Here is a 72,089-nt window from a genome sequence, read left to right as displayed (position 1 = left end):
ACCCTACTTAAACCCACGTAACCCGTAACCCAACAATCCCCCCATTAACCTTACACTACGGGCAATTTAGCATGGCCAATCCACCTAACACGCACATCTTTGGACTGTGGGAGGAAACCGGAGCACCCGGAGGAAACCCACGCACACAAGGGGAGGACGTGCAGACTCCACACAGACAGTGACCCAGCCGGGAATCGAACCTGGGACCCTGGAGCTGTGAAGCATTGATGCTAACCACCATGCTACCGTGAGGCAGGATTCTCTCCTCCCGTGGCTTGTCAATGGGATTTCCCATCAAAGCCACACCATGCTGCTGGGAAACCCACGGGCGGGGGGGGGGGGGGGGAGCTCTGCCGGTGGCAACAGTCGGAGAATTCCCTCCCTCATCACAGATTCAGGACTTTCAGAACTCCCTTGCTCTGTTAATAAGAGTACATATTCAAGGCTATGAATTTGGTCTGCAAACGTTTGATTCAAAGGCAAGAGTTCTCTACTCTTCAATTTAGGTATTCTAGCCTGCAGCTTTGAAGCTTTGGAGGTAGGGTCTGCAAAGAATCAGCCGTTTAGGTGCAGTTCTCTTGATATCGGTGCCCCTGGTGCAAAAGAACGCAGGATTTTAAGCGCAAATTACTTTCAGCGTAAATTTAATTTCTGCGGTCTTTTGCTCCAGTTTTTAAAAACGTCACACCGGAAGCAGTCCCCCAATAAAACTGTTATTTGCTTGTGCTGCAACATTGGCAACGTAAATAAATCAATCCCGTCGAAGGAAAGTTGTCAACTTTTGGAAGGTGGGGTGAAAGAGTGGCCTCATGGTGTTCGGCAAAAAGGCAAAGAACCAACCGCAGTTGAATAGCTATGGCAGGGGGATGGGAATTTAAGCAGGGTGACCTATTTACATTTTTTGCCTGCCTTCTGCATTGATTTCAATGCTATTTTGTCAGCCCTTATCAAGACGTGCTAACAACTAACAAGGACCCGGTTTTATCCAAGGTAAAAAGGCTGGCATTATGGTAAGTCAGAGCAAATCAGGTCCTACTTGCACGGTACGGACCCCGGATGTGTAGAACATTTTAGTTTTGACGGGCAGCATGGTCGGCGCAGGCGTGGAGGGCCGAAGGGCCTATTCCTGTGCTGTACTTTTCTTTGTTCTTTGTTCTTTGCAGCAAAGCGATGAAATTAGCTGTGAAGACGAGGTTCCTCTATGGGGATACAGAATGATAGTGTCAATACTGGGGAGACAACCATTTCTCCAGGAATTGAATAATAGCCATCCTGGCCAGGCCAAGACTAAAATTCCGGACAGGAGCCGCATCTGGTGGGCAGGGATCGACAAAGAGATAGAGAGTGTGGTAAACCGTGGCAGCGTTGCCACACGCAGCTAGATTGCACCCTTGGGGGTGGCTGGGTCAACCGCGGAGGAGGCTCCACATAACAATTTGCGGGCCCTTTTATAGGAACAATGCTTTTAATTGCTGCAGACCCCCACTCAAAGTGGTTGGATGTTTAACTTATTCACTCAGTGATGGTGTCAGCCACAGTCGAGAAGCTACCACAGATATTTGCCTGACAGGGCACAGCAGAGGTCATCGTTTCAGATAATGACACCGCTTTCACATCCAAGGAGTTTCAACTCCACAGGGATCCACCACGTACACCCAGCCACCTGCCATCCTGCTTCAAATGGGTTGGCAGAATGAGCAGTCCAAACTTTTAAAGTCTCAATGAGAAAACAGTCCAAGTGGCGGCTGTTGCTCCGTTTGGCAGATTTCATACTCTCGTCCAACAAGGACCCACATGCCACCTCTGGGGGTACTCCGGCCAAGTGTTGAAGGGTGGACACCTGAGGAACCGTCTTGACCTCGCTTTTCCAAATTTGTCGGGGAGGATGGAGGCTGAGCAAGCCCCACAGAAGGGGTACCAAAACTCAGCCAAGGGAGACGGGTCATTTGAAGCAGAGGATTCTGTTCATGTAAGAAACGTCAGAAGGGTACTGGGGTGGTTTATTGCAAGGACTGGTCTAGTGTCTTATGTCATTGACCTACAGGGCCACAGGGCCAGGAAACACGCAGATTATTTGAGAAGGCGGGAGACTGCCACCTTCACAACTGGGTATGCAGATCCAGTAATAGCTACCAGTGCACCAGACACAGAGTCGGTGGTGATAAAACCGAGGTCTTCCTGAGGGGAGTCATGTGTGTTTGCAGGAGGAGCTGAGGGTGTTGTCGGTACTGCCTCTTCTTCGGGATCTGTAAATCTGCCTGCCTTTGATGTGGTCTCAGATGTCTCAAGTATGGAGAAGCTGGTTGCAGATTTGAAGCGCTCAGCCAGAGTCTGAAAGTTCTTGATAGACTGACCCTTTATGAATTTTGCGGTGGGTTCCCCTATTGTTAATTCTGTTTGATTGTACATAGATGTATATAAGAGCTTTCCTGGTTTTTCTTCGGAATTGTAGGGAACAATGGGGGTAGAATATGGTAGCGTGATCCCTTTAAGAGACAATCTTTCATGGGCCATCTGACCACCCGGAGCCTATGGGGTGCTAGGGTGTGGACCCAAGTATTAGGGTATCATTAGAGTAACCCTAGAACTCGAGGGAACTAGCCCTCGGTTGAAGTTGTGTTGATCTGTACGATAAAGTTATTCTTTTGTTAATAAATCACCGTTGTGATTTAATACTGCCTCGTCGTATTACATCGCGCTATAACACTATCCAAAAACATATTTGTGATCTTTCGTAAGGCACATGTTACATTGTTAGCTTTGACATTATGCAGGCCACCTGCTCAAATGTTTTTTTATTGATCCATACCTAATATATTTGGATTGAAAAGTGTGTTGTTTTAAGGTGCAAAGTAGGTATAAGTAATGATAGTCTAACATTCTCTATTCTAATAGCTATCGTAATGCATTGCTTTCTGGTAAATACTTGTTCTGAAATTACACTTTTATGTTCTAGCAGGCAGATGTTTAATGTGTTTGCTTGAAATTCCTCTCTCCACTTTTTCTAAATGGAGTCATTAATCCATTTCAGACAAATATGTTAAGTATTTGGATGCCAGCACAATTCCAGGTTAACAGCAGAAAAGGCTGAGAAACATGGCAGCAAATAGAAAAAGCATCCAATTTCACAGAATAAACTAGCAGCGTGCAATATCTGTCGTGGCTCAGAGCTAGTGTGCTAACCTCTGAGCTAGAAGGTTTGAACACATATTCCAGGTTTACGCTCCAATGCATTATGGAGGGTGTGCTGCATTGTCGAAGGATTCTCCGTTTCGGCGGTTACATGCCGGCTGAAACGGCAAATTCCCGGGTGTTTTACGATGCCAAAACTGCTGCTGAGCCCTCACTGATTCCGGGACCGGTGAGGGGCTAGCAGGGGCATCGGGTAAAACTCCCGGCTCCCGCACCAAAAATGGCTGGAGAATGGCCGATTCTGTGGCCACACATGCACACAGCAACAACCTGCAGCTGCCGAGCCGTACAACATGGCGCTGGCCGTGCGCGGATCCGACCTGCCAAAGACAGCCCCACAGGCCACCAACGGCCACCCCCTACCAGTCTCCCCAGCCCTCGCGGAAGACTCCCCGGCCCGCGGCATGGCACCTGGCGGACTGTGGCGGTGCTGGACACAGTCTGCGGCCGCCATGCCGGGTTCCTGACTGCTCAGACCACACGTCAACCGCGTAGTCGGGAACTCGGCCTATCAGTGGCGTAGTATAGCTTCCGATGAAGCGCTAATGCCATTCCAACAGAGACTCGAAAACCGGCGTGCCTGATTTGGGCGTCAGAAGGGATTCTGTCCCTGATCGCCGATTACAATATTGCCATCGAGCAATAGAGAATCGCGCCTGTTGCCTTTTAGACGTGATGTTAAACTAAAGTCCTGACTTTCCTTTCAATTGAATGTAAAACATTCCAGGGCAGAAAGGAAGTGGAGTTCATCTTCGTGTCTTGACTAATATTTACCTTTTTAATCAACACCTAAAAACAGAGTAGCCAGTCATTATCTCATTGCTGTTTAGATAACAATGCTGTGCCAAGATTGGCTGCAACATTTCCAACATTACTTCAAAAATACTTCATTGGCTATAAGACGCATCAGGGCTGAGGTTGTGAAAGTCTCTATATAAATGTAATTCCTTTCCCTCTACCTTTCAAAATGACCCACCAGCATTAGGGGAGGGGGGAATTAGAGGCCACATTTTGGAAAATTAGGGCAGTATTCCTGATTTGGGGACAAATAGGATTGGAACAAAAGCAAAAAATAAGGAGGTGCAGCTTATGCATGGGCATCAGAAGATACACGATCCAGCAGCTCGGCCTGTGCAAGAGGTGTAACCTCTGTAGACCCGGTGCTAGGAGGTCCTGCTGGAGGTTGGGCAATGTCAGAACCAAAATTGCAGGGTGTAGCCACCTGGGGTGGCCACTGCCCAACACAAAATGGAAGATTGCAAGGAATGCAGGGAAAATGGACATGTTGGAAAGCAAGCAGCTTGCAAGGCGATTGTGTATTGGGATGACTGCAGAAACTGGTTTTGACTGCTGCAGAGACCAGACAGCACTGTGAAAGAAAACACGTTAACCTACTAATGAGGCAATACCGGGCGAGTCCCAGATACAATGGACACAAGTTAAGCACAGATCGATACATTCTATGGAAGGCCAGACCCAGTGGCGCCAGAGAAGCCCAAAACAAAAGGTCCCAAGAACCGCCCCAGCAACCAAGGAACTGCCCTAGGATTGGGGGGTTCAAACATATCGATTGGGAAGAGACCCAATCGATTGCAAGCAGGTATGGGAGTCCGCCCAAAGGGGCGCGGACCCCCTGGGACCTATAAAAGAAAGGTCCCACACATGGTTCAGTCTCCTGTCTCCGGGCTCCTGTCTTCTACAACAGCCGTCGAGCAGCAGCCACCAACAAGTAAGTGCCTAACCACGACGGCCGCTACCAGACATAGGCACTCCTGACACCCTTGGCAATTGATAGCAATCTGAAGTCTGCCGACCAGAGCAGAGCAAGAGGCCTTGTTCCCTGACCTCGCAGTTCCTTCGAGATAAGTATTAGTTGTTTAGCGGTAGGAGTAAGTTTAATCCTTTAGCGTGTGCATGGGTAGTTATTATAATTGTATTATAATAAACTCTAGTTGTTTGGACTTACTAATTGGTGTACGGTTTTATTGCTTTGAACTTCACCTTGAAGCTAGTGGCGGTGTCTTAACGGCACCTGGCGACTCCAGAGCTTAGAACAGGAAACAGAGCCAAAGTGAGTGTTAAGCATACTCACCCAGAATGACCAACAAGGGAAAACCCCATGGCACAGCAAAGGCATTTGCAGCACAGCTATTGGTCAGCGCCAAGAAAATCTACTATCTGTATGGGTGCCACAGAGAACAAGCAGCCCCTGCATCAACATTGCTGATGCCACATCAGGAAATATTCCCATTGTCTGCAGAATCGGCAGGACCTTGCATTCCACATTACAAAGCCTGACAGTGCAAAACATCAGGAAGAGAGAGCAGGTGGCAAACTCTGAAATCCTCACTTACTGTGATCTCCGCTTGCTGAACAGCCTCACAAATTCAGCAAGACAAAAATATGGATGATGCCTTTAGTTCTGAATACTTAGCACCGTCGTGATTTGGCTTCATAATCCTTTACATATTTCTTTCCTGTCACCAGCTGACTGGGATGACATTTTTCATGCTTTTAGTGGACTCGTGTCTGCGAGACTGACACCGATTTGGCACGCAAAGAAGTGGGAGCATTAATATTTTGCCTACCTGCTGTGCAGAGCCTTTCTCACAGCAGAGAATAATGAGATACAGAAAGCTCAAAGAAGCTGAACTGTGGTCGTAATACATACTCCTTGAATGGTGCTTGAATCCACTGAAATGCTACATCTTGGCTACCCCTGTAATGAGCATCATTTATATAATACAACATGCTATAATTTGTTTACAGCTTTTTTTTTTAAGTGGCTTGCGTGTGCTCTGAGGAATTCAATAACAAGAGAATTCACTTTGCCCAGTTTCTGTAAACATGATGGATGATTTTTACATTGAGCCATCTGTAAAGATTTTAAGATGCCGGGCGCATATGTTTTTTATCGTAGAGGTAGAAGAAAAATCAATTTTCATGATTAAAATAGATCATAAATTCAAGTCCACTGCACCTCCAAGATGCACAAGAAAACCAAACGACAGATACACATACATTATCATTGCACGCTAAAGAATAAAGAAGTAATGGTCACAGAAGTTTAAACAAATGGAGCTGCGCCTTTTCTGTTAAGACATGCGAGGCCTCCCCATTATAGGATGGGTAATTTAAACATATTTTTGATGCTTTGACATAAAATACATGAGCTGAAAGGAAACATTCATTAAAGCGGGTCTAAGCAGTAGATCTATCGGCTACTCTGCTCAGTGTGTTTACTGGTTATTTATAGTGTGGCAGGGGATTTAAAGACAAAATCAAATGGAAGTGTACAAAAAAGACAAAGATTAAACTGTTAAGGTTCAGATCAATCCGAACAATGCAAGCAGCATTTGATGGATCCACAGGCATTAAACATATGAAGATCAGCTCGAAATTAAAGATATTTTGAAAATGTCAAGATTTCAAGTTAAAACGGCAGTGCCTGTGTTATTTTTATTCTTTCAGGGGGTGTGGGTAACACTGGCAAAGTCAGCATTTGTTGCCCATCCCTAATTGCCCTTGAACTGAGTGCTTGCTAGAACATTTTATGGGGCATTTAAGGGTCAACCAAATTACTGTGGGTCTGGAGTCACGTGTAGGCCAGACCAGGTAAGAACGGCAGGTTTCCTTCCCTAAAGGACATTGGTGGATCAGGTGGGTTTTTCCAACAGTCGATGATTATTTAATGGTTACATTTCCTCAGACTAGCTTTTAAATTCCAGATTTTATTAATTGAATTTAAATTTGACCAGCTGCCAAGGTGGGATTTAAGCCCATGGGTGCGATTCAACCACCGCGATGTGCCCAGCGCAGACCTGGGCGTGCCGGGTAAATAGTGGGAAAGGCCAAAATTGAGATTTGTGCTGGGCACATGTTACATTCGCGCAACAGAAGTGCCAGGCAATGGCCACCTCCAACAAGAAAAGATATAACCATTGCCCCAACACATTCAATGGCATTATCATCACTGAATCACCCTCATTCAACATCCTGTGGGATACTATTGATCAGAAACTGAACTGGACAAGCCATATTAATACTGTGGCTACCAGGGCAGGACAAAGGCAAGGGGCGGAATTCTCCGCTCCCGGGAAAAATCGGGAGGGCCGTCGTGAACTCGGCCAAGATTCACGACGGCCTCGGAGGCCGCTCCTCGCCCCTATTCTCCCCTCCCGGCGGGGCTAGGAGCGGCGCTTCGTAACTCTCGGCCGCCGGGCGGCGCGCCGAGAGTGATGCGACGGCGGCGCCTATGTGACGTCAGCCGCGCATGCGCGGGTTGGCCGACTCCAACCCACGCATGTGCGGCTGATGTCACGACAGCTGACAGCTCGAACCCGCGCATGCGCGGTGGCCGTCTTTCCCCTCAGCCGCCCCGCAAGACGTGGCGGCTTGATATTGCGGGGCAGCGGAGGGAAATAGTGCGTCCGATTGAGACGCCGGCCCAACGATCGGTGGGCACCGATCGTGGGCCTATCCCCTCCCGAGCACAGTCGTGGTGCTCATTCCCCACCAGGCCCCCTACAAGCCCCAAAACGGGCATCGCACGGCGATTTCACGATGGCAGCGACCAGGTGTGGTTGCCGCCGTCGTGAAACGGTCGCGAACGGCAGGCTGCTCGGCCCATCCGGGTCGGAGAATCGCCAGTCGCCATGAAAAATGGCGTGCCGCGATTCTTCCGAGCGGGGGGTGGGGGAATCACGGGGGGCGCCAGGGGGTCGTGAAATTGGTCGGGGGGCCCTCCCGCGATTTTCCCACCCGGCGTGGGGAGCGGAGAATCAAGCCCAAGGATCCTACAGCGAGTAACTTACTTCTTGACCCCCATAGCATGTTCACCATCTACAAGGCACACGTCAGGAGTGTAATGGAATATTCTCCACTTGCCTGGATGAGTGTTGCTCCAACAACACTGAAAAAGCTCAACGCCATCCAGGACAAAGCAGTCCGCTTGATTGCTCTACCTTCCACAAACATTCAAACCCTCCACCACCGATAAACAGTGGCAGCCATGTGTACCATTTACAAGATGCACTGCAGTAACTCACTGAGGTTCCTCAGACACCACCTTCCAATCCCGTGACCACTACCATCTAGAAGGACAAGAGCAGCAGATACCTGGGACCCCCCACCACCTGGAGGCTCCCCTCCAAGTCACTCACCACCCTGACTTGGAAATAATGTCGCTGGGTCAAAAATCTGGAACTCCCTCCCTAACAGCACTGTGGGTGTACCTACACCTCAGGGACTACAGCGGTCCAAGAAAGCTACTCACTACCACCTTCTGAAGGGCAACTAGGAATGGGAAATAAATGCTGGCCTAGCAAGCGACGCCCACATCTCGCAAATGAATTTTAAAAAATGTTTTGAAAACATGCTGAAGGAGGAGGGGGTGGGACATGCAGCTTTGTATGAGGAGTGGAGGCCGGCCAGGAGAGACCAGAGGATGAGCCCAGGGAGGAGCTGGAGGAAGAGCAGGCGAATGGAGGACAGGCGGCGGCAAGGTTCCGACATGCCCGCAGGATTCTCAACCTCACCAAATTCTCATAGGTTGAGGCCATATCCGTCAGCTTAATGCCCCCTGCATTTCCCTCCTCCCCTCCCAATGCTCTCCCCCCATTTCCCTCATTCTCTTCAAACCCTCCCCCATTTCCCTCCTCCCCTCCAAATCCCCCCTCTCCCCCAGTGCTCCCGCATATTACCATCCGCTCCCATCCACCCTTTTCCACCTTCTAAGGGTCTGCATCACATCACTCAAGAGTGATGGGAAAATGTCTGACTCCTGTCTTTCTGCTAACAGCCTGCTCACACCCATCCTCTGATCGGGGTCTGCATCTGCGTTTGATTTTGGGCCACTGTGCCCGGAGGGCCTGTGGACAGTGGAGGGATACAGGTGGTAGAGGTTTATATTACAAAAACACTTGTAGCTGAAGCTATAAATGATATATTAACAGTAACTGTGGGTCAAATATATATAAAACAACAGATGAATAACAGTATGAACATGCACAAGCAACCTCTCTCCTCCAGCTCTCCAGTCAGTCTGAAGTCACCTGACTGTAACATTCACTTATGTAATTAATGAAACTCCTAGTGGTCAGTCAGTGAATTACAGCGTAGCCATGTTATCACCACACATACAAATATGGCCTATCTGGTGTTGTCAAACACTAATGCAAACAGCAAGCACATCAAAAAACTGCCCTTATATGTTTTGCCTTCATTGGCAAGCAATTTGTTGACTTTTTGGAGGTAATTTGTATTACTGCTAATAAATGCAACAATTAGAACATAGAACTGTACAGCACAGAACAGGCCCTTCGGCCCTCGATGTTGTGCCGAGCAATGATCACCCTACTCAAACCCACGTATCCACCCTTTACCCGCAACCCAACAACTCCCCCCCTTAACCTTACTATTAGGACACTACGGGCAATTTAGCATGGCCAATCCACCTAACCTGCACATCTTTGTGACTGTGGGAGGAAACCGGAGCACCCGGAGGAAACCCACGCACACACGGGGAGGACGTGCAGACTCCGCACAGACAGTGACCCAGCCGGGAATCGAACCTGGGACCCTGGAGCTGTGAAGCATTTATGCTAACCACCATGCTACCGTGCTGCCCACCAAATTGTTGATTTTAATGGCCAAAAGTGCCATCCTGTACAGTTATAGAATATCTGGACTCGTACATCAATATTTAGGAGAATCATTTACTCTGTAGGTATTGAAGTTTGACTGTGTTGTTCCCACTCATGTTTAACACTCAAATTATACAGACCATTAGCTCCAATCAGTTTAAATATAAATACTTATACTTGCATAAAAAAATACATTTGGGAAAAATAAGGTTGTATCTGTACATTTGAGAGGGGAAGGTTAGGAGGTGAGGACTGGTCGGTGCTAATAATCCTCAGCTGTACAGCTGAGTACTCATAAATTTGTTATGACCGGCTATGCCATATCTGCTTACATTGCTTGGAAGACTCAGCAATTCCACACGCAATGTTCTGTTGCATTCTTGGCTGCTCCTACATACTAATTTCTGTCACTACTCTGCATCTCGCACAGCAGAACGATGATATGCATCCAGAAGTATTTACAAACTGTTTACTGTGCAACATTGCTTCTATATTTTGCACAACACGATGCTAAGTTGCTATTTCAGATGAGAACTGATATCATCATGAAGTCCTGTTGTAACGTGAATTAACTTTCATCTTGCAAAACACTTAAAATAAGCATGTATTTTGTGTTAACTTGCAACTTGATTGCAAGAGCTGAAACAAGAGCCTCCTTAAAACAACTGAATGACATAATGCCGCTGTCCCAATATGACCTGAGAGAGAGCCACTGACTGTCTCTCTATATGTATCTTCATCAACCACACTGCCAAAATATTTGATCGATAGGCTCGTGGTAATGGCTTGACACTGACATCATCGCCGATCTTTAGCAATGTAATTATCTTTTTCAAAAGTGTTTGACAAACATTTTAGGTGCAAAGCTTTTTGGGACCATGAGTCATTTTCATCATGATAATGTCAGATGGCGATGATGCAATGATGTGTTCCAACTTGTGTAATTTACAACTTACCATTCTGCCAATAAGTTAAAAATGACATATGTGTTTACTATGAAACAAGGACAGCTTATTGAACTTGTCAGCTCTTCTTCACAAAAATGATGATGACCTTTTAAATCGTATGGATATGGATTGGCTTCCGTTCATACCAGTAACAGAGACTGTGATGTACTTACATTTTATATGAGTATCTTCTTTATTTGTTTTGTTTCAGAAGTGCAGATGGCATATGGCTGCAGAAGTGCTGAATGGAAGATCCATCTTGGCTTCCTCCAGAGGCCCCAACATCAGAGATACCAGTCTTCAGCCAATCCAATTCACTCTGCGTGATATCAAGATATGGTTGAAGACACTGGATACAGCAAAGACCCTGGCAGTCTTTGGCAGTTTAGGGGCAGCACAGTGACTAGCACTGTGGCTTCACAGTGCCAGGGTCCCAGGTTAGGAGGGTTTATTGGGTTACTGGGATAGGGTGGCAGTGAGGGCTTAAGGGGGTCGGTGCAGACTCAATGGGCCGAATGGCCTCCTTCTGCACTGTATGTTCTATGTTCAATTCCCTACTGGGTCACTGTCTGTGTGGAGTCTGCATGTTCTCCCCGTATCTGCGTGGGTTTCCTCCGGATGCACCGGTTTCCTCCCACAGTCCAAAGACATGCAGGTGAGGTGGATTAGACATGCTAAATTGCTCTTACTGTCCAAAAAAGGTTAGGACGGTTTATTGGGTTACGGAGATAGGGTGGAAGTGAGGGCTTAAGTGGGTCGGTGCAGAATCGATGGGCCGGATGGCCTTCTTCTGCACTCTATGTTAAATATATGCTAATATTCCGGCAATAGTACTGAAGAGCTGTGTTCCAGGACAATCCATGCCCTAGCCAAACTGGCTACAATAGCTACAATACTTGCATCAACTGGCACTGTAAAAAATTGCTCAGGTGTATCCTGTCTGAAATCAGCAGAACAAATCCAACCCAGCCAATGACTGCCCCATTGGCCTCCTTGCAGTCATGAGCAATGACACAATAACTGGACAGTACTATCAAGCAGCACCAGTTCAGCAATAACTTGTTCACTTGTGTTCAATTTGGGCTCCTCCAGAGCAACTCATCTCCTGACCTCCAAACATGGACAAAAGAGCTGAACTTGAGAGGTGAGGTGAGAGTGACTGCCATTGACATCAAGGCTGCATTTGACTGAGTACGGTATCAAGAAGACCGAGAAAAACCAAACTGAATTGGAATCATGGGGAAACCTCTCCACTACCTGGGACCATAGATAGCACAAAGGAGGATGGTTGTGGTTATTGAAAGTCAATCATATCAGGTGCAGAACATTATTTCAGCCACTCCTCAGGGTCCTCCTTGAACCGTTCAGTCACTGAGATTTAGGTACACCCACAATGCTGTTAGGGAGGGAGTTTCAGGATTTTGACCCAGCGACAGTGAAGGAACGGAGATATGTTTCCAAGTCAGGATTGAGAGTGACTTGGAGGGGAATCTTGAGGTGGTGGCGTTGTGTTCCCAAGTATCTGCTGCTCTTGTCCTTCTCGATGGTCACGGTAAGGTGCTGTCTAAGGAACATTGGTGAATTTATGCAATGCCTCTTTTAGATGGTACACATGGCTGCCACTGTGCGGTGGTGGAGGGAATGAGTTTTTGTGGAAGGGGTACAAATCAAGGGGACTGCTTTGTCCTGGATAGTGAAATGAAATGAAATGAAAATCGCTTATTGTCACGTGTAGGCTTCAATGAAGTTACTGTGAAAAGCCCCTAGTCGCCACATTCCGGCACCTGTCCGGGGAGGCTGGTACGGGAATCGAACCGTGCTGCTGGCCTGCTTTAAAAGCCAGCGATTTAGCCTGGTGAGCTAGGATAGTGTCGGGTTTCTTGAGTGTTGTTGGAGCGGCACTCATCCAGGCAAGTGGGGAGTATTCCATTACACTCCTAGGTGGTAGGCAAGCTTTGGGGAGTCAGGAGGTGAGTTGCTCACCGCAGGATTGCTAGCCCCTGATCTGCTCTTGTAGCCGCAGTATTTATATGGCTGGTCCAGTTGGATAATCCCAAGGCTGTTGATAATGGGGGATTCAGCGATGGTGATGCCATTGAATATCAAGGGGCAATGGCTAGATCCTCCCTTGTTGGAGATGGTCTTTGCCTAGCACTTGTGTGGGGCGAATGATACTTGTCACTTGTCAGCCCAAGCCTGGATATTGTCCAGTTCTTAATACATATGGCCATGGACTGCTTCACTATCTGAGGAGTCATGAATGGTGCTGAACATTGTGCAGTCACCAGCGAACATCCTCACTTATATAATGATGGAAGGAAGGTGATTGAAGAAGCAATTGAAGGTAGTTGGTCGAGGACACTACCCTGAGGAGCTCCTTCAGTGATACCCTGGGACTGAAATGATTGACTTCCAACCACCACGACCATCTTCCAGGTATGACTCCAACCAGTAGAGATTTTTCTCCTTGATTCCCATTGATTAAGGTTTTGCTAGGGCTCCTTGATGCCATACCCGGTCAAATGCTGCCTTGATGTCAAGGGCAGTCACTCTCACCTCACCTCTGGAATTCAGCTCTTTTGTCCATGTTTGATCTAAAACTGTCATGAAGTCAGAAACAGAGTGATCCTGGCAGAACCCAAACTGAGCGTCCATGAGCAGGTTATTGCTGAGTAAGTGCCGCATGATAGCACCGTTGATGACTCCTTCCATCACTTTACTGATAATTAAGAGTGGAATACACTACATTTGCCTGTATGAGTGCAGCTCCAACCAGATTCAAGAAGGTTAACACCATCCAGGACAAAGTAGCCTGCCTGATTGGTACAAAATCCATCACCTTAAACCTCATTCCCTCGCTTGCTGACATGCAGTGACAGCAGTGTGTACCATCTACAAGATGCACTACAGCAACTCACCAATGTTCCTTCAATACCACTTTCCAAACCCACAACCTTTCCAGGTTAAAAGGACAAGAGTAGCAGATGCATAGAAACACCAGCTCCTGCAAGTTACCTTCCAAGTCCCACACATGCCAACCTGACTCGGAACTTTATTACCATTCCTGCACTCTCACTGGATCAAATGCAATAAATGCTGAGCTTGCCAGCAAAGTCCACAAAATAATCTGGAATTACTCAGCAGCTGAGGAAGAAAGAAAAAAATTAACATTTAATGTTGATAACTACAGTATTTAATTTCTCAGTGTTTGATTGTTCGCTTTATGCTATTAGTCAAGCCTGGGTTTGGTTACTGTGAAGCAGGAGGAAACTAAATGCAATTAGCTTTCATCATGAGGGGCAGATGTTTTAAAAGCATTTTGATTAAAGTTCCTGTTTAGATATATAAACTGGTGTCATCTCTGCACATCTCCAAAACATAAATTACATCCAATGGTGAAATAGGGATGGAGAATAGTTTAAATTTACCAGTTCCAACACTGTTCCTTTTTGCTGGGTAGCTACACGTACTGTGGGATTGATGGATTTTGGGGTTCAAGACATACTTGCTTCCATAGAATCCCTACTGTATGGAAGGAGGCCATTAGGCCCATCACCCCTCAAAAAGATGTCCAATCCACCCAACATGCACATCTTTGGACTGTGGGAGGACACCGGAGCACCCAGAGAAAACCCACACAGACGTGGGGAGAATGTGCAAATTCCACACAGACAATCATCCAAGGGCGGAATTGAACCCGGGACCCTGGCGCTATGAAGCAGTAGTGCTAACCACTGTGCCACATGCCCCTTGTGACATGTCTGAAAAGTGTGTAGGTACCTGTATCTCACACAAAGGATACTATTCCTTTGTCTTGGAGCAGAAGGTCAGTGAGTATTTCAGCTGCTCGTAGAAGATACATCTACATTTGATACGGCTGTAGGTGCTTTCAAACATATATTGGGCCAAAGAGAAATGTGATGATTGAATGATATACGTTCCCCCAGAGATGCCAGAGAGCCCATCACAGTCAGACACCCTCAAATTGTAGAGGTAATCATTGATTCACAACACCATGTACAGCTTGAGGAAAACATTGCAACTTACGCTTGAAGTGGAATCACTTTGCAAAGGTAAACTTGTCTGCCAAGAAGGTGACTTCATCGGTTTGACACATGGGGGATTTGCTTCCTAAGTGTGAAATATGACCAGCGGATTTTTCCGTCCGTTGGCAGCAGAGCCAAGCCCAATTTCCCAATGATTTCCCAATGGCGTGGGGTGGCTATAATGGAAATCCCCATTGGCCGGTGGCGGAAACGGAGAGTCCCGCTGCTGGCGGGTGCGCGCTGCACCAGAAAATGTGGATGGTAGACCGGAGAATCCCGCCTGACATGTGTACACCATCTCAGATAGTAAAGTACCAAGTCATTTGTAGGAATGTTCGGTTGAGATTGCAGGTATCTCAGTGTCACCCCTCATCGATGTGGGCGCCAAAGTATCTGCATTGAGTGACAAATTCTGAAATCAGTATTTTTCACAACTTTGTCTCACACCTGCGACAGACACTTTTCAAACTTACAACTACTCTATTATTCATGTTTTGAGAATGATCAGTATTCCAGCGCGCTACCAAATGATATCCTAGACAGACTTATGTTCTGCATAACCGTAGGCAGAAGGCTTCTGGGGGCATATCAGTTCGCTAAACTTAGTTTCACAATTGAAGGCCCAGCTGGTGACCCATTAACATGTCAGGGCGGCATGGTGGCACAGTGGTTAACACCGCTGCCTCACAGCGCCAGGGACTCAAGTTCACTTCCGATGTATTTTGGGTGACTGTCGGTGTGGAGTTTGCACATTCTCCCCGTGTCTGCGTGGGTTTACTCCGGTTTCTTACCACAGTCCAAAGATGTGCAGGTTAGGTGGACTGGCCATGCTGTATTTCTCCTTAGTGTCCAAAGATGTACAGCTTAGGTTGGTTACTGGAATGGGGCGGTGGAGTGGGCCTCGATAGGGTGCCTTGTCGTAGGGTTGGTGCAGACTCGCTGGGCCACTTACCTCCTTCTGCACTGTGGGAATTCTATGGATGTCCAGTGACACAGACTTCACACGGCAACATAACCTCCTTATTTAGTAAAGTTGGACAGATTAAAGGGGCCTAACATGTTATTTGTGTCAACTCTTCAATTATACAAGTTTCACAAAATTTGAGATGATTGGTGTAGAAAGTGCCACAGGAGCAGAAATAGTGAGAAGCATATGTCATCATTGAATGAATCAACTAATTATTGTCAATAGCAAACTTAGAGAATGTTAGACCACGTTAAGGTGGTCAACAAAGCAATCATCACAGACAAATATCCACTTCCTCTAATGCAAGGGCTATTATCCTCATTTCATGACTCCACAACCTTCACAAAGTTTGACATGCTACGGAGCTGTCTCCAGAAACCTCTAGTGGAGCAAAGCTGATATCTTACAGCTTTCTTTTACTCATGCATGTGTGTTTCACCTGCTTGGACTAAGTTCAGCACCCAATGCATTCCAGAAGATAGTTTCTTCAGTGTTGTTAGACATTGAAGGCAGCTCCACAGACCTCAACAATGTTGTTTTCCATGGAGGAGCCAAAGGAGAACATATCGGTGGTAATTAGTAATGTTCACTCAACTTGCACAACTCAATTTGACATTGAAATGCACATTCGCAGCATCCAAGATTGAATTTCTAGGCAACGGGAGTAAAGCCTACTCACAATCACATCAAAGCCAAAGGGGGGGGGGGGGGGGGGGGGGGGGGGGGGAGAAAACAGAACTACAGACCAATTAGCATAACATCAATCATAGGGAAATGCTAGAGTCTATTATAAAGGATGCTATAAAAAGACACTTAGAAAAAATCAACAGGGTTGGACAAAATCAACATGGATTTATGAAAGGGAAATCGTGTTTGGCAAATCTATTGGAGTTTTTGAGGATGTAACTAGTAGAATAGATAAGGGTGAAGCGGTGGATGTGGTGTATTTGGATTTTCAGAAAACTTTTGATAAAGCCCCACATGGGAAGTTAGTAGTAAACGTAAAACACATGGGATTGGTGGTGTTAATTGACATGGATATGCCACTGACCAATGTTTCTTTCTCCACAGAAGCTGCCAAGGCTACTAAATATTTCCAACAAATTCTGTTTTTATTTCCGATTTCCTGCATTTGTGCATTTCGTAGCACAAAATCATTGCCTGGAAGCAAGTTCACATGGAGATGTTTATCAGTTGAATCAAAAGATAGAAAATTATGTACTTGAGTAGGGCATGGAGAGGAGAAAAGAAAATGATTAGATTTTGTGTTTCCTGTAAACAACTGTGTTGTGTTATGCTTCTTCATGTAGCCAGCGCCGGCCCTAGGGTTGCTGGCGCCCCGGGCAAGCTGAACTTCGGCGCCCTGGGGGGGCGGGGCTGGCGAAGGGGGACTGGGGGGGCGGGGCCGGGGGGGCCGAGGGGGGGGCCGAGGGGGGGGGGCTGAGGGAGGGGGGGGGCTGAGGGGGGGGGGGGGGCGGGGGGGGGGCGGGGCCGGGGGGGCGGACCGAGGGGGGGCGGGGGGGCGGACCGAGCGGGGGAGTGGACCGAGCGGGGGGGGCGGACCGAGGGGGCGGAGGACCAAGGGGGGGGGCCGCCCTGGGGGAGGGCGGCCACCGCGCATGCGCTGGTTGGCACCGGCCCAACTGCGCATGCGCGGGACCCGAGTCTCTGGCGCCCCCTAGCACATGGTGCCCCGGGCGACTGCCCGAGTTGCCGGTGCCTTGAGCCGGCCCTGCATGTAGTATAAGCTGCTTCCTTGATGTATGCTCTGACAAAGGAAGGTTCAGACATGGAGATAGGTTTAACACATTTATTGAACAGTTAACAATTCTCCTACTTGAGTTCGACTCTCGTGCTAATCTTGCTACAGCAACTATATCTAACTAACCAGTCTGCTCTAAGCCATGCGGTGGGTGTGATGCTTCCGATCTGCCCCATCCTTCTCTCTAAGTGTCGCCTGTGGAAAAGAGAAAGAGCATGTGTGCCCTGTCCTTTTATACGGGTTGCCTCCTTGTGGTAGTGTCACCTCTGGGTGTCTTGGCTGCCTATTGGTTGTGTCCTATTCTATGTGTTCATTAGCTGTATGTCTGCATGTCATGATGTCTCTGGTGCTCCCTCTAGTGTTCACTCAGTTGTAGTGTATTTGCATTAACCCCTTGTGTACTTACAGTGATGCATATCACCACAAACTGTTGCTATTAATAATTCAGCAACTGAAGGAGATATTCCACTTGGGCTTATTGAAACAATCTCTCGTGCAGCTTACCTCAAACCTCCCATTAATATTGATAAATGATTAAAGGTGGAAGGAGGGTTTAGCATAATAAGTTAGAATATGAATGTTACGGACTGCAGCATAATGGTTATTTAAGACACAATAGTCCTTTTGTAAAGCCTTTTATGTGTCTTGTTGAATGTTTCATTCCTCTTGAAGTACTATAATAAGTTCCTATTGTATAAGTTTGCAAATTCTTAGAAGCAATGGAATGAATGCTGAATTTTATTGCAACACGCTAGCAGTGACCGGTAGTAAACTGTGTTGTTCTGATCAGTATTCATTTAACAAGAACTAACAGTTCTAATTCATTCACATTTTGTTTTACATTTTCAGTTTTAATAATGACCTTCACCATTTTGCATATTTTCTAATAAAAGGAACTGCGTAAGGCCAATCAAAAAATTCATAGTTTCTAAATGATTATTTTGATCTTAATCACCCTTCCTGTTTTTCTGCAGTGTTTGATTGACTCTTCCCATCTCATGAGGAAGTGCCTGGGATCACCCAACAGCAAGTCAGCTGAAATTGGGAACCTGCATCCCATCAACCCCATTCCTATTTGTGGAATAATTACATTCCAGATCTTGTTTGGAATATCATTATTGGGAATTTTATGTTGAACTCCATGTTTTCTAATCTTAATAGATTCCTTCCACGTAAAACGGAACAGCCCCATTCACTAATATAGTAATGTTAACAACCACTAGTTTAAGTGAACTACTCTGCTGGCTTCTACATTAACTTTAAAATTCTCATTGTTATCCCCTCCCCATCTCAGGAACCTCCTCTAGTCCAGCAACCCACCTGGATAATTGCAATCCTCCAATTATGACCTCCCTGATTTTAGTCACTTCATCCTTTCAGCTGCCTTGGCTTTAATCGCTGCAATTTCTCCTCTAAACCTCTCTGCATCTCCATCCCTCCATCTCCTCCTTGAAGATGCTCCTTAAAACCTATTTTGTTGACCAAGCTTTTGGTCACCTGTCCGAATAAATGGATTGGCATCAAACTTTGATAATGCTCTTGTGAAGCTCCTGAGAATTTCCTGCATTAAAGGTGCTGTATAGATGAAACTTCTTGGGCTGGATTTTCTGCACACCTCTGCATTGAAATCGTGTTTGGCCTGGGGGCGGAGAATCGATGTTCTCGACCGAATCGGGCCCGGCGCTGCTCCGGCAATTCTTCAGCCCCCGTAAAATCGCTCATCCGTGAAATATGCCACGCGGCTGGGAGCCCATTGCCAGAGGCCCGCCCAGCGATACTCCGCTCCTGACCAGCCGAGTTCCCGATGGTGTGGAACTAATGTGTTATGGCCGGCCGTGACTCTCGTGCGGTGGCTGCGGACTCAGTCCGAGGCCACCCTGGTGGGGGGCGGGGGGATCAAGCACCGGGGGGGGGGGGGGCCTTACGGGAACCGGGGCAGCGATCAGGCCTGTCCGATGCAGCGGCGCGCGACCGATCGGAGGGGCCTAGATTGTGCGTTTTGGTCCGCGATCCGAGTCTGTCATTGCTCTTGGCGCGGCCGCTGGAGGCTGCCGCCGTGCGCATGCGGGGACTCGGAACCAGAAGTGCAGGGGCCCACATCCGCAACCAAAGCTGCGAGCTTCACAATGGGTCCCTGCTAGCCCCCTGCAGGTAAGTGAATCAATCTTTATTTTTTGTAGGAAACTGGGGTGTGAAATGCTAGCGTTTTTAACGTTGGCGTGGGGACATAGCCCCATTTTTGGAGAATCCAGACCCTTGTTTTTGTGTATGTTCAGTCATTATAAACCTGATATTATAATATACCTTAACTCAGCAATAATCCTGAATACATTAAAGCTCACATCCAGTTCATCAATTTGACTATGTGCTACTTACAAATAGGTCCATTTAAAATTTCAATTAGAGATATATCGCTGAGATAATCCTTCCCTGGTGCGACTTGTCACTTACCACATCTAGTGTTAAAAAACAAAAATGTGCAAACTGCATTACAGAAGTACAAGTTGCAGACTTAACATCTGCTGCTATGTTGACTCTAATTCTACCACTTGATCTGAGTCTTGAAGACGCAAAATTCTCTGCTGAGGTGACAATATCTTTTTCAATTTAACTAGGGCATGAACAGAACCCAACTCTGTGCAGGCACAGTGCATTTTCTAATGAGACTCAGTCCTTTTTGTTTCAATGATGTTCCTTTGCACCAGTCTATGCAAGTGTTGCTTGAATTTATGTATATGTATGTATGCGATGTTGATGAACAGCATATTTCCAGCCCAGACTAATATCTATATACTGTGAAGTTAATTTTTGAAGATTGTAAAAATAAACATTAAAAAAAGGACAATCTGTAAATACATATTATGCAGGCAGCCTCTTCAATGAGACAAGATAAGTTAGTAATGGTATTGTCACTGGACTACTAATTCAGGGACCCAAGGTAATGCTCTCGGTACCCGGGTTCGAATCCCACTATGGCAGTTAGTGAAATTTGAATTCAATAAAAATTAGGATTTAAAAATCAAATGATGACCATTGTCAAATGTTGTAAAAACCATCTGGTTCACCAATTTCCTTTGGGCAAGGAAATCTGCCACCCTAACCTGGTCTGGCCTACATGTGACTCCAGACCCACTGTAATGTGGTTGACTCTTACATTCTCTCTGAAATGGCCGAGCAAACAACTCGATTCAAGGCAATTAGGGATGGGCAGTAGATGCAGCCCCAGACAATGACACCCACATCGTCAGAATGAATATATTTTTTCGAACCTCTCTTCATTCTGTACCAAAATGAATCACTTCACACGTGTTGACCTGGTTGTGGTCTCAGCTCCATTTTCCTGTCTGCCCCCCACTAACCCTTGATTCCCTTATAGAATCCTTAGAATCCCTACAGTGCAGAAGGAGGCCATTTGGCCCACTAAGTCTGAACTGACTCTGAAAGAGCACTCTACGTAGGCCCGCTCCCCCATTCTATCCCCATAACCCTGCTTATTGATCATGGCCAATCCACCTAGCCGGCACATCTTTGGGCTGTTGGAGAAAATCGGAGCACCCGGGGAGATTATGAATACTCCACACAGTCACCCAATCACCTTTCCTCAGAACTGGGAAAAGTGAAAGTCAGAATAGGTTTCGAGCAAAGAGTGTTTGGGACAAAGACAAAAGGAAGGTCTTTGATAGAGTCGAAGTCGGAGAGATGGAATGACAGAAGAGTTAGATTTACAGCGGCAAAGGAAATGGTTATGTGACAAGTCAGGATTGTGTGTGGTTTGGTGGAGAACTCTCAGATGGTGATGTTCCAATACATCTGCTTCTCTTACCCTTCTCTGTGGGAGAGGTGGTGGGTTTGGAAGGTGCCATCGAAGGAGCCTTGGTGAGTTGCTGCAGTGCATTTGAGGATGGTACACACTGCTGCCAATGTGTGTCAGTTCAAACCGTTCTTAACTTCAAAGACCTGTCTCAGTCTTGTCCGAGTCTTCCACTTTATAAAGGAAAAAGCTGAACTTGTTTAATCGTTCCTAATTGCTATAATCTCCCACTTGCAAGAACCAAATCACTTATCCTGCGCTTCATGCTGTCTGTCAAGCGCATGACCTGTTGAATAACGATAATATATGATAATTTATCCTTTCTTTAATTATTTCATAATCTCAGTAATTAAGTTGCAGAACTTAATTTGGAATTGAAAAAAGATCTTGACTGAGTGCACTTTGATCCTTTGTTGCATATATGCTGCTTTTGATCAAAAAGTAGAACATCTGTGATGCACTATCAATTATGACGAGACGAGAGTAGAGTGTAATTGAAGCTTTATTACACAGAGATGTGTGGCCTTCTACAGCAGCTGACGAAATGGCTGCTGTACGGACAGCACACATATTTATACTCCGCCTACTGGGTGGAGCCAGGAGGCAGGGATCTACCACCGTACCTGGATGCCAGGGCCTTACCGTAATACACCTCATATGTGGTACATACAATACAACAGTGGTGACTACCACACTCTGAAAGAATCATTTGGTGTGATCAGAGAGTCCAACATTTCTTAACAAAATACATGGGAAGTGTTCCAGTTGCTGCATGCTGCCAACCCACTCAATCGTTCCATTTCACCCTGCTCAAACCTCGAGCCCTGCCCTGAGACCCTCAAGACTTTTCTACTCTTTTCCATGCTCTTTTTCTACGATATGAGACAGCCCTCTTAATTGTCTCCCAGTGCTCACAGTCCTCCACTATTTTCTGCTCGGCCTCTTCCGATGCTTATGTGGAAGAAGAATTTAAAGGAAAACATGGTTAAGAATAGAAAAGATTGGTGCATTAACGAGAAAATAAATGCTCAGCTGAGATTTTTGCCAAGGCTCGGGTCTGGCCACGATATTCAAATTTAAATCCAACCTAAGAGGAGATGTGAGGAAATTAGTCCGCTAAAAAGGTTCTTAAACTTTGGAATTCTCTGCTCCAGATGGGAGGCACGATAGCACAGTGGTTAGCCCTGTTGCTTCACAGCACCAGAGTCTCAGGTTCGATTCCTGGCTTGGGTCATTGTCTGCGCGGAGTCTGCACATTCTCCCCATATCTGTGTGGGTTTCCTCCAGGTCCCCCAGATTCCTCCCATGCTTGTCAGGTGAATTGGACATTCTGAATTCTCCCTCTGTGTACCGAAGAGGCGCCGGAGTGTGGCGACTAGGGGATTTTCAAAGTAACTTCATTGCAGTGTCAATGTAAGCCTAGTTGTGACACTGATGGAACCATCAATTCACCAGACACGTGTTTCCGATATGAATCTAGGCTTTAATCGACTTACTTCAGAGCCAGCCTGTTACCCGTTGATGAACTCGTAGTGAACTCAGGCTGACTCTGGACAAGGGTATTTATACAGCTGCACTAGGGGGAGGAGTTGTGGGCGGAGCCAAGGGTGGAGCACAGTACAAGTTCCTGAGTGCTCCCAGCGCTACTCCCCCTAGTGGTAGGGTGGCGCTACTGTGCTTACAACGACAGTGTGAATTAACATATATACATCTATATATTTCATTCACCACAGACACTAATAAAGATTATTATTATTGTAGATGCTCCGTCTTTGAATGCATTTAAGGCTGACGTGGAGAGATTTTTTGGTCTCTAGACTATCAAAAGTCTTGGGGAAGAGGCAGGGAAATGTAGTTGAAGGCCAGGGTCATCCATGATGGCACTGAATAGTGGAGCAGGCTTGAAGAGCAGTGTGGTCCACTCCTGCTCCTGTTTTTCGTGTTCTTGTGTTCAAAGATCCAGTTTGTTATTTTGGCATTTTTGAAATCAATGCTTGTGCACCATAATGGCATTAAGGAGCTCTGCAACAAATTATTAATATTGAATAATATCACTAAGTTGATTTTGAAACACCTCTGCTATCATAGCATATTTCACAGCACTGTCAGATTATTTCTTCACAGACAGCGTAATGGCAATCTGAAATTCTCTCGCCCCAAAAAGCTGTTAAGACGAGGCCAATTGTAAAATTCAAAGCTGAGATTGATAGACTTTGTCAGGCATTGGGAGTTAAGGAACCAAGATGAGATAAGGTACAGAGCATCCATGATGATTTAATTGAATGGCACAACTGGTGTGAGGGGCTGAATGGGCTATTCCTGTTACGACATCCTGAGCTAATGCGTGGTCAATTCCAGCCCCACTTGACCCGGAGTTGCAACACAATTGAAATCAACTTTTAATTTTAGAAATAGCCAAAGTCTTTGGCCTTTGGCTGCCCAATAATTACAGTCACCAGGTTTGTAAATTTAAACACAATTAACTTAAATTATCAACAGTAACTATAATTACATCTGATGGGGAGATGCCGGCATTGGACTGGGGTGGGAACAGTAAGAAGTCTTACAACACCAGGTTAAAGCCCACCAGGTTTGTTTCGAATCACTAGCTTTCAGCGTGCAGTTCCTTCCTCAGATGAATGAAGAGGTGGGTTTCAGGAACATATACACAGACAAAATTAATGCAAGACGATACTTTCAATGCGAGTCTTTGCAGGTAATTAAGTCTACAGGTCCAGACTATGTGAGTGAAGAGAGGGATAATCACAGGTTAAAGAGGTATGAATTGTCTCAAGCCAGGACAGTTGGTAGGATTTTGCAAGCCCAGGCCAGATGTTAAGGAGTGTATGTAATGCAACATGAATCCAAGGTATCAGTTGAGGTTGTACTCATGTGTGTGGAACTTGGCTACCAGTCTCTGCTCGGCGATTCTGCATTACCGTGCATCCTGAAGGTATTGGAGAATGCTTACCCTAAGATCAGAGGCTGAATGCCCTTTACTGCTGAAGTGTTCCCCGACTGGAAGGGAACATTCCTGCCTGCCAATTGTCGCGTGATGTCCATTCATCCGTTGTCGCGTCTCCATGGTCTTGCCTATGTACCATGCCTTGGGATATCCTTTCTGAAGTATGTGGTAGACAACATTGGCCGAGTCACACGTGTATGTACTGGGTACCTTGTGGGCGGTGTTCTCACATGTAATGGTGGAACCCATGTCAATGATCTGGCATGTCTTGGTTGCCATGGCATGGTTGTGTGGTGTCATTGTTGCTGTTCTCCTGAAGGCTGGGTGGCTTGCTATTCACAACTCCAGGATCCCAGGTTCGATTCCCAGTTTGGGCCACTGTCTGTGTGGAGTCTGCGTGTGGTGTCTGTGTGAGTTTCCTCCAGGTGCTCCGGTTTCCTCCCACAAGTCCCAAAAAAGACGTGCTGTTAGGTAATTTGGACATTCTGAATTCTCCCTCTGTACCCGAACAGGTGCCAGAATGTGGTGACCAGGGCTTTTCGCAGTAACTTCATTGCAGTATTAATGTAAGCCTACTGTGACAATAAAGATTATTATTATAAAGTGTTTGATTAAGTAATAGTGCTGAGGACAATAAAAGTAAAGAGGGAGGGGTATTATGTATCAGAGTAACACCATTGGCTGGTGTGATGTCACGTGTTACACAACGACATTATCGGAGTGCTTCGCAGACTTTTGTGGAGTTCACCATTGTACCCTGTTTGAGCAGCATCTTGTAAATAAACCCCTTGCTCTGTGTTGTACAAACTCGACGTGTGCCACCTCTGATTCTTTCTGTTTGTGGCTACAACAAAGAACATAACAGGTACTCAATCTGGTCCGCATCAGGAATTCCGGATGAAAACGAAATCCTCCACTTCAAAGGACCTGTCTCTCTCAGGTGAGTCATGATACTCCTTCTGAGAGACTTAGTTAGCCTTCTCATCAAATTCAGGAAAACGAGGTCAAGGCGAGGACTATGGAGTTGCCACATTGAATAAGCATCAGCTCAGCACCCATATACAACTCGGCTGGTGTAACCCTGGAGGTAGCATGTGGGGTTCTGTTGTACGATAATAAACAATTGGCTAAGTGAGCGGCAGTGGTTGTTGGACTGCTTCCTCATTGAGGCTTTAAAGGTTTGGACTGCTCTTTCCGCCAGCCCATTGGCAGAGGGGTAGTGGGCAGCCATTTGTATGTGGTTGATGCCGTTAGGTTTGACAGTGTTGAAACTCTTTGGCTGTGAAAGCAGTGCCATTATCAGCTCTGGCATCCAATAAGGTGACAGGTCGCTCCACGCGATCTTCCATCTTACAGGAATGTACAGTCCCATGCCATAAGGTGATGCATCACATGTCACTATTATGGGTTTGCCTGGGTAAAACTGGACAAGTAAGGTTGACGATTGTAGGGCCTGTTTCACTTGGTCAAGAAGATTTTCTCTGGTAATTTTCCTAATTCCATCGTTGATGCTTCTTCAACAGTTGGCGCAAGTGTGCCAAAATTGGAGATATGTTGAGTAAAAAATGGCCATAGTAGCTGACCATCCCTAAGAAGAACTTCAACTTGATCACGCCCCTTGGTGCAGGCACCTTTTATATCACTTTCACCTTGTCATCGAGTAGATGTAAGCCTTTTGCATTGACTCTGAATCCGAAATATGTGACTTCATGGTCCTGAAATGTGCACATTTCATGTTTCAGGTGAATACCAGCTTCTATGAATCGCTTAAGGACTTTTTCCAAATTGGCTTTGGATGATAGCCTGTTACCAAGAATTGGCCAAATACATGACAACTTTTGGGATGCCTCGTAAAAGGCTCTACATTGTGTGTTGATATATAGCGCGGGCAGGTGAAATACGCAAGTGTAACCTCGTGGACTGGAATAAGCCCTGGTGTGTGTTTATGGTAAAGAATTTCCTTGATTTTTCCTCCAAATACAACTGTTGGTACACATGACCTAAATCCAATTTTGTGTACTTGAGGTCTCCTGCCAATTTCACGTAGAGGTCCTCTATTGTATGAATAGGATATTTATCTATTTTAGCAGCCCTGTTCATGGTCATCTTGTAATTACTGCAAATCCTCACTGTGTGGTCTGGCTTTAATACTGGGGACTATTGGTGCTGCCCACACAGAAAGCGGTATCGTTCTAATTATTTCCAGATCTTCCACAAGCTTATTCACTGGCATCATCAACAGTTTTCTGGGAACTGCCTGACTCTGTATCTGGCTTGTATATGGCCTTTTCAATTGTATCTGAGACAAACTCTTTACAGTTGAATCTGTCTTGGGGATGGTCTTTCCCAAAATTATAACAGGCCTCTAGATCATGTGACTGATGATCACTCTTCCTTTTCTCAGACTCCGCTGCACCCTTACTACGGGTATTTCGAGCGGCCACCATTTCCCGCCATAACTGGTTTACTTCGCTTGGCGTGCCCTGCAGTTCAAAAGCGCTTTGTTCAACACTTTCAATTGCTTGAGCCATTTCAACTGCTTTGTCTAAGGATATTCCAGTTTCTGTCGGCAATTTCTTTTGAATGTTCAAACGATTGACACCACAAACCAAACGGTCGCATAACGTATCACTCAGAGATGGACCAAATTCGCAGTGTTCAGTCATTTGGTGAAGCCTGGCTACAGGCCCTCTAAAGGCTGAACGGAATCTATAACGCTGCATAATAATAATGGAGTGCCGAAGATTGGCGCGGTCTTTCGCTAGTTGCAATAGTTGATCAAAGGATTTAGTATCCGGAACCTCCGAAGATGTCAGGCTTCTTATGAGGTTATATGTTTGGGGGTTGGAACTTGTGAGAAAAATAACTTTTTGTTGACAGCAAAGATATATCGAGGTCTTTCAATGTATTGGCCTCAACTTTCAACCTCCAGATCAAACGGATGAGATTTCCCGAATAGCGGCATAGATATTCGACTGTGGTTAGCTCCTTCCTTTTTTATGCCAGGTCTCCAAGAGGCCACTCTCTCCCCCTCTCTAAATGTTGAAAAGCTTTTCCTTTTTTGACTGGTCTGATTTATTTTCGTTGCCAATGTTGTGATGCGAAGTAATACGATGAGGAAGAGTCAAATCACAACAGTGAGTTATTAACAAACTATATATAAACATATAAACACAACACTAACTGCGGACTAGTCCCACCGACTCCTGGGCTTAGTCTGATGGTTTACCTGCCTGTGACGCAAGTCCATGCCCTATTCCCCGATAGGCTCAGGTTCATGCGTTCTGTCCCCATAGGTCCCGGGTGGGTCATGTGGCCTGGAAAGGATGCCCCTGAAAGGGGCCACGCTATCATATATCTGAATTGGTAGATGGTGACTTGAGTACTGTTTCAGTGCATTCTCAGCACTGAGATACCTGCTTTGAGGAGTTTTTGTCTTCCTTCCTCAACTCCTTCTGATGGCCTTTTGAAGGAGCTGTAGGAGATTGAAGACATGACTTGGAACTGACAAGGCAATGGTAAATCTTCATTGTGCACATTACCATTTTCATTATCTGTTGATATGAAGTCAGCATGCGGGTATGTTGGATGCCCGATGGATATGCAATATTTCCTTTTGCGGCTGAGAGACCCTCATACGTCCATTTCCAATGGTCATGCAAGCCGAGATCCAGCTTCTCTGCAGCACTTCCTCCTCCGCAGTTGTCAAAATGGAGATGATGGAAAGGTCACCTCCAGTTCCCTACATCTCCTTGGTGTCCTGTGTCCTCTTCTCCTGCAAGAAGAGAAAGAGCTATGCGTCTGAACTGTAGAGTGTTTTGCGAGTATAGAAGGACAACCTATGGATGATTGGTGTGGCATTACATTAAGTTGCGGGTGAGTGTTAGCATTGATTGGTCAGATTGGGATGAGAGGCAGTGCCTAGATAGAGAGTGCAAGATGCATTGTTTTGAGAAGTGAGATGCAGACTTCACAGGAAGGCAGAGTGAGAGGGCTTGAGATTGTAAGATCCGTACCATGCTTCATATCTGATCCCTGCATGATCCCTTCAAATACTTCATCATGCCTGCTGTCTCTAATCGGTGGTCATATTGGAAAGCCCAAACTAATGGTTGCATTAAAAAACCATTGACAACCATGCTGCTGAAACCTCTGGGTTCCACCACACTGAATGGGTCAGATAGTTAAAATTCAGCCTCTCAGTTGCTCACACCCTTCTCCTAAGACTCTGTTCCACTGACTTATAAAGCTGCATCCCTACATCTAGATACTGTCACAAATTTAGCTCAATAGCTGCTCTGAGTAGAACCTTACAACTTACGGGCTTTCCTTTTCCCAGCTGCCAGCTTCACAGAGCAGCCAGTAGCACTTCAGCTTCAGTGAGCTGACTCTGCTTCCCAAGGGCTTCTTCAGGCCCCAATGCCCAGCCTCATGAAGCCAATGACTGTTCACGTCAGCTTCATGGGTTGGTAACTGCCCTGGGCTTCCCTCAACCCCACACTCCCCAGCAGCACGAAACTAGTAATCTTCTCGTTTATAAAAACACATGGACAAAAATTCAAAATCTAGATTGCCCCTCAGCTATATGAAGTAGGGAGGGAGAGATGCATATTAAAGCAAGACAGGATGGTCTAAGTATGTTCTAAGTCTGGGTGGCACGGTAGCACAGTGGTTAATACTGTTGCTTCACAGCGCCAGGGTCCCGAGTTCAATTCCCGACTTGGGTCACTGTCTGTGTGGAGTCTGCACGTTCTCCCCGTGTCTGCGTGGATTTCCTCCGGGTGCTCCGGTTTCCTCCCACAAGTCTCAGAAGACGTGCTTGTTAGGTGAATTGGACTTTGTGAATTCTCCCTCAGTGTACCCGAACAGGTACCGGAATGTAGCGACTTGGGGATTTTCACAATGACTTCATTGCAGTGTTAATGTAAGCCTACTTGTGACAATCATAAAATATTATTCAGATCAGGTGATGGAAGTCCCTCCAGATCTGATGGGGCAGAATCTCAATTTGGCTAGTTTTTCAGGCCTGAAATCAATGGTATAACGAGATGGTGTGCCAGAATCGAAAAGGCCGAGGCTGACCTCAAACTGTGGCCTTATTGCCGGGCAGACACCAGCAGGTAACAGTAAGTTTGACAAGGATGAACAGCCCTCAGGTTAGTCCTGGGGGCTGACTGGGAAGAGACAAGGGACTGCTGCAGATCACCTTTTGGTAGTGATTAGGCTCCATGTTATGCATGTTTGCCCTGAACTCAGTCGAATTTTGGGAATTGGGCCAAAGCCAGGCTTCATAGTTGCCTGCGCAGAGTGCCTGGATAACTGTACAGAAGCATTTACAGATATAAACACTTCTTATTAATCAGTTTATCTTTTGGATGTTTAAAAATGTGCTTGAGAGGACACTGTCATAATATACATCTATGTATATAATGGAGTGCAGATTGGCAGTGATTGACACACAAGATGACCAGTAGGCACACAGAACAGAGCAGCCAATCACCAGACAGAATACCACCACTATAAAGCCAGAGGGCACCAGTTTTCCCGCTCTCTCTGGACCCAGCCTCTGAGACAGTCAGAGCTCGTGAGCTGGCCAGTGCAAACACCATGCGGTAGCTAGTAAGTCTGGTCAGGCTAGTACTAGGTCTCCAGTCAAGTCAGTATAGTGTCAACCCACAGTTAAACATGTATAGTAGTTAAGACGTTAAATAAAATCGTGTTGCATCTTATCAAGTGTTGGAGGTCTGTCTCTCGTTACACTGCATCAAGTGCAGTCCACGTCGACCCAGCCTGCCTAACACATCAGACACAAGCAGAGGGGGCAATTGTACATACGACAGGGTGGTGGGATGTTTGTGATGTCTCATTGTTTTACACTTGAGCACAATCCCAAAGGTCTAGAATTGAGGTAAAATAAACTCCTGATTGTCAGTGTAAAAAGTCCCAGGCGGCTGAGTAGTCGAGTGACCGGCAGTTTAGTCACGGTCAAAGGAAATGGCTGCTATGGTAGCAAATACACACAGTATCAGTCCTAATTGGGACTACCAATGTGCCGGTACCTATCCGAGCTGGCCTTTATACAAGTTAATTGAACCCCAGCTGGGCGGGCCTCCGGCCTCTACTGGGGAAGCTCATATTCCACGGCCAGGATTCTCCGTTGAAAGCGCCCCCCCACCCCCGGCAATTCTCCGCGCTCGACGGGCCGAGTGCCCGCCGAGTTCCGCCAAGTCCCGCCGGCGTGGGTTACGTATGGTCCCACCCAGCGGGACCTCCGAGTTCTGGCTGCGGGGGTCGACCTGGGTGAGCGGGCGGGGGGGGGGATCCGACTATGGGGAGGGCCTCCATGGTGGTAGCCCGGGGGGGGGGGGGGGGCTACGATCCTCCATGCCGGGCCCCTGTAGGGCTCCGCCATATTGCCCGGCGCCAGCGCGGAGATGGCAACACACACGCATGCACGGACCCGTGCTGGCTGTTTCGTGCTGGCCTTCGAGCGCAGAGCACTCAGGCACCATACTAGCCCACGAGGACGGGGTGAATGCCTGGGCCTGGAGGCCCGTTGACGCCGGCATCGCACGCGCCGGTTTTGATGCCGGCCTCAACACTTGGCCAGGATTTTGGGGAATCAGGGCCCACGAGTCCCATGGGGAGATTGATTAGGGTATCCTCATGGACCCCATGACGGTTATTGCAAAGGGCTTTATACCTTACAGTAGACGCCTTTAACATTTAAATAGAAGAGAATATCTTGGGCAAGTTCAAGCAGTAGCCTTTTCCATTAATAGCTTTGCACAGAGGTAGTGGCACATCTGGCCACATGAGTGCAGTAAATGATGCATCCAATCATACCAAAAACAGAAGTGATGTCATCTTTCCTGCTGCTCGTGGCTTTCCAAATATTAATTAATGAATCTCCTGTCAAACAAGAAATTAATGACCAATTAATGCAATTATTACCCTGTGCTACTGTTTAGCACAGGGCTAAATCGCTGGCTTTAAAAGCAGACCAAGGCAGGCCAGCAGCACGGTTCAATTCCCGTACCAGCCTCCACGAATAGGCGCCGCAATGTGGCGACTAGGGGCTTTTCACAGTAACTTCATTTGAAGCCTACTTGTGACAATAAGCGATTTTCATTTCATTTTTTTTTCAAATGTGCACTGACGGTAATATGGAACAAGTCTCCTTCACCTAAGGAGCCTGCCACACAGAAGCACAGCAGAGCTGTAACTTTCACTGACTGCCACTAGAACTGGTTTTCAAATCTGACTGCAAGTCTCTGAATAATATTTAAGATTCTTTGCATGGGACTTCCGGTGACGGGGATGTGCTTAGGGGAAGCATGAAAGGTGGCTCTCCTCCTAAGTTCCCAAAATTAGGTTCTTTTACACATAATAGCCCACAAAATCAGGGAAACAAGCATCCCCTCACCCTATCCAACAGCCAGCGCCGGCACTAGGGTTGCTGGCGCCCCGGCAAGCTGAACTTCGGCGCCCTTCGGGGGGGGGGGGTAGGGGGGGCGGGGCCGGGGGGGTGGGGGGGGGGGCCGGGGGGCCGGGGGGCCCGAGGGGGGGGGCGGGGCGGGGCCGGGGGCGGGGGGGGCGGGGGGGGGGGGGGGGGCGGGGCGCGGGGGGCGGGGCCGGGGGGGCCGGGGGCCAAGGGGGGCGGGGCTGAGCCCGAGGGGGGGGGGCGAGCCCGAGGGGGTGGCCCGAGGCGGGGCCCGAGGCGGGGGGGGGCGAGCGGGGGGGGGGCGAGCCCGAGGAGGCGGGGGGCCCGAGCCCGAGGGGGGGAGGGGGGGAGGGGGAGGGGGGGGGCCGAGCCCGAGGGGGGGCGAGCCCGAGGAGGCGGGGGGGGGCGGCGGGCCCGAGGCTGGGGGCGGCGGGCCCGAGGCGGGGGGGGGCGAGGCGGAGGCGGGGGGGCCGAGGCGGAGGCTGGGCGGCGGGCCCGAGGCGGGGTGGCGGGCCCGAGGCGGGTGGGGGGCCCGAGGCGAGGGGGGCGGGCCAGGCGCGGGGGCGGGGCTGAGGCGGGGGGGCCGCCCTGGGGGAGGGCGGCCACCGCGCATGCGCATTGGCACCGGCCCAACTGTGCATGCGCATTTGGCACCGGCCCAACTGCGTATGCGCGGGACCCGAGTCTGGCGCCCCCTAGCACATGGCGCCCCGGGCGACTGGCCCGAGTTGCCGGTGCCTTGGGCCGGCCCTGCCAACAGCATCAAAAAATACAATGTGGAACCACGGGAGTTCCAGAGGCTGCAAAGAGGCAAAAAGAATCAGAAGCCAAGAGAAGTGAGTGATCGAGACGGTGGACGCATGAGTTGAAGAAACGTTGGCCACACCAGAGCGAGAGGGACCAACAAACCGCACAGAGCTCCCCCTCACCAGAAGGTCGATGGAGGAAGTTCCTCATCACGGAGTTAAGGGAGCTCAAGGAAGGGATAAAGACCAATTTGAAAGATGTGGTCAGTGTGGTGGTTACGGAGGCCCTGACCACCATGCAGGTGGCTCTGGATAAGGCAGAGAAACAACTGGAGGTCCAGGGGCACATCATCAAAGAATTGGAAAGAGCCTTTAATGGACCAGAGTGACCAGATCTGCCCCCTAGATGTGTTGATGGCGAGGTTCGTGGTGAAGTAGGGGCGTCTAAAACAGAGGAGCAGGAGAACCGGCCAAGGCGCCAGAACTTAAGGATAGTGGGCCTGCCGGAGGGAACGAAAGGCAGGAACCCTATGGACTATATGCCCCGACTTTGGGAAACCTGGTGGGAAAGGACAGCTTCTCCACGCACCAGAAGGAGACAGTGCCAACAGGTTGCTGTGAATGAAACCCAAGGCTGGAGAGCAGCCAAAGGCGATAATTGCAAACAGGCACCAGAACCAGGAATGGGAAAGAATCCTGCGCTGGGCCAGGCAAACAAAGGCCTGCAACTGGGAAAGATGCCAGATCAGGATTTACCAGGACTCAATGAGGTAGTGGAGCGGTTGGACTCAAAGCAGGGTTTACCGCTTTGGTGAAACCTCTGTACAGAGCTTCCAAAGCGAGAGTGCGGACCAACAGCACCAGGTCTAAATACCTCCAGCTGCACAGGGACACAAGACAGGGATGTCCTGCTCCTTTTCATCCTCGTGATCGATTGCCCTCAGAACGGCGAAAACTTCAAAGAGGGTTCAGAGAGGGGACAGAGAATACTCTCACTCTATGCGGATGACCTGCTCTTCTACATCGCAGAGCCACGAATCAGCATGGAGGGGATCATGAAGCCTCTGAGAGAGTTTGTATTCTTCTCAGGTTACAAACTCAACCTGGGCAAAAGTGAAATCTCCCCGTGAATCCGCAAAGGAGAGGGGCTGAGTGGAGGGACTGCTGTTTAAACAAGCCCAAACCAATTCCCGCCCAGTCAAGCACGCTACAAGCCCAGTAGTAATAGCCACGCTACAGACATGAAACCAGCTAAGGCAACAATTTGGCCTGATGAAATGTCCACCATGACCCCAGCTGCAACAACTACAGGTTCGCACCAGCCACAATGGACACCATCTTTCAGAGATGGAGACAGGATAGGGGGGGACACTGACTGTTAGGGACCTCTATGGCGGACGACTAACTAGCAACGTTAGAGGAGCTAATGGAGAGGTTGCAACTTCCCAAAGGGAACGCACTATGCCATTTACAAATCAAAAACATCCTCTGCAAGGCCACATCATACCCACGGACATCGAGGACACTCAATAATAGAGGAACTGTTTGCACGTGGGTGACCGAGGAAGGGGGCACTGCGGGGACCTACATGGGCAACTGTTAGAAGAAGCATGTTCCCCGCTGGTCAAGACACGGGAAAATGGGAGGAGGAACCAGGAATAGAAAAAGGGTGGGAACTCTGGAGTGAAGCACTGAACAGGACAAACTCCATCTCCACATCTGCCCGCTGCCCAATGGATGCGCCAAGGACAGGAGAGGGGGAGTCTGAGGCACTGTGGTGTTCCAGCACCACCCCTGCGGGGGTCACCGGCACGTGCCCGATTACCTCCTCCTCCCCTCGTGGTGCCCTATGGCCCTCAGGCTATTCCTGGGATTGGGGTGCAGCCAGAGCAAGTGCAGGGGCTCCCCTGCCCACCTGGTTCTGTTAGTCCTGGAGGTCCGCTCTCATCTCAATCTGTGTCTCAATGTTCCGCGGCCATGGAGCACAGGGATTGAGCCACCTCCCTCTGGGGCTGTTGCCACATTACTCTGTGACTGGCGCAGTTTCTAGTGCCTGGAAAATGCCCGTCGCACCCACAGCCAGGGACCCGTTGTGACTAGGCCAAGCTCTGGAGCGCCGCTGCAATGTCCAGGTGGCCCTGGTACCTAGCTGCCTGTGACAGGGCAGCCCTGTACTGTGCCTCAGCCACCGTCTGCACAGAGTGCCCCAGGCCTTGGACATCCTGACCCATGGCTGAAACCATCGCCCCCCCAAGCCTCCACCATGGATGCCAACCCGTGCAGTGTTGTCTTGGGTGGCACACATGGTCTGCACTGTACCCTGCCCTGCAGGCAGTTGGACTCTTCCAACGATCCGCCCCCTTGGGGGTTCTTAACTCAGGTGGGCAGCTGGTGGCTTTGGTGAATAGGACACCCAGCCATGGCAGGTGGTATGGCTGCCAGCATGTGCTGCAGGGTGGGGAGCATGTGCACTGCTGACGGGTGGGGTTCGGTCGCTCTCCGTGTTGGGGGGGGGGTTTGCGGGGATGGTCTATGGGTGTGTGGGACTGGGGTTGGTGCCAGGGGCACATTACTGCCTACTCATCCTGGCCATCCTGAGGAGGTGGTGCAACTTCTTCCTGCACTGCTGCCCGGTCCTGGTGGTGGGGTCCACTGCGCTCATGGCCTCTATCACCTGTACCCAGGTGGCAGCCTCCGCCCACCCCAAGGAACAGGGTGTTCTGCCTCTCCTCCATGGTGTCTAGCAGGGTCTCCAGCTCTGCGTCTGTCAACCGGGGTCCTATTCTTCATGTTGCCATCTTGTCGGCTGGGATGAGTATGCGTGGGGAGTGGAGTACTGATGTGAGGCTGCAGCTTTGATGAGCCATCAATTGCACGAGAGACGAGTTGCTATACAAAAGTTATGCTTTAATAAGCTAGAACTTAGCCCTGCGGTTGTCTACAATTAAAATGGACGACCACCGGGCGCTCTGACTATTTATACTCGGTAAGGAGGCGTGGTAACACAGCCTCTCGACCAATTGGTGAGCTGTCACATGACTGGTCTCAACCAATCGGTCGAGAGGCACATGACCGACCAGGGCTAATGGTAAGCCGGTGTTCTGCACCAATGGCAGACAGCTATGCAAATCATATCGGCACAAGCTTGTCAGTCTCCTTGAATGGCAATCCCGTCCCCAGAAAATTGGACACCGTTTTTCATTCAAATTGCCAGTGCTAGCCCATTAACGCATTATGAACTGCTCTGGAGCGGCTCCAATTTAGTCGTCGTTAAAATCCTCCAGTTCAGTCCCGGCGTCAACATTTGTTTCTGAAATGGAGAATCCTGCTCATAGTTCTCCACTTAATGGTCATTTGTTGGAGGAAAGGAAGCAGGGTTACCAGAGTGCAATAGTCTAATGGTTATGACACTGGACTCAGAATGGAATTGAATTAATTAAATCTGGTGATTAGACCCATTCACAAGGTGTATGGGCTGGAAGACAATTGCTTAATACAGCTTTGCATCTACTTGCCAGGAAATATCATTTTGCAGTTGGAATTCTTCACAAATTCATGAGCAGCAAGTTATTATGCAGAATTTCTTTCTATTGTCCTGCAACATGTGGCATTGAATTCCACTGCCATATTTCACTCATTTTTGATTTCTAGCAGGACTAGCTCAATGCCTCAACTGCACTTCTGGGCTCTGAATATTTGGATTTATTGTCACATGTACCGAGGGTACTGTGAAAAGTATCGTTCCTGCGTACAGAACAGGCACATCGTTCTATACATGAAAGAAAACAATAGGACATACGATAAATATACTTTTGACTTCAATTTCCAGTTGCACAGGTGTATTACGATTGAGTAGGCTCAGGGCATGGTCTAGCAAATCCCATAATGGCAGCTAAATCTCACAAGCGTCCAAAACCAGGATTTGCTCGGCGAGATCTAAGTTGAGATCTTCCCTGCTGCTTGCTGGTGATGTAACCAGGTTCACGCCCAGCAAGGATGTGAGCCTGATTCCATAGAATTTGTTCCATTTCAATATAATTAATGGCACCATAGAGCATCCTCAGACTGTAAAAACCTTTGCCATGGCGACATGAGTAATGCCAGTGCATAAACAAACAGGTTTTTGAAAGCGAAACCCCAGTTGTGGTGATGACACGGTCGGCGCTGGGTGCTGGAAATCCCTGAGGTTAAAGGACAAGGCTGGTCGGTGCTCCCTGACATCCTGGACGAGCCACCTGGTATTTCCAGGAAGATACCAAGGGAGCAGTGGCCAAGGGGTCAGTGCCAAGGAGAATGGAAAGTCCTGATGGCCTATGAGGTGGGGCGGGAGAGGGAAAAACCCGATGCCTGTGGGGGGGGGGGGGGGGGGGGGGGCACGGTGAAGGGGGGGGGGAGGGGGAGAGGGATTGCCCTGTGTTGGCGTTGTGAGGGGGGGGGGGGGGGGGGGGGGCTCCCCCATTCTCCGTGGCAGGGAGGTGGTGTGCCTTATATGTAACTTTGAGATTGTGCAGCTGTTTTACGGTGGCATCCCGATCTCTGTGGAGCCGGCCTTGCTGGCTCTATCAGGCCCCACTCCAACAGAGCGATGGTACAAACACTGCCCCCAGAATTTCTGTGCCACTGGGTTGCCAGAAAATCTGAAATGACAGCTTGACCGGTGCATCTGGGACAGTTACACTCCGCTTTTCAGTCTGCAACCTGACACTCGCCTTTTTTGGGGGGAAAATTCCACCCTGAATCGTAACTGTAGGGTGACTTTATAATTTCTGTATCTGCCATGGTGGAATCCTTTTAGTTCGAAGTTCAGAACGGAGGGTAAATACAGATAACTGCCCTTGCCTCCACTCTCAAATACTACTGTGCTAAAAGGTTTCCATAATCTGGTCTCTTGCAAAGAGAATCATCAATCACTGCACATAAAATTGGCTGCAGCCATTAACTTCAGAACTGCTTCATTCACTTGTGGGTCTGCTGTACCTCATTGTAATGCACTCAGAAGAATTAAATTAGAATTTTGATGAGAAACCTGGTTTGAAAAATATAAAGACCACAGGTCAAAAAGAGGTATGGCTCCTTGATTAATTTATACACCCACACAAATATATAGATGCTGCAACATACATTTGCTTAAAAGAAAATAGGGTAATTGCACGGGCTAGAATCTTGTGCATGAATCCAGAAATAAAAGCAATGGAGATTACGTTTATCCTGCTTGGCGGTGGGCAGGGTGGCAACCCTGAAATGGGTGGATTACCGATTCCTGCTCTTGCATTTGAAAGAAGATCAATAATGTATCTTTCATCCATTTAATGATCGCTCGGGGGAAGACAGGCAACTACCTCAAGGAACAGTCGGATAGGCACCTATCAGCAATGAAAAGATTGGGCCGTCTACACAAACTGGAGGAACAGCATCTCATCTTCCGGTCTCAGAATCGAATTCAACCACTTCACATGATCAGCTCCACCCCACCCCTTTGTTTTCACAGAACATAATAGAACATACAGAAGGAGGCCATTCACCCTATCGAGTCTGTACCGACCACTTAAGCCCTCACTTCCACCCTACCCCCGTAACCCATTAACCTGTCCTAACCTTTTTGGTCACTCACTGAGGGCAATTTGGCATAGCCAATCCACCTAACCTGCATGTTTTTGGACTGTGGAGGAAACTGGGGCACCCGGAGGAAACCCATGCACCACACGGGAGAATGTACAGAATCCGCACAGTGACCCAGCAGGGAATTGAACCTGGGACCCTGGTGTTGTGAAGTCACAGTGCTATCCACTTGTGCTACCGTGTTGCCCATTTCATTTTAACTGTTTCATTCCATTTCATTGTAACTGTCCTTTACCTTTTATTTATTTCTTGTCTTTCTTTATGCATAATCTTCCCCCCACTCTTTCCCCCTATCTTATCCCCCCCTTTCCTTACCCTTTCTCCCCTTTGCTTTCCCCTTCCCCCCACCCCACCCTGTTTTCTCATTTTACCTCTCCCACCCATGCTCCCCCTCCCCCCAAATCTACATCTGTCCCAACTTACCCTCTGATTTTAGTTTCTTTGCCGTTTGGCCTTCCACTCCTTTTATTCTCTCTGGGGACTGCCATTAGCACTCTGAAACCAAAGATAAAATGCTGGAAAATCTCAGCAGGTCGGACAGCATCTGTAGGGAGAGAAAAGAGCTAACATTTCGAGTCCAGATGACCCTTTGTCAAAGCCATTAGCACTCTTCATTTCATTTCATTTCATTTTTCTTCCCTTGGTTTATGTGGCTATGACTCATCTTCGTTCCTTCATCCTACTGTATAAATATCTCCCATTTTCTATTCCTTTTAGCTTTGGCAAAATGTATTCTGGACTCGAAACATTCACTCTTTTCTCTCTGTACAGATGCTGCCAGACCTGCTGCGATTTTCCAGCATTTTCCCGATTGTAAATGACTCGGCCCAGTTCAATCGCATTTTCTTCAGCCTATTTTCTTGACTTCCACCGATTTTGGGACCTTCGTTTGTAATTGTAAAAATCTTTCAAATTGCTTGAACCTCTTCAAAATCAACTTTAGGGGTTGTAAAAATGTAGCAGATTGTTCTTCAGCCCTTAATAATAATAATATTTATTAGTGCCACAAGTAGGCTTACATTAACACTTGCAATGAAGTTACTGTGAAAATCCCCGAGCAGCCATATTCTGGTGTCTGTTCGGGTACACTGAGGGAGAATTCAGAATGTCCAATTCACCTAACAGCACGTCTTTCGGGACTTGTGGGAGAAAACGAAGCACTTGGAGGAAACCCATGCAGACATGGGGAAAACTGTTTCTATCGTGCCCACCAATTTCTCAAATGAAATATATCCGAGCTTCTTTGTCAGCTTTCTGTTCTGTGCTGCACTGAGTAAAACTAAAGTCTAGGACTGAATTTTGTACCCCACTACCTGCCTACCCGCAAACATATTTAAAGGTGTTGGGTCTTAAAATAACGTGGCTGGCCTTCCCACCAACTACCACCCAACCCTGGCATGTCTTCCATATTATGATGGGCAGGGAATCATAGAATGTATGCGCAGAAGGAAGCCCTTCAGCACATCGAGTCTGCACCAGCCCTTGGAAAGTGCACCATACCTAAGCCCACCTCCACCCTATCCCCGTAACCCCAACTAACCTTTATTGGACACTGAGGGCAATTTAACATAGCTAATCCACCTAACATGCACATCTTGGGACTGTTGGAGGAAACTGGAGCACGTGGAAGAAAACCCAAGCAGATAGGGGTGAGAACGTACATACTCCGCACAGACAGTGACCCAAGCCCGGAAGCGAACCTGGGACCCTGGAGCCGTGAAGCAACTGTGCTACCGTGCCCCCCCCCCCCCCCCCCCAGACATCAGGTAGACCATTTGGTGCCTGTGCTGACATTTCTGCCCGTTTTAATCCCACTCCACCTGCTCCCTCACCCTTGCACTCCTCCAGGTTGAAATTCCCCTCACTACCACTGCAAGACAGAGGATATTCGAAGGCTGCATAAACGCATTAAGCATTTGTTTCTGCTTATTGGCTTCCTGGGCTTTAATGCACCAGGATGTTAGGAGCACTTCCCTTCCTGCACTGAATTTCCTGTGATGCTTGCAATATCTGTCCATTGTGCCATATATCTTTAAAAATGATTTTAAAAATGCTGAGTGTCATAAACTCGACAGCAAAGTACAGAACCAGCAAAACGTTGAGTTATTAATTCTTCATGAACATTTCCATCCGCAATTGATTACATTTAAATCGATATCTGATGTGTAAATATTTAATTTATGAATGGGTATAAGTTAAAGAATCTGGCTTCATGGTGTTTACCGCAAATTAAATGCTGTGAAATCGCATTTTCTTGCAGGTTTCTTCTAATTCTCTCAGTACGACATTTGATTGTAGGAACTGTGTAAACAGCCACTTTGCTGAACACCAGGGGAGGCGTGGCCACTGAAGTATATTTTACTGCCAATAGACACACAACGGCGGGGAAGATTGAAACATTAAGAAATGGGGCTGGGTTACACTGTAACGACATAAGCAAGCCAATTGAAAGCCGTCAGTCCAAATAACAGCGCTGGCTGCCGTTTGCATTCCACAGTTGCCTGAGGCAGAAGTGTCCAAGTTATGGCCTGTGTGTAACAAAAGGCTATCAAATCCTGGAAAATTACGCCTCAAAGTTGCCGCTTATTCCCTATTTTGTCCTCTGAATTTTGTCAAACTGAGGGTTTCTTTTTAGTGCCGTTCCCTTATTAGTCAATAAAGGCCGGAATTCTCCAGTTGTTGCGATCCACTTTTCCCGCCGGCAGTGCAACCCCGCCCCCGGGTCTCCCAGTGGCGAGGGGCAGATACAGTGGGAAAACCCATCAACAAGCGGTGTGAATATTGAATCCAAACACACAGCTGGGGGACTGGAGAATCCTTCCCAAAGTCTAAACCAAACAACAAAATTGGTTCGTATGATCAAATTAAGAAATAAACAAATTTGTATGAATATGGATTAAAATTTTATATATGGCTTCAAAGACTCCATTAGGAACAGAGGAAAGGGAGTAGGCCATTCAGCCCATCGAACGTGCTCTACCATTCAATACGATAATGGCTGACTGGACACTTCCATGCTTTTTATGCCCACTATCTCCATAATCCTATACGTTATTATTAATCAGAAATCTATCAATCTGTACCTTAAACACTCTCAATAACTGAGCTTCCATAGCCCTCTGGAGTAGAGAATTCCAAAGATGCACCACCTTCTGTGCAAAGATATTCCTCCTCATCCCGCCTTATTTTGAAATTGTGGAGCCGGTTCTTGATTCCCCAGCCAAAGGAAACATCGCACCCGCATCTACTTTGTCTATTGCGTTCAATATTTTGTAAGATTCAGTGAGATCACCTTTCATTCTATAAAGCTCTTGAGAATACAGGCCCAATTTGAAAAATGAAATGAAATGAAAATCGCTTATTGTCACGAGTAGGCTTCAGTGAAGTTACTGTGAAAAGCCCCTAGTCGCCACATTCCGGCGCCTGTTCGGGGAGGCTGGTACGGGAATTGAACCGTGCTGCTGGCCTGCCTTGGTCTGCTTTAAAAGCCAGCAATTTAGCCCAGTGTGCTAAATTTGCCCAATCTCTCTTCATAGGACAGCCCAGCCATTCCCAGAACAAGTCTGGTGAACCTTTGCTGTACTCCCTCAGTGGCAATACAATGCTTCCTGAGGTAAGGGGACCAAAACTGCACACAGTGCTCCAGCTACGAACGAACAAAATAAGACCTCACTACTCCTGTTGTTAGAGTCCTTCTTTTCGATTTCACTTTATTCCCATTTCTTTTGTTTCATTATATTCTTTTTGGTCCATGGACTCATAATCAGAATGCAGTTCAAGCAGTGGGTTTAAACTGTTTTTGGAAAGGAGAATACAGACTCATCGGTGCCAAGGGAATCTTAAGAACCAACTTTGGAGGAAGTCGGTTTGATTGGCAGAATCACAACCTATGGGTTGGCCAGGAACAGTCAGTGATTGGCTCCTGCGGGATGCTTCTGAGAGAACAAGACAGAAATGATTAGACCTTGAACGAAGAAGGAGCTCCCTATCTCTCTCTGCTGAAGGACTGCTTTATAGCTCTCAAACCAGTAAGTGCCTGGTACATCTGTACTGGATAGTTGAAATGATCTTGAAGCTACAAAGAAAGTAAGACAGCTTTGCCAGATAAAACCACCTCAAGCTTAGAATATAGAAGCATTAAAGCAAAAGCTTAAACTCATGAAAGACTTTATTTGAAAGCCATCATAATTCATTGGCGATGTTTTAGAACATAGAACAGTACAGCACAGAACAGGCCCTTCAGCCCTCGATGTTGTGCCGAGCCATGATCACTCTACTCAAACCCACGTATCCACCCTATACCCGTAACCCAACAACGCCCCCCCCCCCCCACCTTACTTTTGTTTTAGGACACTACGGGCAATTTAGCATGGCCAATCCACCTAACCCGCACATCTTTGGACTGTGGGAGGAAACCGGAGCACCCGGAGGAAACCCACGCACACACGGGGAGGACGTGCAGACTCCGCACAGACAGTGACCCAGCCGGGAATCGAACCTGGGACCCTGGAGCTGTGAAACATTTATGTTTTATACTTTATCATCATTTTTCTTCCCTCTCCACCATCCTTTCCCTCTATTTTTTTGTGTGTCTGTAGAGCGGGGTGAGATGGAAGGGGTGGGCGGGTTGGGTAAGGGATCTCAGGTAATTAGTTACATTTTTGTCAGTTTACTTATATTACTGTTAAATAATAAAAGATTATTTGTGTTAAATTTAAAAACCTGGAGCGGGATTCTCCGCGAACCAGCTGGGCGGGCAACTCCGGCGTGAAGGAGTGGCGTGAACCACTCCGGCATCGGGCTGCCCCAAAGGTGCGGAATCCTCTGCACCTTCAGGAGCTAGGCCGGTTCCGGAGTGGTTTACAGCGTGCCAGATGGCGCGGAAGGGTCTCCGCCAGCCGGCACGAGTTGGCGCATGGGCGGGAGTGCCAGCATGTGCTGGTATTATCCCAGCGATGCGCAGGGGGGTTCATCTCCACCTCATCCATCGCGGACTGTTACAGCAGCCGTGACGGAGGAATAGAGTGCCCCCACGGCTCAGGCCTGCCCGTGGATCGGTGGGCTCCGATCGCGAGCCAGGTCACCGTGGGAGCACCCCCCGGGGTCAGATCCCCCCCGCGCCTCCCCGAGGACCCCGGAGGCCGCCCGCGGAGCCAGGTCCTGCCGGTAAGTACCTGTTGTAATTTACGCAGGAGGGACCGGCCGTAAATGGCGGCCACTTGGCCCATCGTGGGCTGGAGAATCGCCGGGGGGGGATGCACTGCCAGCAGCCGCCGACTGGCGCGGCGCGATTCCCGACCCCGCCAAATCCCTGGCGCAGGAGAATTCAGCAGCCGGTGGAGGCGGGATTCACGACGCCCCCAATCGATTCTCCGGCCTGGCGGGGGGTCGGAGAATCCCACCCCAGGTGACGGCAATTTATTGGGCTCAGTCAAGGTCCACAGGTATTTTAAAATCTAATTTCACTTGTGTTGTGACTCTGGATCACGTGGGGCTGGAGTTGACCGCGCACTAGTATGCGGTCACTAATCAAATCCTCTTGCGATAAAGGCTAACATTTCATTAGCTTTGCTGAGAGCTTAATGCACCTCCACTCTGGCCATCAGTGATTTATGGGCAAGGACAGCCAGGTCATTTGTACATCTACACTTTCTACTTTCTTACCATTTAGGAAACCTCCCACCAAAATGGATTGTTCCACATTATATTCCATCTGCCATGTTCTTGCCCACTCATTAAGTCAGTCCAAATCCTCCTATACTGCCGCTTTACATCTTCCTCACAACACACATGTTGTGAGCCCCTAGCTAAACCAGCCCCTAAGGGTAAGTTTTATTAGGTGGCCACCTAACCCTCAAGACTAATATGTCAGTGTGCATGGGCCTTAGCAGCAACAACATGGTCGTGCCTTACAGCCCCACTGCAGTGCCTCCACTCTGCAGTGGAGTGACCACAGCAGCTCCATCACCTTGAATAGACTTAGAACAATGCATGGAGGGGGTTGGTGGGTAAATGGGAAAATGGTCTTAGGTGCGGAGGGAACCAGCAGCTTCTGCAAATCTGATGTCTGCCTGGGCCTGCTCCTTGCATGCAAATGGAGCCAGCAACTAGTCCATGGCCCTTCGACACAATTCGCTACAGTCATGACCTGCCACACTAAAGTGAGCAATTTTAGAAAGGGGAAGAATGATAACTGAACCACATTTCAATGTTCAAATGGAATAACATACAATTCCGCTCAAACACATGTTCTGTTGTTTTTGAGCAGAACAAGATCAATCACAACCATGCAGAACATCAGAAAATGGGATAGGGGATGCCCACATCTGAGGTCTCCCCATGGTTCGAGGAGAGGGCATCTGAGATCGCAGGACTGGAGCAGGACCATGCCATAGGTGGTGGGGAGCTTGGTCTTGGGTATCGGCATAGTAAGGTTCCATCCAGTCCATGAAAACCTGAGGGTCAAATCTGCCTCCATGTTGGAGGCAGAAGATTCTGTCACTTGCCTCCAGGAAGAGGCCAAGCACTAAGCTGTAAGACTCCTTCTCAGGCCTCACCACCACTCCCAGCCCAGAGAGGAGCCAGGAGAGAGGAGAGGATGAGAGCTGCACACTTGTACGGGCGTCAGCGCAGATACCTGCACCCTCCACCAGCTCAAGAACATACCCCTCGGTGAGTATAAGTGCTATGTTAGGAAGGATATCACAACCTGGAGGTCACTGCACAGATTGCTGGGGAAGAGGCATCTGCGAGGTCTGAGTTCAATGATGGGCCTCTGGGATTGGCCTCCCAACTCATGGTTAAGAGTCAACAAGGTGCTGAGCAACACCAGGTAGAGCTGGTGGAAGTCCTCAACAGATTGCGTTGTGAGTTGAAGGAATCCATCTGCCTCCTCTATGATGGTGCTGCCCACATTGAAGTCTCCAAGGGGAGGATAGCGGTTGCCATGGAGACCCTAGTCCAGCAGAGTGCCCAGTTTCTGCTGGAGATGTGTACAGACTTGCACTCCATTGCGGCAGCCATGGGTAAGTTCCTGTAGTGGCAATGCAAGAGGGTGACAGGGCACCTTGATGTCCCTCTAGGTGCTCCTTCCCCTCAAGAGCTAGGGCCCTTGGGCACCCAAAGAGAGGAGGATCAGCTGCTGGCTATCCCTGGGCCATCCACTCAAAACTCTGAGATTGCCTGCACCCTCCAAAACCCTATTTCCTGTGACTCCATCAATCTTGTCCTCTATCACTGCAGAGGGAGCGGCTGGCCCATGGGAGGACATCCACAGAAAACCATGACCCTCCAGGCCTCACCTCTCCAGAGGATGACCGTCAAAGTTATCGAAGACAACTGGGCAAATGAGTCAGCAAGTCTGCTGCGATATCAGGACAGCACCCAAAAGAAATGGTAATGCCAAGAAATATCAAAACATTTTGATGACAATTGATTGCATGGGTGAATACGATAATTGTCAAAACTACAAATATATTCACTTACACTGCATAATTTCTGCTGTTACTTTTTTGTGTCCTAAAGGATTTTGCAGGAACTTTATGAGCTTTGTACAAGCACATCGAACCTGCATCCATCAAACTCAACTCACTGGTCCACAGCATATTCAATACTGCCTACTCCAGTTCCCTGTCTGTTGCCCAGCTGAGGCGACCTGCATCGCTACCCACACACTGGCCAAACCCCTATGCAGCACCTGCGTATGTCCAATATGAGGCTCCCGTTTGACCAGCATGGTAATTGTCACATTCTTCATGAGCTCCCCCACCAGTTCCCCTCCCCTGACACCCGCGTCTGTTCTCCCATCACGGTTGACCCCCTCCCCCAGCATCATGTTCGATCTCCCCACTGTCATGCTTCAGCCCAAACCTGTCTCCTTCCAAAATGTCCAGGTGAACGTGCATATTCCCTTCCTTCCTGAGCATCCCATTGACCTCTCCGACCTCCTCCTGCCCACACTGTCCCTCCATATCCATATCTCTCACTGCCCTTCACCCAACACTATTGAACCTTCACACTCCCACCCAACGGTCTCCCACTGCCTTCTGTAACTTTAACTGTACCCTCCTATCATGCCCACCCTGCGTTTGCTGCCCCTGGAGTCAACAATTGATTCAACTGAATCCTCCCTATGCGCACGCTCAGTTGGACTTGAACGTACCCCTCCACTTCAGACCTTGATAATCCACACCTCCCCACTCCATCCATGTATCAGTTCCCCCTACTGCCTTCCATCCTGCAGCTGGAGGATGCCAGCCCCCATGGCAAAATCCCTGGAAGATGTTTGAATCCATGGCAAAGTCTCTGGAAAATGGTGCAAAGCCGCAGCGAAGTGGAAACTGCTGCATGGAGTAGTCATGTGGATGAGGCTCCACCCACCATGTGATGCATGTGTCGGTATGTTGAGCAAGGTCGTAAAGCTAAATCCTGACCATCACGCGCCACACTTGTCCAGATGTGTTCTGGGCCTATGTGGTTTCCTGTTGGCGTCATGGAGAATTGGGCATGGCGGAAGATTTCTGTCAGGCCTTAATTTGCATTCCACTAGTGGGATGCAAATCGCTAGCATGCCGGCCTCCAGTGGGATTCCCAATCCGCCATGGCGAGGAGCATCAGAAAATCCTGCTGTTATTTTACTTTGGCATGAAACCGATTGAAGACTTCCTGCCAAATTCTCTCCTCCGGTGCCTGCCATTAATCCCACCTGCGGGGAATGGAGGATTCTGCCATTTGATTCATAGACTGTGTCGTCTAGCTCTAGTCCCGTCCTCAAGGTCAAGTATCCTTTCAGCGTCTAGGGAGGATATAGCTGAAGTCCAGGATGTTTATCAAAGGTGCATCATGCTGCTTGTGGAAGGTGGGGTCCAGGATTTTGGAGATGATTTTCGAGGTAAGTTTTTAACTGCTTTCTGATTTTTTAATTCAGGTTATATAGCTGGATGAGTGAGGAACTGACATAATGGGCGCGATCCTCCCAAAAGGAAACAAAGCCCCCCAGCGAGCATGTTTAGCTGCATGTTTCCCAGCCAAGGTGCCAGGTTACTATTGCCAGGGTACCCAGGTGGCATCAGCAGTGCCATGGGACCATCCTGCCAAAAGGGCATACAGCAGGGAACCTCCAATCCCCTGGGAGACCCCAATGAGTGCCATTCCATCTGGTCCTCATTTGTGGTCTCTGAGGTGAAGGGGTTGAATCCCAAATCCTCAGGTACTTTGGGAATCTGCAGATTAGAGTGAGGCTGACTGCCTCGGGCGAGATTCACATCGCAATGCCTCGCGGGATTGGGTTAAATCTCGCGAGGCGTTGTGAGCCGGGTATCCCGGGAGCCGGGACTCCCGGCTTTCACCGGCTACGCTGCGCCGCGGCGAGCTGCTTTTCCGGCGCAGTGTGGCTGTAGGATTCTAATATACTGACCAGCTCACAGTGGGGAACCGGCAGCCCATTGGAAATCTGGAAGTTTTAGCAGGGTATTTGAAAGCAAACCCTTAGAATAGGTCCAGTGAGCAAAAGACTTTCACCCAGGAAAGGCAGCAGGTGTGAGATCTCAGTATTTAAAACATGCCCTGCCCTCAAACCCCGTTGTCCTCTCACTTTTTTTCCCCTGGCAATATCCTGGAAGCCTGGGAAACAAACCCATGAACACCATGTTAAAGTAAAATTCAGGATTAAAGAATTGGATAATTAAGAGTTTACTAAACCCGCCTGCTCTATGGGGAACTTGCTGCCTCCAGCAGATCATGTTCAGCTTTAATGTTAGATGTTGTTGAGTTATTGACGGCTTCCAACATGCTGACATTTTCAGCTCTGTTAACCTGCCGTCCACTTGCAAACCCACCCAACTTGTTTGGTTCAAACCCCCCCCATATTGCAGAGAACGTTTATCTTACTGGCATGTGATTGGGGAGAAAATTGAACTTGGGAGAGAAAAGATGGTGCAATATAACATGAATAATAACATAGTAGTAAACAACCATTTAGTGAGGAGACTTCGCCAGTGAAGTGGAACAACACCTGCATTTATATAGCCCCTTTGATGTGGTAAAACACCTAAAGGTGCTTTACAGGATCAAACAAAATTTGACACCGAGGGCGGAGTCCTACAGCCCTGTTGCAGCAGGGGCAAGACTGGAAAATGCAGCGATCCGTTCAAAACTCCTTTGACTTCGGTGGGAACACAAGGACCCGTCGGTGGGAAGGACTGTTAAATTCCGCCCTGAGCCACACAAGGAATTATTGGGGCAAATGATCAAAAACGTGCTGAAAGAGGAGTGGTTTTAAGGAGGAAAATGTCAGAAAGGAATTCCAGAGCTCAGAGACAATGGAATGAGTGAAGAACGGACGGATAATTATGGCACAAATGGCCATTACAATGTCAATGACTGTTGCAGTCACCGTGCAGAGAATGCTGAAGAGAAACAAAATGAATTATATTCTAAAGGTTTGAATGAATGTGGTCATTGGATTAAATGCTGCTGCTAAGATTCTTTTGCAGCAAGTAGAATAATGGTGTAACGCTGCCATAATCTTCTCTCGGGGGATAACTGTATTGTTTTTCGGCTCTTTATTTTGTTCGTATCTGTCTTCATAACAATCACCATTACTGTCTTCACACAGAATCAATCCTGTAGATATTACATGATGAAGCTACATCAGTGAAGCCTTGAAGAACACTGTCCTGTATTCTCAAATTAATCTGCAATTCCCCTACATTTGTCATAGGATTTAGACACAGCAATGGTTCAATACTATTGAATGCGCCAGGGTAAATGTCTGTCTCTATCGAACAAGTATCGAGCCCAGTACAGCAGTGAAGCCCAAAGGCACTGATACCAGTGTTTCCTGAAAGATCCTTTATATTTTAGATAGAAAAGTGAGCTCTGGGCTAAATGAAATTGTTGAACAGAAATGGTAATCAAGGGGACACAGGGCAGGAAGAGTGATTGCCGTATGTTTGTGGAAAGCAGCTTTGCCATCAGAGAGCGGGAGAAAAATCAATGGCTATAATTCGACCACTAAAACAAAGTAAAGACATCAAGTTGGAAGGTTGAAAAAAGAAGAATATTACTGTTGCAGCTGAATATGACTCAATTTGCTTAAACGTCAGGGATAAATAAAAAACAAAGAACAATACAGCACAGGAATAGGCCCTTTGGCCCTCCAAACCTGTACCGGTCATGATACCAACCTTTTCCAAAACCCTCAGCATTTCCTTGTGCCGTATCCCTCTATATCCATCCTATCCATGTGTTTGTCAAGATGCCTTTTGAATGCCGCTAATATATCTGCTCCAACAACCTCCCGTCAATGCGTGCCAGGCATTCACCACCCACTGCATAAAAGACTTGCCTCGCACATCTCCTCTAAACTTTGCCCCACGGACCTTAAACGTATGTCCTCTGGTGACTGACCCCTCCACCCTGGGAAAGAGTGCCTGCCCATCCACTCTACCCATGCCTCTTGTAAACTTATAGACCTCTATCAGGTCACCCCTCAACCTCCATCATTCTTTTTTTTTAAAATTTAGATTACCCAATTATTTTTTCCAATTAAGGGGCAATTTAGCGTGGCCAATCCACCTACTCTGCACATTTTTTGGGTTGTGGGGGCGAAACCCACGCAGACACGGGGAGAATGTGTAAACTCCACACGGAGAGTGACCCAGAGCCGGGATTCGAACCTGGGACCTCAGCGCCGTGAGGCAGCTGTGCTACCCACTAGGCCACCGTGCTGCCCTACCTCCATCATTCTAATGAAAACAGTCCGAGTCTATTCAGCCTCTCCATATAGCTAACACCCTCCAGACCACGCAACATCCTGGTAAACCTCCTCTGCAGCTTTTTCTTATGTATTTAACAATTTTCCTGGCTTCTGTTCAGTACTATCAAAACACTATTATCTTTCAGTTGTTACCTGAACTTGACAGTAAGATCTAGTAAGAACATAGAACATAGAAAAATACAGCACACAACAGGCCCTTTGGTCCACAATGTTGTGCCGAACTTTTGTCCGAGATTAGGAACAAATTAATCTACACCCCATCATTCTACCGTAATCCATGTACCTATCCAATAGCCGCCTGAAGGTCCCTAATGTTTCTGACTCAACTATTTCTGCAGGCAATGCATTCTATGCCCCCACTACTCTCTGGGTAAAGAACCAACCCCTGACATCCCCCCTATATCTTTCACCAAAGGTTGGTACCTATGTGCACCACGACATCTGGCTGCTCCCCCTCCCCCTTAAGGATCCTGAAGACACAATCCGAGACATACCTGGCCCTGGCAGCAGGGAGGCAACATACCTTCCTGGAGTCTCGCTCGTGACCACAGAATCTCCTATCTATTCCCCTAACCATTGAGTGTCCTATCACTATTGCTTTTCTATTCTCCCCCCCTTCCCTTCTGAGCCCCAGAGCCAGACTCAGTGCCAGAGACCTGGCCGCTAGTGCCTTCCCCTGGTAGGTCATCCCCCCCAACAGCATCCAAAATGGTATACCTGTTTTGAAGGGGAATGGCCATGAGGGATCCCTGCACTGTCTGCCCATTCGTTTTCTTTCCCCTGACTGTAAACCAGCTACTCTTGTCCTGTACCTTGGGTGTGGCTACCTCCCTGTAACTCTTCTCTATTACCCCCTCTGCCTTCCGGATGATCCGAAGTTCATCCAGCTCCAGCTCCAGTTCCCTAATACAGTCTCTGAGGAGCTGGAGTTGGGTGTACTTCCCGCAGGTATAGTCAGCGGGAACACCGATGGTATCCCTCACCACCCACATCCTAAATGAGGAGCATGCAACAGCTCTAGCCTCCAACCCCTCTTTCCTTACAGAATATAGGTGTGATTGAAAATTACATTTGGTTCTAATGTAGGATATTACTGACGTGGCGTGCTTGCATAAAAATGAACTTTGGTCACTACTGTCTGTATTTTCTATAAGCCAATTCAAAGTATATTTGTGAATTAGTTTACTGTATTTGAAATTCAACGATTTGTGGGGTTAGGTACCATAATGCTCGTCTTTCTATAACAGCAAACCCAGTCCCTCTCTAAAGCACCATGCCACAGGCAATCCATTAAATGAAACTCAACATTGCTCAGAAAATCTGTGATCTAAGCGTTCAGCGTAAGGCAGAACAGTCCGCAAAGAGCAAAGAGCATTAATAAAATATCTTGCAGTTTAATGATATTAAGAAATAATATGGAAATATCACTTTAACGATAAGCAAGAAAATTGACTACTGTTACTTTGCCTTTCAAAAATGTATCTTTGTTTGTATCTGCGTCTTGTCCCCATATTGCACAATATGGAGGCTAAATTTGATAGTCCTTCACAAGGGGAGACAAAGGCACATGGAAGAGAGGTACCAGGAGAACACACAAGGGTGGTCAGCTAATGCAATAAATCATGCAATGATTGATACATTTGGGGCGCGATTCTCCCGAGTCACGAAGACTCGGGAAGCTGGCGTCAAAAATGGGCGGGTTTGACGCCAGCCTCCGCCCCCCCCCCCCCGACCGGGAACCGATTCTGCTCCCCGGTCGGGGCTAGCATCGCGCGGCCGTGAACTCCGGCATAGCGGGCTTAATGAATTTCGATAAGCCCGCTAGCCAGAGTTAGCGACGGCTGACGCGTGAGATGACATCAGCCGCGCATGCGCGGATTGGACGACTCCAACCTGCGTATGCGCGGATGACGTCATCACGCATATGCGTGAAACCCGCCGGTATGCCCCTCAGCCGCCCCGCAAATGGATACAGCGGGGCAGCGGAGGGAGAAAGAGTGCGCGGGGTAAGTACCCGCTGCCCGCGATCGGTGCCCACCGATCGCGGGCCCATGGCACCCTTGGCACGGCCGTGGTACTGCCGTGCCAATCGGTGCCATGGTTCCCCATATCGGGACTTTACGGCCGTTTTTACGAACGGTCAGACCAGGTGTGTTTTACGTTCATAAAAACGGTCGTAAAGGCCTTGGAAATCGGCCCATCGACCAGGGGTGAATCACTGCTCGCCGTAAAAAAACGGCGGGCAGCGATTCGTGTCGGGAGGCGGGCGTGGGGGGTGGGGGAGAATAGCGGGAGGGTGTCAGACCAGCGTGGCCGTAAAAATTTACGTCGCCCGCTATTCTCCGCCCCGTCGTGAGTGCGGAGAATCGCGCCCTTGGTTTGGGATGTTCATTTTGTGGTGGCTTTTAATGGTTAAAACACGAAGAAAAAAAAGATGCCTCTTTCTAATGGGAGAGCAGGTTTACAACATCAGTAAAGTTTTTTTAAACAAAGAATTATGTTTAAACTTCAAATATAATTAAAACATTTACACACGTAAAAAAAAAAATTGAATTGTACGGTGGCGCAGGTTCTCCCCAATTCCGCGTGGGTCTCACCCCCACAACCTAAAGATGTAAATGGTAGGTGAATTGGCCATGCTGGATTGCCACTTAATTGGAAAAAAAAAATTGGACACTTTAAATTTATTTTCAAATCGATCTGCGTAAACTGAGCTTCAGTGACATATTTTAGACAATAGTGGATGGCATACAGTAAAATGTTGCAAATACCTTCAACCCTAGCCTGGAAAAACCAGGTACATGAAAGCTCACGGCTACAGTCACCTTCACAGTCACCCTCAATTGTGTCCTTTCCTGCTCTGAGGTTGTAATTGTGGTGGCAGGTTTCAGTCAGCATATCCTTATTGATTTGCAGATGGATCACATATTGCTCCTTGCTGAGGCTCAGATCAGCGAATTGCTCTCTCAACACCCTTGGGAAAATATGGGGTGGGATTCACCGACCCCCCCGCCGGGTTGGAGAATCCCCGGGGGTCGGCGTGAATCTGGCCCTGCCGCCCTGACGCCGGCTGCCGTATTGTCCAGCACCGTTTTTTGGGTGCGGGTGGGGATCAATTCTCCAGGCCCTGATGGGCCGAACGGCCGTCGGTTTCTGGCCAGTCCCGCCGGCGTGGATTGGACATGGTCCCATATGGCGGGTCCTGGCTGGTAGGCCGGCGGGTGCTGTGCTCGGGGGGCCGTGAGGGGATCTGGCCCCGGGGAGGACCCCCACGGTGGCCTGGCCCGTGATAAGCCCACCAATCTGCGGGCGGGCCTGTGCCGTGGGGGCATTCATTCCTTCTGCACCGGCCCCTATAGGTCTCTGCCATGACCGGCGCTGAGAAGACACCCCCGGCGCATGCGCTTGAATATGCCGGCTGGCCTGCGCATGCGATAACTCGCGCCGGCCCTTCGGCGCGGCGCCAACCCCTCCGGTGCCGGCCTAGCCCCCGGAAGTGCGGAGGATCCGCAACTTCTGGTCTTCCCAACGCCGGAGTGGTTCTCGCCACTTTTTACGCCAGCGTCAGGTAATCCCGGGGATTCGGGAGAATCCCGCCCAGGGTCTCCTGTTGAGAGCACTCCTCCCCTCCTTCTCTACCCTCCTCTAACAGTTTGCCCTGCTCTATATGCGCTCTGCTCATTTTCCCTGTCTTGGTGTTTACTGAGAGGCTTGCCTACTCATTAACCATATCTGGGAGAAACTGCTTTGTGCAGAAGCCTTGAAGAGAGGATCATGCTCCTCAGCATTTTTAACCACTTTAAAGAACTCCAGAAATGACCAAACAATCATAGCAGCAACCAATAGAAATCAGCCAGCAACTAAGCTGAAAGTAGTTGGTGATCCTTTGATATAGCACCATTCGAGGTGATCATCCATGTGGCTGAACCTGTGTTAGGAAAGGGCATGAGGTGGAAATTTCAGATCCAAAATGGCAGCTCTCGTGTCAAGTCAGATTTGATGCTGATTGATGTTATGGGCCTTCCTATTCCACATACTTCTGGTTGGCACTCACTACACATGCTAGCATGACACACAGATACCATGTTGGACATCTTAAGTGACTCGCTGTGCCCAAAGGATTGACACTAAGCATTTGAAATTTGTGTTCCATAAATCCAGCAGCACCTGGTGCAAGCATTAAATACAAAGCGTAGAAGAAAATATGATATATTTTCTGGACTGCTCCTTTAAACCACAGCATCTAATTGCTGCAAGAAGGTATGTTAGTGTAAGATTATGATGGGGAACGAGTAACCTGAAGATTATGGCCAGGATCTTGCACCCTTGCCCTGGTGTGTCTCCCCCTGGCGAATTCAGCGAGCCACTTAAATCTCTTTTCAGTTTGGTAGGACCGTAAAATCCTGGCCTATCAGTTCAAATTGCACACCGATAAACTGCAAAACTGTGTTAGATAAACCTGGCAATTTGTGGCTTGGCAACAGAAGATTTACCATGGAAGCAGTGAGATTGTCATAAAAACTGATGTATAAATTAATAATCTTTATTATCACAAGAAGGCTTACATTAACACTGCAATGAAGTTACTGTGAAAAGTAGTACAATAATGTCCTTTGGGATTTCACTCGAACAGTCTCTTAATCAACAACAAGCCTGCATTCATACAAGGTATATAATGTAGTAAAGCATCCAAAGGCACTTCACAGGAATACTGTCAAACAAAATCCTATGTAAAGATATATTAGGATGGGGTTTGGTCAAAATGGGCGGCATGCTAGCACAGTGGTTAGCACTCTTGCTTCACAGCCCCAGGATCGATTCCCGACTTGGGTCATTGTCTATGCGGAGTCTGCACGTTCTCCCCGTGTCTGCGTGGGTTTCCTCCGGGTGCTCCGGTTTTCTCCCACAGTCCAAAGATGTGCAGGTTTGGTGGATTGGCCATGCTAAATTGCCCTTTGTCGTGTTAAGATCACGAAGATAACACGGGCTGCAACTGAATGCAGCTTTACCTGAGAGATACTCCAGACCTTTAAGTTAGTTCAATTTGATTTATTGAACCTGTCACACAGTTAGCACAGTTCTCTATGAGTTCGACTCTCTGCTAACCTAAGTGTGATTACTCTGTCTGGCTGAACCAGACTAGCTCTTAGCCACATGCTGTAGGAGTTATATGATATATACACCCTGACTCACAGTGTAGATGTCACCAGTGGAAAGAGGCGGAGTGTGAGTGCCTCGTGCCTTTTATAGTGGGAAACCACCCCCAAGTGTTCTGCCTGCTGATTGGTTATGTTCTGTTCTCTGTGTTCATTAGCTGCCTGCCTGTATCTCATTGTGTGCATGTCTGCATTTCATGACATCTCCCCTTTTGAAATGTTTTTCTGTAGCCTATGTGAAAGTATTTACACGTGTAGGCCGAAAAACTAACTTATGTACATGCAATAGCAGATGGGAACATATGTACATGTGAAAACAGGTGCCTAATGTGCGAAAACAGAACATAGCAAACAAAACAAGTCCAGTCTCTGGGGCTTGCGTCTGATCCTGGTCGACTGCCGGATGGTGGTGGGGATGACGGCGCCTTGGTAGGCGGGATTGAAGCCTGACTGATGGCCTCGTGGTTCAAGGTATCAGGAGGTGGCACGATAACGGATGGAAACAATGAAGAATGTGGCTGCGGGCGGGCAACTGTGCGCAGTGCCCGTCTGTTGCGCCGCACAACAGAGCTATCAGCCATACGCACAACATATGATCAAGGATTAGCCTGTTGAACAGCTAGAGCTGACCAGCCTCCATCACGTAGCTTGAGCCAAACAGCATCTGCCGGGGATAGCACAGGCAAATCAGTGGCATGAGCATCATAGTCCTGCTTTTGCCGGTCCCTGAGGTTTTGCCCTCTGAGGTGACTGAGTAAGCTATTCTGTTGCATTCTAACTTGAAGGAGACAGCCCATCACTACCATTTCAAGGATTCCAGAAATAGACAAGATATACATTCCAAGATTAATGAAGGAAATAAAAATACTTCAGATCAATTAGAGCTCTTCAGGTGTTTAAGAGATAAATTTTCACCTCTCATTGCTGAACACATCCATAATATGGCAAGACTTCTTACCCACACCACTGATCCTAGTCCATTTCCTGGCCTATAGGGTCATTATTTAATGTTCTGCTTGCTCCTCAGCCATTGGCAGGGTGTCTGCAGAGAATGGGGTAAAGTTGTAGTCAAGGTTGCCTGCGAAACTTTATGTTTTTAAAATATTTAAATCCCTGATGTGACGATGCAATTGACTGGAGAGTGATGGATTGCATGGTTTCCTTGACTAAAATAATTAGCAGGCATCCAGAGTTGTTGTCGCACTTATGATGAGATACATGCGGAGTGTATTCCCTCATTTGCATCATTTTGCATTATTGTGGCTGCAATGTGTATCATCTGCTGCAATTGCTTTGGCAGCACAACCAAAGCCCAAACCTCCATTACTAGATGGACAAGGGAAGCACATGCATGGGAATACCTTCACCTTCAAATTCCACCCCCCCCCAAGCCACATCCTTCATCAACACTGGGGCAAACCTGTGGAACTTCCTGGATAACTGCATGGTGAGAGTACCTTCATTGCACAGTTAACAGCAGTTCGAGAAGGCCTACTATCACCTTCTCCAAGGCAACTGGTTATGGGCAATAAATGTTCACCTTTCCAGCAACGTCTGTGTCCTGGGAATGAATAAGAAAACTAGACGTCATTGTTTACAGCTAGGACGTTTGCACACAGATGGACAATGATGAGGTTTTTATCACCATTTTCAAAAGTGTGACATCTGAGCTTATCTGAAGGATGCTATCGTTTCTGCCAACATTAAAATGACTGGATTGAAGCCAACATTAAAATAACTTCTGGCCTCTTGAGTTCGACCAGAATGTAGTTCGTGCTTTGGATGATGCCATGGATGAGAAATTGTAATTCTGAGAAGGCATTTGTGATATGAGGATTATTTCCACTGTAACAGAGAGGAGGAAGATGAGATTTGATGAAGATTTTCACAAATTGTGAAGTGTTTTGCCAGTATGAAAAGGGAAAGACTATTCTATCTGGTTGGGTACTCAATGTTGAAGGACTATCAATTCAAAATAAAGTGTCTTTATTGAATGTGGATGCTGCTCAAGAGAAGTTTCTTTATACCGAAGATTGTTGAATAATTGATGTCACTGCCAGTGGGATTGTTTAGAGACCCATTGTATTTTTTAAGTGGACAAACATTTAAAGCAGTGGAAGATACAGGGCAAAGGGGAGAGAGTAGAAGAAGACATGAGGTTGGTGCAGACACGATGGGCAGATTTTACTGTCTTAAAGTTTTAATCACCAGATGGGCCATTCCTCGATCCTGACCACTATCGTTTTTGAGATCCATTTGCCTGTGTGATCTTCCTGAAGGAATTGAATTGAGAGGCTGTCTTCAGGAGCTACATCCTGGTGAGTGGGTTATTCAGGCAGGAAGGCCAATTGAAATGCCGAAGGATCTGGACAGCTGCGAACCACAGTTAGGGCAGCACGGTGGCACAGTGGTTAGCACTGCTGCATCACAGCGCCAGGGACCCGGGTTTAATTCAGGCCTTGGGCTACTGGCTGTATGGAGTTTTCACGTTTTCCCCGTGTTAGTGTGGGTTTTCTCCGGGTGCTCTGGTTTTCTCCCACAATCCAAAGATGTAGGTGGGGTTGCAGAGATGGGGTGGGGGAGTTAGCCTAGTTAGGGTGCTCTTTCAGAGGGTCAGTGCAGACTCGCTGGGCTGAATGGCCTCCTTCTGCACTGCATTGCACTGTAGGGATTCTATGGTTCTATGGGTGCTTCTAATATAAGAGGGAGACCATGGCGGTGCCTCAGTGTTGAGGTTGCCCCTGTGGACTGCAGAAAACAATGAAAACAAAGTGTTGCCACAACTGGTCGGCATTGATTCCACAGAATGGCCTGCGACCTTCTGCCAACCACAGCTTGGGAGGGGAATTAAAGGGAGCAATCACTAGCCTGCCACCAGGAGGTTGCTTCCAGTCACCTGTTGGGCTGTGATGTCAATGAAATGAAATGAAATTAAAATCGCCTATTGTCACAAGTAGGCTTCAAATGAAGTTACCGTGAAAAACCCCTAGTCGCCAACTTCTGCACCTGTTTGGGGAGGCTGGTACGGGAATTGAACCCACGTTGCTGGTTTGCCTTCGTCTGCTTTCAAAGTCAGCTATTTAGCCCTGTGCTAAACCAGCCCCTAAACCAACAAAGGGATGAACCAATGGATTTGCACGTAAGAGGGCATTTAATTGCTGCTGATTGCTACTTGCTGTGCAGTGCTCACCCTTACCTCCAGCAAACTACTTATAGATGTAATGCATTGCCTAAAATTCCATCCTCCACCTCCAAACCTGCCTCCATGTTGCAGATAAAATTGCACCTGATGTGTCAATGAGCTGTTTTGGTGCTGCTAAATTATACGGTTCTCTGTGGAAAATTATCTTCCAATTGGAAATTATTGGCTTTCACTCAGGTTTCACTTTACTTTAGAACATAGAACAGTACAGCACAGAACAGGCCCTTCGGCCCTTGATGTTGTGCCGAACAATGATCACCCCACTTAAACCCACGTAACCCGTATACCCGTAACCCAACAATCCCCCCATTAACCTTACACTACGGGCAATTTAGCATGGCCAATCCACCTAACCCGCACATCTTTGGACTGTGGGAGGAAACCGGAGCACCCGGAGGAAACCCACGCGCAAACGGGGAGGACGTGCAGACTCCACACAGACAGTGACCCAGCTGGGAATCGAACCTGGGACCCTGGAGCTGTGAAGCATTGATGCTAACCACCATGCTACCGTGAGGCCACTTTATTATTATATCTTCAAGTATTGACACAATTTGTATTGTTGGCTGTTTGCAACCAAATTTCCAGGGTCAACACATGAACATTAGGGGTGATTTCCACTGTTACTCACCTGTTTCCTGCCTGAAAACTAAAGGAAAATTAAGTAGGAATCTTTGGGGTTGAGAATTCATCTCAGATGGTGATGGAAAATGGACAATATTGGATTGACCACCTGTTATTTGTAATGTAACACCTGGGGCACGATTCTCCGTTTCTGAGATTAAGTGTTGTCGCCAGGAATTCGTGGACTTTCACCATAGCAAAACTGGCGTCGAACCCGGACCGATTCAGTGATTGTAAGGGGCTAGCACCGGCACCACGTAAAACACAATCAATTCCAATGAGAAACAGTGCGGGATTTGTCGGGTCCGTGTTTGACACTCGGGAGGCTGACAAGCTGCAGCCGCACATACACATTACATTCCCCACACACACTCATCCCAGTCAACAAGATGGCACTGGTTGTGCTGCAGCGCGCCCATGAAGCTGATAGGTCAGGTGGGGCCAGAGGGCACCTAGGGTGTGCCCTGGGGTGGGGGGGGGGGGGGGGTCACCTGTACGACCCGTGGCCCTAAGTTCACAGTGGGCTGTCAGCGGTGCCGCAGCTGCATGGCTGCCTCTCCAGCTGTGGCAATGGTATTCCGTGCCCGTCCATCCCAACCCCATAACCCACCTCCTGGCCATCCCCCGCTACTCCCCCCAACCCTGGAAGAAGCACCCTGGCCAGCGGCACACCTGTCAGCAAACTTTAGCGATGTTGGACACTTTCTGTACCCCATCTCTCTCCCTCAGGCGACACAACACTGGTTTCACGGTTCTTCAAAGCACAAGGGAACCACGCCGTCAGAAATTCAGCTCATCAGAGGCGGAGACTAGCTGAGGCCCTGGAGAATACCGGGTCTGGCCGCTAGTGATAGGCAAACGGTGTATACTGTAGGTGAGTTCTGTAATGCATTGATGCCGTTGTTTTTTTTTTATAAATGTTTTTATTCAGTTTTCGTATTTTATATTGAACAAATTACAAATTGTTAGGAGAGAGAAAAAAAAAACAAACAAAAACAAACACGCAAAAATTAACATACATATTTACAGGTAAGCATCTTCGTAGTAGTAACTGCGCCCCCCCCCCCCCCCCCCCCCCCCTCAACATGTTTATTTAGCTTGGTTTTGGGCCTTAGCTAGCCATCGAACCCCCGTAACGAACCTGTAGCCCCCCCCCCCCCCTCCCGCTACCTTCCCCCGACTATTCTTCCTCTTGTACATTGGCCACAAATAGGTCCCGGAACAGTTGCATGAATGGCTCCCACGTTCTGTGGAAGCCGTCGTCCGACCCTCGGATGGCAAATTTGATTTTCTCCATTTGGAGAGATTCCGAGAGGTCGGACAGCCAGTCCGCAGCTCTGGGCGGTGCTGCTGACCGTCAGCCAAACAGGATTCTACGGCGGGCGATCAGGGAGGCAAAGGCAAGGGCATCCGCCCTCCTCCCCAGGAATAGATCTGGCTGTTCTGAAACCCCGAAGACCGCCACTATCGGGCATGGCTCCACCCTCACTCCCACCACTTTGGACATTACCTCGAAGAAGGCTGTCCAGTACTCCACGAGTCTGGGGCAGGACCAGAACATGTGGGCGTGGTTGGCCGGGCCTCTTTGGCACCGTTCACATCTGTCTTCCACCTCCGGGAAGAACCTACTCATACGGGTTCTTGTTAAGTGGGCTCTATGTACCACTTTTAGTTGCGTCAGGCTGAGCCTTGCGCACGTGGAGGTGGAGTTGACCCTATGCAGTGCTTCGCTCCAGAGTCCCCACCCGATCTCCATCCCCAGGTCGTCCTCCCATTTCCTCCTTGTTGCGTCCAGTACGGTGTCGTCCCTATCTACCAGTCGGTCATACATGTCACTACAGTTCCCTTTCTCTAGGATACTTGCGTCCAGTAGGTCTTCCAGTAGTGTCTGTCGTGGCGGTTGTGGGTACGTCCTTGTCTCCTTTCGTAGGAAGTTTTTGAGCTGCAGGTACCGTAGCTCGTTCCCCCCAGCTAGCTGAAATTTCTCTGTCAGTTCGTTCGTCCAGTGTTGCGATCCTGTCGTCCGTGTATAGGTCCCTGACTGTCAGTGTCCCCCCGTCCTGCCTCCACCTTTTGAAGGTGGCGTCGGTCAGTGCTGGTTTGAACCTATGGTTGTTGCAGATGGGAGCCCTGTTCGACATTTTGGTCAGGCCAAGTTGCTGCCGCAGTTGGTTCCAGGATTGGAGGGTGGCTGTCACCACTGGGCTGCTGGAGTGTTTTTTGGGTGGGGATGGGAGTGCTGCCGTGGCGAGGGCCCGGAGGGAGGTTCCCATGCAGGAGGCCTCCTCCGCACGCACCCACTCAGCTTCTGGCTCCTGGATCCATCCCCTTACTCGCTCGGCTGTTGCTGCCCAGTGGTAGAATTGTAGATTCGGGAGGGCTAACCCTCCCCTGGTTTTTGTTTTTTGTAAGACCTTCTTTGGGATCCTAGCATTTTTACCCCCCCATACGAACGCCATGATGAGTTTGTCCAGCGCTTTGAAAAAGGCCTTGGGGATGTAGATCGGAATGGATCTAAACAGGAAGAGGAACCTGGGCAGTACGTTCATTTTGATCGTCTGAACTCTCCCCGCGAGGGAGAGCGGGAGTGTGTTCCATCTTTGCAGGTCCTTTTTAACTTCCTCCGTCAGGCTGGTGAGGTTCCATTTGTGGATCCCTTTCCAGTCATGGGCTATTTGGATCCCCAGGTAGCGGAATTTATGTCGGGCTTGTTTGAACGGCAGCCCCTTTAGTGCTGCCCCCCCCCCCCCCCCCCCCTTGCGGGTGTAATGGGAAGATCTCACTTTTGCTCATGTTGAGTTTGTAGCCCGAGAAGGCTCCAAACTCTTTCAGGAGCGCGATGATTCCGTCCATGCTGCTTTGTGGGTCCGAGATATAGAGGAGCAGATCATCCGCATAGAGTGAGACTCTGTGCTCTCTACCTCCCCTTCGGATCCCCCTCCAATTTTTTGCTGCCCTGAGCGCGATTGCTAGCGGTTCGATTGCTAGTGCGAACAGCAGCGGGGACAGTGGGCATCCTTGTCTGGTGCCCCTGTGCAGCTGGAAGTATTGGGAGTTGGTATTGTTGGTCTGTACACTCGCCATGGGAGCGTTGTACAGGAGCTTTACCCAAGCTGTGAACCCTGTTCCAAGCCCGAACCGCTCCAGTACCTCTATGAGGTATATCCATTCGACTCTGTCGAAGGCCTTTTCTGCGTCCAGGGAGACGATCACCTCTTGTGTTCTCTCCCCGGAGGGGGTCATTATCACGTTCAGCAGGCGCCTGATGTTCGCGGTCAGCTGTCTACCTTTGACAAAGCCCGTCTGGTCCTCTGTGACCACCTCAGGTACACAGTCTTCTAGCCTTTTGGCTAGGATTTTGGCCAGTATTTTGGCGTCTGCATTCAGCAGAGATATGGGTCTGTATGACCCACATTCCGTTGGGTCTTTGTCTTTCTTAGGTATCAGCGAGATTGAGGCCTGTGCTAACGTGGGTGGCAACGTGCCCCTAGCTAGCGAGTCTGTGAACATCTCCCGCATGTGCGGGGCCAGCGCTGTCGCAAATTTTTTGTAGAAGTCCGCCGGGAATCCGTCCGGTCCCGGCGCCTTCCCCGCCTGCATGGAGCTAATGCTCTCCATGATCTCTCCCAGTGCTAGTGGTGCTTCCAGATCCCGTTTTCTGCCCTCTCCCACAACTGGTATGTTCAGTCCGTCAAGAAACCGGTTCATCCCAGCCTTCCCCGTTGGGGGCTCTGAGGTGTACAGCTCTTGGTAGAAGGCCTTGAAGGTTTTGTTAATCTTCTCTGGTTCTGTTTCCAACGTGCCTCTGGTATCTCTGATTTGCGCAATTTCTCTGCTGGCTGCCTGCTTTCTCAGCTGGTGGGCCAACAGGCGGCTGGCTTTGTCTCCGTGTTCGTATAGGGCCCCGCGTGCCTGGCGGAGTTGGTGTACTGCTTTCCTGGTGGAGAGCAGGTCAAAGTTCCTTTGTAATTCTTTTCTCTCCGCCAGGAGTTCTACAGTCGGGGCCTCGGAGTATTTATGGTCTACCTCCAGTATGGAGTCGACCAGCTTCTGCCTAGCCACCCTTTCCTCCCTATCTCTTTGCGCTTTGTAGGCTATGATTTCCCCTCTTAGTACGGCCTTAAGCGCTTCCCAGAACGTGGAGGGTGAGACCTCCCCGTTTTGGTTGATCTCAGTGTACTCCGCTATGGCCTGCGCTATCCTTTCGCTGAAGGCCTTGTCAGCTAGTAAGGCACCGTCCAACCTCCATTTGGGGCGCTGGGCCCTTCCCGTCTCTAGCCGCACATCCATGTAGTGTGGAGCGTGGTCTGATATCACAATTGCGGAGTATTCCACCTTGTCTATCTCTGGAAGCACCGTTTTCCCCACCACAAAGAAGTCAATTCTGGTATACACGTTGTGTACTGGGGAGAAGAAAGAGAATTCTTTCTCCCCCGGGTGGGCGAATCTCCAGGGGTCTACTGCTCCCATCTGCTCCATATAGTGGCTGAGTTCCCTTGCCATGTTTGAGGTTTTCCCCGTTCTGGGGTTTGATCTGTCCGTCGTTGGGTCCTGTACACAGTTGAAGTCCCCCCCCATGATTAGTCGGTGCGTCGCTATGTCCGGGATTTCTGCCATGGTCTTTTGGATGAAGCTCGTGTCGTCCCAGTTGGGCGCGTACACGTTAACTAGAACTACCGGCGCCCCATCCAGGGCCCCGCTGACCATGACATACCGTCCCCCTGGGTCCGTAACCGTCTAAACATTGTCCTCTTGCCAATCAGGATCGCCACCCCCCTGGCCCTTGCCCCATAACAGGAATGATAGGTTTGTCCCACCCAGCCCTTTCTTACCCGCAGTTGGTCCTGCTCCCTCAAGTGCGTCTCTTGGAGGAAGACTATGTCGGCCCTCATGTTTCTAAGGTGGGTGAGGACTCTAGATCTCTTCACTGGGCCGTTAAGTCCCCTTACGTTCCAGGTGACTATTCTGGTGGGGGGCTTCTGCCCCCTTGCTCCTGTGGGGTTAACCATATTTGTCCGGTGGACGCGCCCCTGCCCTCTGGGGTTTCCCTATGTTAGGGGGCCGTCCAGGATGTCCACTATCACTGCTCTCCCCATGCGGTCGGGTCCCTGCGCTCCGGGGTTCCCCCTTGTCCCGGGGACACCCGCCATGGCCGTCCACTTTGTGTCCGCCACGCGGGTAGTCCCCTGCACTCCGGGGGGCCCCTTCACCCACAGACCGTACTGGGTGGGTGCTTGCAGCAGTTCCCTGTTTCGAGCCCTTGTCTGTGGCACTTTGTGGCCCTATTCCCTTACTGGCCTCTTTTGTCCCTTCGTCCCTGCGTTTCCCCTCCCTGGTCTCTCGCCCCCCGGGTGCCCCCCCCCCGCTCTATCCCTTTCGGGGATACCCCTGTGTACCCCTCCATTGCCCCTCTCTCCCCCATTCCTGTCCCCATTTGCTCTCCCACCTTTGATGGGTGATCCCCCCCCTCCCCTGCCTGGCGCCTTCCCCCCTGTTGGGGGTGCGCTGCGGCCCTGCTCTGTTGCGCGCCCCCTTCGCTAGCTTTCCTGCTAGCACGGTGGCTCCCCTCTCGGAGGTTGCTGTCCCGCTTCCCCTCTCCCCTCTCCAGTACTCCCGTTCCCTCGTGCCGGGGCCTGGCCTCCCACCTGGAGCGGGCCCTAGGGCATTGGGTTGTTTTCCGTTCTGGGTGTTCCTGCCAGGGGGGAGGGGGCTGGCTTTGCCTCGCCCCTCCCCACCCCCCCGTCGGCATGACGTGTCTCCTTGCCATGGGCCCCTCGTCCCTACTTCCCATGGCGTTTTTCCAGCCCGTGCTCCTCGACGAATCTATTCGCCTCGGCAGGGGCTGTAAAGAAATATTCCTTGTGTTGGTATGTGACCCAGAGTTTTGCTGGGTACAGCATACCAAAACGTACTTTGTTCTTATAGAGAGCTGCTTTCGCTCTGTTGAACTCCGCCCGTCTCTTAGCTATGTCCGCTCCAAAATCCTCGTAGATTCGGATGGCGTGCCCGTCCCAATTGCAGGCTCTATTCTCCTTGGCCCAGCGCAGGATTGTCTCCCTATCCCGGTACCGGTGCAGTCTGGCTATAACTGCTCTCGGTTTTTCCCCTTCCTTGGGCTTCGGGCGCAGTGACCGATGAGCTCTGTCCATTTCCGGTGGGGTGGGAAAAGTTTCCCGCCCCACTAAGGAGCCCAGCATCGCAGCCACGAATGTTGTGGGATTTCTACCCTCTATCCCCTCTGGCAGGCCCACTATCTTGATATTTTGCCTTCTCGAGCTGATCTCCTGGTCGTCTACCCTGCCCTTCAGGCTCCCCTGTGTTGCACTCAGTTTCACCATTCCCCTCTCCAGGGATATGACCCGGTCGCTCGCGTCAGTCGCTGCCTTCTCCAGCTCTTTAATGGTTGCCCCCTGGGCTTCCAGTATCTTCCCTTGGGCTTCCAGTATCTTCCCTTGGGCATCCACTTTCTTCTCCAATCTGGTCAGAACCTGCTGCACCCCTGACATGGCCCTGGTCACTGCTGCCTGTGCTGCGGCCTCTGCGTCTGCTTTTAACTCTGCCTTGAATGCCTGCAGCTGCTCCCTCACCACCTCGGCAAAGGCTTCCTTCCAATTCACGCCCCCCTCTAACCCCAGGGGAGAGGTTGCCCGCCCGTCCAGCTCTTCTGGATGCGGCGAAGCATCCTTCCCGCCGCTTCGCGTGTTGACTCGTTCGCCCGAGCTGGCTTTCCCTTTGCCCAGTCTACTTCCGGTGCCCCCTTTCTCTTGGCTCCTTTCTGGCACTTTTTTCTCCCCCTTCCCCTTCATCTTTTCTTCTCTCCTTGTTCTTCTTTTTCCCCCTTTTCCGCACCCTATTTTTATTTTATTTATTATTATATATCTATATATGTATATATATATGTATATATATATATATATATATATTTTTTTTTTTTAAATTTATTTCCCCTACCCCTTTTCTCTTTACCAGTTTTCTTTTGGGAAGAACAGAAATACAAGTCTCTTTTTTCTTTTTTCCCCACTCAACCAGGAGAGAGAGTCCCTTTGTCTTTGCCACGTGGTGGTCACAGCAGTTGGGGGGGGGGGGGGGGGGGGGGGGGGGGGGGGGGGGCGAGTGGGCCGGTGGTCGCTGCTGGTTGGGGGGGGGGGGTCCCCGCTGCTGGCTGGGGGGGGGGGTTGTGTCCCCGCTGCTGGCTGGGGGGGGGGGGGTTGTGTCCCCGCTGCTGGCTGGGGGGGGGGGGGGTTGTGTCCCCGCTGCTGGCTGGGGGGGGGGGGGGGGTTGTGTCCCCGCTGCTGGCTGGGGGGGGGGGGGGGGTTGTGTCCCCGCTGCTGGCTGGGGGGGGGTCCCCGCTGCTGGCTGGGGGGGGGGGGGGGAAGAGAAGAGGGGCCGCCGCCGCCGCACCGCTCCTGGCCCGCGTGGGGGGGGGGGGAGAGAAGAGGGGCCGCCGCCGCCGCACCGCTCCTGGCCCGCGTGGGGGGGGTGGGGGGGGGGGGGAGAGAAGAGGGGCCGCCGCCGCCGCACCGCTCCTGGCCCGCGTGGGGGGGGGGGGGAGAGAAGAGGGGCCGCCGCCGCCGCACCGCTCCTGGGTCGCGTGGGGGGGGGGGAGAGAAGAGGGGCCGCCGCCGCACCGCTCCTGGCCCGCGTGGGGGGGGGGGGGGGGGGAGGGAGAGGGGATGGACCTGCTGCTGTTGGGCCCCCCTGTCGCCGCTCCGGCTCCTCCGCTCCGGCTCCTCCGCTCCCGCTCCGGCTCCTCGGCTCCTCCGCTCCGGCTCCTCGGCTCCTCGGCTCCTCCGCTCCTCCGCTCCGGCTCCTCGGCTCCCGCTCCGGCTCCTCTGCCGGCGCTCCTCCTCCGCCGTCCGGCCTGTCGGGGGGGGGTTGTTCTTCTTGTTGTCTACCGCTTGCGGGAGCCCCTCTCCCTGCGACCTCCTCGCTCACCGCCCGGAAGAACGATGCCGTTGTTGAGGTGATGGAGAACTGTGATTTGGTGTCAAATTGGCGCCAGCTGCCATTTTGGCATTGAAACTAATTAATAGAAGAAGAATAAGAATTGTTTATTGTCACAAGTAGGCTTCAAGTAGGGGCTGGTTTAGCTCACCAGGCTAAATCGCTGGCTTTTAAAGCAGACCAAGCAGGCCAGCAGCACGGTTCGATTCCCGTACCAGCCTCCCCGGACAGACGCCGGAATGTGGCGACTAGGGGCTTTTCACAGTAACTTCATTGAAGCCTACTCGTGACAATAAGCGATTTTCATTTTTCATTTCAATGAAGTTACTGTGAAAAGCCCCTGGTTTCCACATTCCGACGCCTGTTTGGGGAGACTGGTACGGGAATTGAACCCGCGTGGCTGGCCTCGTTCTGCATTACAAGATAGCTGTTTAGCCCACTGTGCTAAATCAGCCCCTATTCTTCACCCAATTGCGTTTCCCGATTTCAGCGAGCCAATGGAGAATCCTACCCCGATATTTAATTGACTGCCTTGGGACTGAATGGCAGGCACTGTGTAGAATGGCTGCCTGATTTGAGATTGCCCACCTTTCACCTTTGTCCGAGACAATTTTCCCCCCTTAATACGCAAAGCCCAACTGATTCAATCTTCAGGCAGGCCTTTACATGTGTGGGATGTCTGTTTAAATTGCCGGGTGTAAGGCCCCATTGAATCTCCGTGTACAAATGAATGGTATGTGTGCTATGAAATCTTTCTGGTCAATGAAGGAGAGAAACTGTAAGGCAGATTGCATTTGTTTTGATATCCCTCACTTTTTTTTGTCCCTTTGCAATTGTGCCCCTATAATAATAATAATCTTTATTGTCACAAGTAGGCTTACATTAACACTGTAATGAAGTTACTGTGAAAAGCCCCGAGTCACCACATTCTGGCGCCTGTTCGTGTACACAGAGGGAGAATTCAGAATGTCCGATTCACCAAACAGCACGTCTTTCGGAACTGGGAGGAAACCGGAGCACCCGGAGGAAACCCACGCAGACACAGGGCGAACGTGCAGACTCCACACAGACAGTGACCAAAGCCAGGCCACCCCGCCAACCTCAGCCCCCCCCCCCCCCCCCCCCCCCCCCCCCCCCCACCCAATCGGGCCATTTGTCATTTATTCTTAAGTTTTGCTTTCATTGAACATTGATCTTTATTCACCCAGTAACACATTCTGTGTTGGAGTTCTCCATCCATTTGCTGGCAGCACGATTCTCAGGTCCCGCGGGCAGTGCACCCCCAGCTGCGGGTCTCCGAGCAGCATAGGATGGCTCAATGTGAATTCCCACTGACAGCGGCGGGAACAGAGAAACCTGCGAACGGCGCACCACTGAGAAACACACGGCTGGGAGGCCGGGGAATCCTGCCCCCAGACATCTTGGGCTGGATTCTCCGTTTCTGAGACTAAGGACTGGATTCTCCGTTAGCTAAAGTCGAAATTTCGAAATGTGATCGTGCGGAGAATAGGTTCCGACACCAAAATCGAGCCAGGTGCTGGTTTCACGCCAATTCTGGATTCTTCGGTCCCCAAAAACGAGAAAATCGCAGCTCCAAGATTGGTGGAGTGGCAGATAGCATTGCGGATTGTCAGAGGATACAACAGGACATTGTTAGGTTGAAAACTTGGGCAGAGAAATGGCAAATGGAGTTTAATCCAGACAAATATGAGGTAGGTCTAACATTGAAGGGAAATGTACAGTAAATGGCAAAACAATTAGGAATATAAAAAGACAAAGAGATCTGGCCATGCAGGTTCACAGATCTTTGAAAGTGGCAACACAAGTGGACAAGGTAGTCAAGAAGGCATACGGAATGCTTGCCTTCATTGGACGGGAATCAGATGTAATGGTATTACAATTAAATGAGGGTAATTACAAAGACATGAGGGAGGAGTTGCCAGAGTTGGTTGGAAAAGGAGCCCAGCAATGGCAGGATTTTTGGGGGGTTATTGGGGAGGCACAATAGATTTTCATCCCAAGGAGGAGGAAACATGCTAAGTGGAGGACAAGACATTCATGGCTGATGGGGGAAGTAAAAGACAGCATAAAAGCAAAAGAAAAAGCATACAAAGTGGTGAGGATTAGTGGGGAACTCAAGGATTGGGAAACCTTTAAAAACTGAGCAGAGGGCAACTAGAAAAGCAATAAGGGGGGAGTAAATGAAATATGTTTCAAATTCCTAGGGGTGCACATCATTAAAAATCTGTCCTAGTCCACTCATGTCGATGTTATCACCAAGAAAGCACAACACGCCTATACTTCCTCAGGAAACTAAGGAAATTTGGCATGTCCACGTTAACCCTTACCAACTTTTACAGATGCACCATAGAAAGCATCCTATCAGGCTGCATCACAGCAACTGCTCGGCCCAGGACCGCAAGGAACTTCAGAGAGTCGTGAATACCGCCCAGTCCATCACATGAACCTGCCTCCCATCCATGGATTCCATCTACACCTCCCACTGCCGGGGGAAAGCGGGCAGCATAATCAAGGATCCCTCCCACCCGGTTTACTCACTTTTCCAACTTCTTCCATCGGGCAGGAAATACAGAAGTCTGAGAACACGCACAAACAGACTCAAAAACAGCTTCTTCCCCACTGTTACCAGACTTCTAAATGACCCTCTTATTGACTGACCTCATTAACACTACACCCTGTATGCTTCATCCGATGCCAATGCTTATGTAGTTACATTGTATATCTTGTGTTGCCCTCTTATGTATTTCTTGTATTTTCTTGAATTTTGTTTAGTTCCCTTTTCTTCTCATGTACTGAATGATCTGTTGAGCTGCTTGCAGAAAAATACTTTTCACTGTACCTTCATACACGTGACAATAAACAAATCCAATCCAATGAGTGCAATCTAGCTTGTCATACAAAGAAGATAGGAAGGGTTTTTTCAATCTATAAAAGGTAAGGGCGAGGCAAAAATAGACATTGGACTACTGGCAAATTTGGCTGGAGAAGTAATAATAGGAAACAAAGAAACGGCAGAGGAACTGAATAATTACTTTGCATCAGCCTTCACCCTGGAAGACACAAGTGGGATGCCAGAGCTACAGGAGAATCAGGGGGCAGAGGTCAGTGCAGTGGCCATCACTAAAGACAAGGTTCTTGGGAAACTGAAAGGTCAGAAGGTGGATAAATCACCTGGACCGGATGGACTACACACCAGGATTCTAAAAGAGATAGCTGAGGAGATTGTGGAGGCATTGGTGGCGATATTTCAGGAATCACTGGACGCAAGAAGGGTTCCAGAGGACTGGAAAGTGGCTAATGTAACACCACTGCTTAAGAAGGGAGAAGGCAGATGTCGGGAAATTATAGGCCGGTTAGCCTGAATTTGGTCATTGGCAGGATTTTAGAGTCCATTATTAAAGATGAGATTGTGGAGTACTTGGAAGTGCATGATAAAATAGGACTGCAGCAGCACGGTTTCGTCAAGGAAAGGTCATGTCTGACATATTTGTTAGGGTTCTTAAGGAGGTAATGAGGAAGTTAGACAAAGGAGAACCAGTGGACACGATTTATTTAGATTTCCTGAAGGTTTTTGACAAAATGCCACATGGGAGACTGTAAAATAAGTTAAGAGCCCATGGTGTTAAGGGTAAGATCCTGGCATGGATAGGGGATTGGCTGACTGGCAGAAGGCAGAGAATGATGATAAAAGGGTATTTTTCAGGGTGGCAGCCGGTGACAGTAGTGTGCCTCAGGAGTCTGTGTTGGGACCCAACATTTCACAATATACATTCATGATCTGGAAGAAGGAACTGAAGGCACTGTTGCTAAGTTTACAGATGATACAAAGATCTGTAGAGGGACAGGTAGTATTGAGGAAGCAGGTGGGCTGCAGAAGGACTTGGACAGGCTAGGAGAGTGGGCAAAGAAGTGGCAGATGGAATACAATGTGGAAAAGTGTGAGGTTATGCACTTTTGAAGTAGGAATGAAGGCATAGACTATTTTCTAAATGGGGAAATGCTGAGGAAATCAGAAGCACAAAGGGACTTGGGAGTTCTTGTTCATGATTCTCTTCAGGTTAACGTGCAGGTTCAGTCGGCAGTTAGGAAGGCAAATGCAATGTTAGCATTCATGTCGAGAGGGCTAGGATACAAGACCAGGGATGTACTTCTGAGGCTATATAAGTCTCTGGTCAGACCCCATTTGGAGTATTGTGAACAGTTTTGGGCCCCGCATCTAAGGAAGGGTGTGCTAGCCTTGGAAAGGGTCCAGAGGAGGTTGACAAGAATGATCCCTGGAATGAAGAGCTTGTCTTATGAGGAATGGTTGAGGATTCTGGGTCTGTACTCGTTGGAGTTCAGAAGGATTAGCGCTGTGCTTCATAGCTCCAGGATCCCAGGTTCGATTCCGTCTTGGGTCACTGTCTGTGTGGGTTTCCTCCGGATGCTCCGGTTTCCTCCCAAAAGACATGCTGTTAGATAACTTGGACATTCTGAATTCTCCCTCTGTGTACTCGAACAGGCGCTGGAATGTGGTGACTAGGGGCTTTTCACAATAACTTCATTGTAGTGCTAATGTAAGCCTACTTGTGACAATAAAGATTATTATTATGAGGGGGGGTTCTTATCGAAACTTACAGGATACTGTGAGGCCTGGATAAAATGGACGTGGTGAGGGTATTTCCACTTGTCGGAAAAACCAGAGGGTGGTGAATCTGTGGAACTCTTTGTTGCAGAAGGCTGTGGAGGCCAAATCACTGAGTGAATTTAGCTATGAGGAGAGGTTAGATAAACTCGGTCTGTTCTCACTGGAAGGACGGAGGTTGAGAGGCGACCTGATAGAGGTCTACAAGATTATAAGTGGCATAGATAGAGTGGATAGTCAGATGCTCTTTCCTCGGGTAGGAGAGTCAAGTACTAGGGGGACATAGGTTTAAAGTCCATGGGGAAAAGTTTAGAACAGATGTGCGAGGCAAGTTTTTTACACAGAGGGTGGTAAATATATGGAACGCCTGGGGAGGTGGTGGGAGCAGATACGATAGCAGCATTTAAGGGGCATCTAGACAAATCTATGAATAGGGTGGGAATGGAAAGAGACGGACTCTGTAAGTGCAGATGGTTTTAGTTTTAGGCAGGTACCATGGTCTGCACAGGCTTGAAGGGCTGAAGGGCCTGTTCCTGTGCTGTATCATTCTTTGTTCTTTGTTTGTTATTTGTTCTTTGTCTTTAAGACAGAGATAG

The sequence above is a fragment of the Scyliorhinus canicula genome, chromosome 2 (assembly GCF_902713615.1).
Source record: "Scyliorhinus canicula chromosome 2, sScyCan1.1, whole genome shotgun sequence".
NCBI lineage: Eukaryota > Metazoa > Chordata > Chondrichthyes > Carcharhiniformes > Scyliorhinidae > Scyliorhinus > Scyliorhinus canicula.
This window is presented reverse-complemented; position numbering follows the sequence as displayed.